This window comes from Balaenoptera acutorostrata, chromosome 11 (assembly GCF_949987535.1).
Source record: "Balaenoptera acutorostrata chromosome 11, mBalAcu1.1, whole genome shotgun sequence".
Lineage (NCBI taxonomy): Eukaryota > Metazoa > Chordata > Mammalia > Artiodactyla > Balaenopteridae > Balaenoptera > Balaenoptera acutorostrata.
The window spans coordinates 6,712,607-6,765,169 of record NC_080074.1 but is presented as its reverse complement, the minus strand read 5'-3'; the positions used below and the strand labels follow the sequence as shown (position 1 = coordinate 6,765,169).

Genomic DNA, 52,563 nt, shown 5'->3' with positions numbered 1-52,563 from the left:
TCCCCGCACCGCAATGAAGAGTGGCCCCCGCTTGCCGCAACTGGAGAAAGCCCTCGCACGAACCGAAGACCCAACACAGCCAAAAATAAAATAAATAAATAAATAAAGTAGCTATAAAAAAAAAAAAATTAAAAAAAAAAATCAATTGTCAAAAAGAACTTAAAAAAAGGAAAAAAAGAAAAAAAATCAATTGTCTATTTATAAATATAGATATATAGTAATTGATTAGAATGTCTCTGAAGAAAAGACCTCATTCATCATGGCATTTAAGAAAAAATCCTTTAGCAAGGATTGTGTAAGTTCTATGTGAAGAAAGGGGTATAAAGACTTAAATAAAAAGACAGGCTTTAGGGACTTCCCTAGTGGTGCAGTGGTAAAGAATCTGCCTGCCAATGCAGGGGACATGGGTTCCAGCCCTGGTCCGGGATCTGGGAAGACCCACATAGCGCAGAGCAACTAAGCCCCTGTGCCACAACTACTGAGCCCACGCGCCTAGAGCCCGTGAGCCACAACTACTGAAGAGCCACAACTACTGAAGCCCGTGCTCTGCAACAAGAGAAGCCACTGCAATGAGAAGTCCGCGCACCACAATGAAAACTTTTAGCCCCCGCTCACCGCAACTAGGGAAAGCCCGCATGCGGCAACAAAGACCCAACGCAGCCTAAATAAATAAATAAATAAATAAATTTATTAAAAAATAAAAAGACAGGCTTTATTCTTGTATGAGAAACCCAACATCATTAAAATGTCTATTTTTTCTAAATTACTTAATCATTTAATAAAATTCGAACAGGATATTTAAAAATTAATCAAATGATTCATCTAGAAGAGTAAATGTGTGAGAATAGCTGTAGGAAAATTCTGAAAAGGAAGAGTAATGAGGAAGGACTGACTCCATTAGCTATTAAAAGAGATAATGCTTGTTATTATAATTATCTAAGGTAATTGAGCATTTATTATATTCCAGGCCCTGTTCCAAGGGCTTTATAAAGACCACACCATTTGATCTTCATTACAACACTTGCAGGAGTAGAGATTAGGGTTTTAGGGGCTTAATACATGGACTCTTTTCCCCGGCCCAAGTTCAAACCCACTGAGAGGAGGACAAGGAAGTCAGGGATCGATATATCCTTCTTACTACTGATGGAAGCTGGGTTAGAGGCTGCAGCGTAGATGGTGGCAACAATGGGCTTTTTAAAGTAGAACTCAAGAGAATGAAAAGGCAAGTAACAGACTGTGAGAAAATACTTGAAAAACACATATCTGATAAAGAACTTGTATCCAAAATATACAAAGAACTCTTCTAATAAGAAACTCTTCAGCAATAAGAAAACCCAGTTTAAAACAGGCAAAAGATCCAAACAGACACCTCACCAAAGAAGATATACAGATGGCACATAAGCACAGGAAAAGATGGCCAATATCATATATATTAAGCAATTGCAAATTAAAACAATAGTGAGATACCACTACAGACCTGTTAAAATCCAAACGGCTAAAACCCAAAAAACTGAAAAACAAACAAACAAACAAACAAACAAAAAATCCCTCCAAATACCGACGTGGAGGTGGAACAACAGGAACTCTCATTCATTGCTGGTGAAAATGCAAAACAGCCACTTTGGAAGACAGTTTGGTGGTTTCTCACAAAGCTAAACACGGCCTTACCATATGATCCAGCAATCACACTCCTAGGTATTTACCCAACTGACTTGAAAACTTATGTCCACACAAAAACCTGCACGTGGATGTTTATAGCAGTTTTATTCATAATTGCTCAAACCTGAAAGCAACAGTGACGTCCTTCCCTAGGTGAATGGATAGTGGAGTATATATCCATACAATGGAATATTATTCAGTGCTAAAAAGAAATGAGCTATCAAATCACAAAAAGACACGGAGTAGCTTTAAATGCTATTGATTAGTTAAAGAGGCCAGTCTGGAAAGGCTATATACTATATGATTCCAACTATATGACATTCTGGAAAAGGCAAAACTATAGAGACAGTAAAAAGATCAACACCTGGGGTTCTGGGGGAGTGGGGAGAAGGATGAATAGGTGGATTTTGAAGGACAAACAGTGGATTTTCAGAGCAGTGAAATTATTCTGTGTGATACTGTAATGGTGGATCCGTGACATTTTACATTTGTCAAAGCTCATAGCACTGCGCAACACCAAGCACGGACTCTAATGTAAATGGTGGACTTTTGTAAATAATAGTGTATCAATATTAGTTCATCAATTTTAACAAATCTAATGCTCTGATGGTGACATAACGGGCCAGAGATCTAAGTGTTGGGAAAAAATCCCTTCCAGGTAAAAGGGTTCAGAACATCCCACCTCAGAATATGCTGCTTTGGAACACTGATTACTTTGAGCTGAAGGTACTTGAGAAACAGAAGATGCAGGAGGGACTCTCTGCCCTCCCCTGTCTACCTAAAAGCAGGTCATACACTTCCCAAGAGAAAGGTGCCCTCCCTGCACCAGGAAGAGAACATTCTTATCACCAGAGACTGGGGGTCGATGCTGAAGGGGATCTGTACAAACTGCTAAAATTACCCCAGTTGGGACTTCCCTGGTGGTCCAGAGGTTAAGACTCCTCGCTCCTAATGCAGGGGGCCCGGGCTTCAATCCCTGGTCAGGGAACTAGATCCCACAGGTGGTAACAAAGACCTGGTGCAGCCAAATAGATAATAAATAAATAAATAAATAAATAAATAAAATAACCCTGATTTTCTATTAGTTTTCCCCATGTATTTCCTTGTCACTGTCCTACAACTTACTGCCCGGTCCCCAGTCCCTTCATCCTGTCACATCCCCACAAAGTGTCTTCTTTATGTAAAAAGGCATATAAGCTTTGGGGCCCAGTGGTTTCCTTGGGTCTTCATTTTTCTTCTGGAGACTCCCATGTTGTACACCTAAAGATACTAAATAAGTTTATATGCTTTTCTCCTGGTAATCTGTCTTATGTCAGTTAATTCTCGGCCACAGAACCTAAGAGGGTAGCCGCAAGTTTTCCTCCCCTACACAGGGAAACTGAAGCGGGAGCAGGCGGTGAGAGGAGGCTCCCAGCCCCACGGAAAGCCCTATTGCTCTCCCTAGATAAGAATAATTGGTTCTGTCCAATGCAGAGTAGACATCAATGGAACCCTTTGAGAGTCCAGAAATAGACCTAAGTATAAAGGTGGCATTTCAAATTGAGGAGGAGGAATGATGAATTAGTCAATAAAGAGGCTGGGGGAGACTGCTGAGAGCCCGCCCCCCGCCTGTCACATGACCTAAAATTCCACCACCAGGGCTCCTCACTCTGGGTTAAGGTGCAGTCACGCTAGTCATTGTCAACACCACTCTCACAACAGGGCTAGCTTATCCCGTATTCTGTTCCGGGGTGGGGGTGGGGGTCTGGCACATGAGTGGGTCATGAGTGAGTGGGGAGTTGAAAGGCCTGGTCTGGAAGGTGGGCACCACCGGGGATTCCGGGAAGCTGGGGAATACCACCCCAGCCCTGCAACTAACCTGAGCAGCAAGAGGGATTGGGGAGGGGGGGCGGCAAGGCCTGGGGAGCACCATCTGGTGATGACCCAGGCGAGGTGAGGTGGGCAGAAGGGTGGACCACGCTTACAGAAAGGGCGGTGTGTCTACGTGTGTGCGCGCGCATGCACAGGTAAGGTGTGCGAGCGAGTGTCGTGTGTGTCAGTGTGTGCACAAGTGAGTGCATGTGTGGGGTGGGCCGTGCGTCAAGCGTGTGCACCCGGCGCGTGCGTGTGTGCGCACAGTGTGCCCGTGTCACCCAGAGGAGGGGGAGTCCGGGACGAAAGGCCGGGTCCGTGCTGATTCGGATCTGCCCTCCCGCCCGCTCCTTCTCGTCGCCCGGGTATTCATCGAGGAGGCGCACCCTCTGACTCACAGACCTATCGATACAGTCGGTCCTCCCAGACCACGAGGACCCTGGGGAGAGGTGGGGGGAGACTCTCAGAGGCGCCCGGGGTCGAGGATCAGACGCGGGGGCGCGCCGAGCCAGGGAACGTACCTGCTGGGAGGCTCCGGCCCCCAGGGGGCGCCCTCGGGCCAGGAAAAGGCTCCCTGCGCCCGCGCCAGGTCCTGCTGTCCCTTCAACCACGTAGCCGGTCCTGGGGGGCGGGTGTGCGAGTCGGCGGGGGCTTACCCTCCACGCCCCGCGTCTCCGCTGCTCCAGATATTCCAGTTCATTCGGCGTCTGTCCATCGCAGCCCTGCGGACCCCTCGGTGGGGAGGAGAGGACGCTGTACCCGAGGGCTGTGGGGCTCCGGGGAAACCGGAGGCAGGAGCAGAAACTCTGGCCAGGGGCGCGGTGCACGGCCAAGGGAGGCTGCCTGGGGAGGCCCGGGAGGACGAGGAGTTTAATGCCTGGAGGAAGTGTTTCAGGCAGAGGGCACAGCTTGAACAAGCGCCCGGAGGTGGGAGAGCTGGGGATGCTGGGAGCGCCGAAAGCCCAGGGTGGGAGAGGCCGGCCGGGGCTCTGGTGAGGGGTCGGGGGTCCGCCTGCCGAGACCTGCGTCCCCACCCCCGTGGCTGTGGTCGAGGGCGCCCGCAGACTCCCCGGGAGGCGGCGGGTGTCCGCTGGAGCCTCCGGGCCCTCCGTCTAGGTCCCCCGCGCAACCTCAAGGAGGCAGCACCGAGCCTCCAGCGCTCACGATAATCCTCCCTGTCCGTCTCCAGCTCCTTCCCTCGCCTTCATTTCTCCGGTTTATTCCCCCGCTGCCCTCAGCATTTCTAGCCCTGTCCCCCAGTTCTCCTGCGCCTGCGACCCAGGGGCTCCAGAGGTTGTTGGATGAAGCGCTCGAATGGAGGCCGAGTTGGCGTCCGCGGGGCGGGCCGTGTGGAGGGCTCAACGCTAGGCGTCCCCACCTGGCGGGTTCAATGAGGTCGCGCAGGTCAGGGCTGAGGACAGAGCCTGGCAAAAGAACGTGCTTAATCCACGTGAGCGCTTCTTAACAGCAGTCTCCCCCAAACCTCTCATAAGTGCCAGTCAACTCCCCCTCCGACTTCCACACTCTGGAACTTTCTTCCATCCCTTTCCACTACCCTCCCTTCAAAACAAACTACTTCCTTTCACTAAAAATCGAGAAACACACCCAGCCCCTCCCTTTCTTTCTTCAACCCATTAAGAACTCTTAATAGTCCTCCCTCAGGGTAATTTCTGCTTCGTGGGGAAGTTCCGGGTGCATACCACCTTAAACCCAAAGGAAGCAATAATGGTGCAATTCAGGCAGAGCGCCAGGGCCCTCTGATCCAGCCAGCTGAGGGTGAGGTCCTGCGGGTCTCCAAGTCCAGCCCCCCTGTCTCCATCCACCTGGGCAGGCACAGGTGCTGAGCCCAGTGGGAGAGGGGGAGGGGCGTTCCTGAGCCAACATTTTCCAGGGGACTTCCTGCAGCACCTGAGCATGTGAGACCTGAACAGGTGAGGCCACAGGCAGATTTGGCTGGAAGGTACAAGCTACTGCAGGACCTACACCATCTCAGGCCACCTGTCCTCTTGGCCATTGGTGACGAAGGCTACCTGTGCCCTCTGTGAAATCCTGCTGCGTTACTGCAGAATTCCAAAGAGGGGGATATTACTGAGGGCAGAGGGGGAGCCTGGGCCAGAGCATTTAGGCCTGCCTTTGACACTGACTTTGACCTTGAGCTTGTTACTTATCTCCCTGAGCCTCAGTTTCCTCATCTGTAAAATAAGAATAATTGTACCCATTCTGTCTCTGCAACCTTTTTAATGCCTCTGAGCTTCAATTTCCTCATCTATAAAATGGGGTTAATTATAGCCTTTCCTGTCTATCTTACAGTTTTGCAATGAATTCCATTCATCTGTTCATCAGATGATGATAACGAAAGGAGAGTGCTTGCTATATGCCTGACACTGTGCAATACACCTTAAATCATCCATTCCTTCTGACCACTCTGGGAGGTAGATGTCTGTATTACCACCATTCCACAGGTGAGGAAACTGAGGCCACCTACTCAGCATCACACAGCTGCATGTGATTCAGGCCTAGGCAGTCTGGCCCTAGGCTGGACACAGTCCACGGTACCAGGGACTGGTGCATGGTAGTCCACGATGTATAGTAGTTGAATGAGTGACACTGCAAAAGTGCCCTGTGAAGAGAGGGTCTGGCCCAAGTCAGAGTGGGGTCTGGGGGTGTCCACACCCCACCCTGCTCATTGACACAGATGAGCTTTGCAGGTTTGTGCATTGTAACATGCAAAGGATGGGATTTGCCATGTAGTCTGTTTTCATTCCTATCTGAGATCGGGAACTCTGGTGGGTCCCCTGGGTAGTCACAGGGCAGGGTCTTTGGGAGACAGCTTGGGACTTCCTGGTGTGGTTGAAAGAGCATGAGTTTTATTCCCAGAGACAGGAGTTCAAATCTTGATGACTTCTCTGAGCCTTGATAACCTCATCTCTAAAATGGGAATGTTTATGACAACTTAGTAAGGTGGGTGTGTGACTTAAACAAGAAAACGTGGGTGAGAAAACCTGCATAGTGAACTGGACCTGTGGCAGCCTGACCTGCCCACTTCCTACATGCCCACCGGCTCCCTGGAGGAACCTCAGAGCGACCAGCCCCTGAGCCCTCTGCCTCCCCTATTTGACATCACTGACCATTTTCTCTGGGAAACAATATTATGGCGGTTGAAGCAGAAAAAATTAACTTTGCCTGGGAAATACTACCTTCTGGTACTTTTTGGTCATCTCAGCTCCCTAGGTGCCCTGCTTGTTGCTCCGGTCACTTGCTCTGCTTAATTAAACTGTTCACAGAAACAGACTATTTGCAGGTAAAGAACTTGCTGAAACTGACACAGGACCTGTGGCAGGACACAGGCATCGGAATGCATTTTTTCAAATAATAATGCAGTTAAGCAGCATGCCAGGCTCTGTCCTCGGCACAAAGACAGCCAAGATTTTTTTGAAAACATTCATCCTGACAACCTCATTCCTAAAGAAATGAAATACATAATAGTTTATATGTTTGAAGCCAACAAATCCTAGCTCCTTTGTATTTCCTCTTAATTCTGCTTAAAACCTGACCAGCTTCTTTTTGGATCCTAATTCCTCTTGTATTTTATCACAGGCAGCTGGCAGAGGATACCTGGCATTTTCAACATTCTGCCTGGTAGTTCCTTTAACCAGACCTACATGGTCACTGGACACTTGGTCTATCTTCCACACCACCACAGCCACTGGTTTTGCTAAGCATTGTGGTATAAAGACTAAAATGTAGGCCCAGTGTTATGTACTGCCTTGACTTCTGGTGAAATTGGGAGAACCTCAAATGGCCTGACAGCAAATGCCCTGCACAAGAACTCCGTTCCTGTGGATAAGGTCCCCTAGCTAAACAACCCACCTTGTCACAAGGACCTGGTACAATTCCTGCTTATCCCTGTGAAGCGGGTTTCAGCCCCCTGGCAGCCCGAGGAATTATACAAACAAACCCCATCACATCAGCCCATGGGAACCAGAGGCACCTCACCCTCTTGATACTACAGAGCCTGGCTTCCCTGCCCCTGGTTCTTCACACCGTTCCTGAGGGCAAGTTAGGTGTGGTCTGCATGGTGTGCCGTGTCCTCTTTCCCTGGGCTGTGAGTATATATGATGCGTAAACAGATTGCTGTCTCATCTGTCCAGTGTTGGGTGTTGTGTTTTCAGCCATTCCCACCACCTTCAGGTGGGGGATCCCTCTCTCACCAGAGGTGAATAGGAGGAGATTAAAACAAGCGTCTGGGGCTTCCCTGGTGGCGCAGTGGTTGAGAATCTGCCTGCCAATGCAGGGGACACGGGTTCGAGCCCTGGTCTGGGAAGATCCCACATGCCGCAGAGCAACTAGGCCCGTGAGCCACAACTACTGAGCCTGTGCAGCTGGAGCCTGTGCTCCGCAACAGGAGAGGCCGCGACGGTGAGAGGCCTGCGCACCGCGATGAAGGGTGGCCCCCACTTGCCGCAACTAGAGAAAGCCCTCGCACAGAAACAAAGACCCAACACAGCCAAAAATAAATAAATAAATAAATTTATAAAAAACAAAACAAAACAAGCGTCTGCTTTTATCCAACTTCGGCTACATAACTGGGGTCCTATTTTCTTCAGCATCCAATAGCACTCTCCTCACTGTTCTTTAAGCTTTCACAGTTTCCTCGAGGCCCTTCCTGTCATCTGGTTCCCAAACTAATGCCACACGTTTGAAGTTTTAATTTAATTTAATTTAATTATTTATTTATTAATTATTTTTGGCTGCGTTGGGTCTTCGTTGCTGCGCACGGGCTTTCTCCAGTTGCGGCGAGCAGGGGCTACTCTTCATTGAGGTGCGCGGGCTTCTCATTGTGGTGGCTTCTCTTGTTGCGGAGCATGGGCTCTAGGTGCACGGGCTTCAGTAGTTGTGGCACTCAGGCTCAGTAGTTGTGGCTCACGGGCTCTAGAGTGCAGGCTCAGTAGTTGTGGTGCATGGGCTTAGTTGCTCCAGGGCATGTGGGATCTTCCTGGACCAGGGATCGAACCCATGTCCCCTGCATTGGCAGGTGGATTCTTAACTACTGCACCACCAGGGAAGTCCCTAAAGTTTTTATTTCAATAGCATCCTACTTCTACATATCAAATTGCCTTCTGGTCGTCTATCACTGCATAAAAAACCACCCCCAAATTTAGTAGCTTAAAATAACAGTCATTTCTTTGCTCACAGTTTGCAATTTCATAGGCTCGGCAGGACCATCTCTCAGCTCTGTCGGGAACCAGCTGCAAGCTGACACAGTCCTTGCAGCTTAAAGCATGGCAAAGTCCTGCTTAATTCTTGACAGGACCCGAAAGAGTTATTAGAGAAGATATGAGTCTTGGCCTGTGAGGTTGCTTCCGGTTTCTCTAACTATAGTTTGTCCTTGGCATATTTTGGTAATCACAGTCTGTTCTCACACATGTTTATATTCTGGTTTGCAGAATGTTTTGTACTATAACTTCAACATTAAGGAAATACTGTCTGATGATTCTGTCTTGTGATTTTAACAAAAACATGTATTGCCTACTGCAATCTATAAAAAGAGTTTTGATGGGAAATAAAGTGTGTGTGTGCTTGTACACCACACTCCTGACCCCGTCTCGTCTTAATCCCCTCACCTGCTCTCAGGACCTGTTCCTCAGTCTAACAGCGACTGACACAGCTCCACATGGCATCAGCTGGGATAGTTGACTACCTGGAAGATCCACTTCCCAGATGGCTCACTGACAAGGCTGGGAGCTCAGTGGAGACTGTGGGTGAGCTGGGAGCCTAGTAGCCTTCCATGTGGGCCTATCCATGCAGCTGCTTGGGCTTCCTCACAGCATGGCATTTGGGTTCCAAGAGGGAGGAAGTGAAAGCTGCCTGTTTTCTTAAAGGTCAGGCCCAGAGTGGCCATCACTTCCACTGGGTCCTAGTCCCAGCCCAGACTCAAGGGGTTACATGTAAGCTCCACATCTTGATGGAGGAGGGGCATATGTGTACAGAGAGGGTAGGGATTGTTTGGAGTCATCTTTGGAGACTAGCTACCACATCCCTGATTTTACATATGAGGAAACTGAGACTCAGAAATGGGACTAGAGGCTCAGGGGGTGGAAGAATAATAGAACTAGCATTTATCAAGCTTTTCCTATGTGCCCAGTATGGTGCTGGGTACTCCCACATGCAATCTCACAACAGTCAAGTAAGGCAGGAACAATGATTATCCCCATTTTACAGACGCGGAAACTGAGTCACAAACAGGTAGGTAACTTGCCCAAAGCCATTTGGCTTGTAGGAAGAGGGCCCAGAGTCAAACCTGAGCAGTCTGCCTCCAGAGCCCACCCTCTGAACTAGCAGCGAAGGCCAGTAGTCATTACATTTTTTCTTGAGATGCAATTTTGACATTAACAACAAAGTGGAACTGTGCCCAAGATGCTAGCGAGTGCCAAACAAAACAAAATGTGACATTCATTATGTTTCAGCACAACTCATTCTGGAAATTTGTGCCATAGAATGACTTGCATTTTCCCCTAGGAGCCCTCTGTGGCAGACATGGCCAGTTCCTCCCCAATAGCCATTTTTCTGTCTTATGTAGCAGTAGACTTTTTAGCTGGGCACCTGGCTTCCCAAATAACAACTGCTTTTTTTTTTTCCCCCAGCTTCCCTTGAGAACAGAAGTGATGGGATTGATCTCTGGGTCAGGTCTGCTGGCTGACTATGGGTGCAATGGCCGGAGCTGGAGCAACTGCTTTGGACCATGAGATGAAAGCTGAGTGTGGAGGGACAGACAGGGCAGCAGAAGCCTGGGGTGTTTGAATGACTTTGGGGAGCAGCTAAATCCTTGAGCCCTGACTCCCCACCTCTGGCCTCTTACCTAAGAGAGAAATAAAATTCTACCTTCTTTAAGTCATTGTTAATTTCAGTGTTTGTTTCCGCATCTCAAATTGTACGGTAATTTATAGACAATCCAAATGGAAGGGAAAGTGCTTATCCAGGGATGTAACAGCTGGGCCAGTAGGTCTACAGTTCCTCCCAGTCCTGAAATTCTGTGGCTTTGTGATGGGAAAGGGTTGGGCTGGGCTGAAGTCTTCCAGCAGTTTCTTGGCTCTGGATTGGATGCTGATCTCTTTTTCTTCGTGTGAATATTTTCCCTCAACCTCAGTTCCGAACTTCGGTAATCGAACTGGGGGTGGGACTGCATTTAAAACCCAAATGGAAAGTAAGAAGGTGATTGCAGATGAATTTTCCTTTCAGTCTCTCTGGGAAGTTGGGACAGTTTATGATCATTTTGCAATGGCCAGAAATCCATTTTGTGAAATGCTGCTTTTTGTTTGTTTTTTTCTCTACCAAAACATCACAAAGTCATCGGGGGTTTTATGAACTCTGATTTAAAAAAAAAAAAAAAAAAAAAAAAAAGCTTTTTTTTCCAGCGTGGTTAGGATGTGGAGTTTCCTGGTGAAGAAATATTCAGGTTTATTTGGCTTCTCTGAGGTTTTTGGGCATGTAGAGACTTTCCTGGGACAGAGAGGGAAGAGAATGGGGAGGCTCAGGGCTTAGGGGAGATGACATCAGAAGTGAGAGGGGAGGTGGGGTTACCAGGGGATGGAGCCTGGAGCCCTAGCCATGGCGAGGCTCAGGCAGTGGCAGAAATGGAGGAGAGGGTGACAGGGCAGCATCGGCTGAGGACAGAGGTCTGAGGGCAGGGAAGCCAGGTAGCTGTTTCCAGGGGCACAGTCCCCATGCTGGCCTCTTTCTGATGGGGTGCTCCTATCCAGGCGGACTCACCTGGCATGAGTTGTCAGGAGTCAGACTGGCCAAACATGGAGGAAGCGGAAATTGGTTAAAGACCAATGTAAAAATGACATTGACTACAAATGAATTATCCTGACTTAGAAGGTGCTTCCAGATCTTGCAAAGTGGGGTCAATATACACCCTTCCTCAAAGGGTGAGTGTGAGGATTAAATGAGTTAACATGTATAAAGTGCTTATGCTAGCGCTTGGCTGAGAATAAGGGCTGAAAAACCAATCGTCACCATCATCATTCCCCCCTCCTCCATTTAAATAGAAAATTATTCACTGGAGTCAGCTGTGTTCTTTCAAACCAAGAAAGGTTTTGTTATAAGAGAGTTCCATGCTGCTATTAAAACAGTGGATTGCTAAAGGCAAATAAGGAGGTGCTTCGACTTTCCTGAAATTTGAGGAAATTTAGGTTCAGGATTTCTATCTTTTAAGCACAAACTTGACACACATCTTTTGCATGGCTTTCAAGTTCAGCCACTGACTTTGCCATAGTGCTTCCTGACCTTGCCTCACACTTCCCATCTCCTTTTTATTCTGATTTACAAAAATTAATTGTGGGGACTTCCCTGGCTGTCCAGTGGTTAAGAATCCGTGCTTCCATTGCAGGGGCCGTGGGTTCCATCCCTGGTCGGGGAACTAAGATCTTGCATGCCGCGTGGCGCGGCCAAAAAAAAAAAAAACAAAACAAAAACAAAAGATTGGTTGTGGTAAAATATACATAACATAAAATGTATCCTTTCAACCATTTTTAAAAATATTTATTTATTTATTTATTTTTGGCTGCATTGGGTCTTTGTTGCTGCACGCGGGCTTTCTCTAGTTGCAGCGAGCGGGGGCTACTCTTTGTTGCGGTGCTCAGGTTTCTCATTGCTGTGGCTTCTCTTGTTGCGGAGCATGGGCTCTAGGCGCGCAGGCTTCAGTAGTTGCGGCACGTGGGCTCAGTAGTTGTGGCTCATGGGCTCTAGAGCGCAGGCTCAGTAGTCGTGGCACACGGGCTTAGTTGCTCTGCAGCATGTGGGATATTCCTGGACCAGGGCTCGAACCCGTGTCCCCTGCATTGGCAGGTGGATTCTTAACCACTGCACAACCAGGGAAGCCCCTCAACCATTCTTAAATGTAAAGTTCAGTAGTGTTCAGTACTACATTCACATTATTTTGGCTCATCAGCATTTTCTTTCTTTTTTTTAAAATTAATTTATTTCGTTTTTTATAGAACTTTAGTTGCGGCATGCGGGATGTTTAGTTGCAGCATGTGGGATCTAGTTCCCTGACCAGGGATCGAAGCCGGGCCCCCTGCATTGGGAGCGCGGAGCCTTAGCCACTGGACCACCAGGGAAGTCCCCATTATTTTCATTTTGAATATTACCTTGCAGGATCTTGGTGGTAAAATGTTCTCTCTCTCAGCCTTCACTATTCAATCCTTGTTGTTTCCTCCCAGACTCCAGTAAAATGAACTCTTGCTGAAAATTTCAGCTGGGGGTGGGGTGGGGGTCACATCTCGTGACTTTAGACCAAGCTGGGGTCAAAGGTGCTGCTCCCCCGGCCCTTCCTCTGCCACGGGCCCTGCTCAGCAGCAGTGGAGAGCACAGCTGGGCACACTTCATCCACAACCCAGCAAGGGCTCTTCCAGGGCAGAGTGAGCCTTTAGTAAGCTATTGTCTCTAAGGTACTTCACCACCCAGAAACAGCTGGTCCAAGAATATGGGGCGTGACCTACTGAAGACTCAAGGTATGTCCCCAGTTGGGAGGCAACACCTGAAAAATGGGGTCCTGACTTAGAGGATAAAGCGTATGTGCTGAATCAGAGGCCAACATATCCCGTAACAGAACACACAGTGAGGAATCATGACTACACCCAGTAATCACTCATGGAATTTTTGTTTTCCTGTTCCTGAAACTTGCAAGGGGAAATGTTTCCAACAGTGGACAGAACAATGATGGTTCCACTGAATTGGAAGCTGGGACTGCCAGGGGGCCATGTTAGGCTCCTTCTCCAAGGGACCAAAATAAATAACTAAAATAAATATATATATATAATATATAAAATATAAATTATATATTTAAAATAATATTATTATTATCACCCTAACATTTGCCCAGTGGTTTTTTTGTAGTATATTCACAGAATTAGGCAACCATCATCACTAATTTTAGAACATTTTCATCATTCCAGAAAGAACTGCCATTCCTATTAGCAGTCACTCCCATTCCCCCCTCCCTCAGCCCCTGGCAGCCACTAATGCATTTTCTGTCTCTATGGATCTGCCTGTTCTGGACATTGCGTATAAACGGAACCACACGGTATGCGGCTTTTTCTGTCTGGCTTCTTTCACTCAGCATGCTTTCAAGGTTCATCCATGTTGTAGCACGTGTCAGTACCTCATTCCCTTTTATTGCTGAATAATATTCCATTGTATTGTATGGATATATCCATTCATCAGCTGATAGATATTTGGGTTGTTAATGCATTTGGCTATAATAATAGTACTGCTATGAACATTCACGTACATGTTTTTATGTGGATATGTGTTTTCAGTTCTCTTGGGTATACAACTGGGAAGGGAATTTCTGGGTCATGTGGTAACTCTATGCTTAGCTTTTTGAGGAATTGACAGACTGTTTTCCAAAGCCGCTGCACCGTTTTTACATTCCCCCAGCAATGTATGACATCTCTCTGACACTTGTCATTGTCTGTCTTTCTGATTATAGCCATCTTAGTGGGTGTGAAGTGGTATCTCACTGTGGCTTTGGTTCCATTACCCTAGTGATTAATGATGTTGAACATCTTTTTTTTTTTTTTTAAAGAGTTTTCCTTTTTTTATTTTTATTTTTTAATTTTTTTTTTATAGCTACTTTTATTTATTTATTTATTTATTTATTTATTTATTTATTTATTATTTTTGGCTGTGTTGGGTCTTCGGTTCGTGCGAGGGCTTTCTCTAGTTGCGGCAAGCGGGGGCCACTCTTCATCGCAGTGCGCGGGCCTTTCACTATCACGGCCCCTCCCGTTGCAGGGCACAGGCTCCAGACGCGCAGGCTCAGTAGTTGTGGCTCACGGGCCCAGCTGCTCCGTGGCATGTGGGATCTTCCCAGACCAGGGCTCGAACCCGTGTCCCCTGCATTAGCAGGCAGACTCTCAACCACTGCGCCACCAGGGAAGCCCTGATGTTGAACATCTTTTAATGTGCTTTTTGGTCATTGTATATCTTCCCTGGAGAAATGCCTTTCAAATCCATTGTCCATTTTTAAATTTTTTTGTTGTAAGAATTCTTTATATATTCCAGGTATAAGTCCCTTATCAGATATATGATTGATAAATAATTGATTCCATTCTGTGGGTTCTCTTTTCACTTTCTTGATGGTGTCCTTTGAAACATTAAAAAAAAAACTTAATTTTTTTGTTTGTTTGTTTGTTTTTGGCTGCGCTGTGCGGCTTGCGGGATTTTAGTTTCCTGACCAGAGGCTGAACCCTGGCCCTTGGCAGTGAAAGTGCGGAGCCCTAACCACTGGACTGCCAGGGAATTCCCCCCAAATTTTAATTTTAATGAAGTCCAATTTAACGATTTTTTTCTTTAGTTATTTGTGCTTTTGGTGTCATGTTTAAGAAACCGTTGCCTAATCCAAAATTGTAACGATTAAATCCTATGTTTTCTTCTAAGAGTTTTACGGTTTTAGCTCTTACCTTAAGATCTTTGATACGTTTTGAATTGGTTTTCATATATGGTGTGAGGAGGGGGGTCCAACTTCATTCTTTTGCATGTGGATATCCAGTTTTCTAGCGCCATATGTTGAAAAAAACTATTTTTTCCCCATTGAATTGTCTTAGAAAAAAATCGATTGACCGTAAGTGTAAGGGTGTATTTCTGGGCTCTTCAGGCAGCAGTGGCACTTAGTTCCAGTTTCAGACTTTTTTGCACACTCTGCATCCCACCCTCTCAGAGACTCTGGCACCAGCTGACTGGCACCCCACCCTCAGAGGCCTGGGGCTGGCTCAGTGGGATCCTTTCTCCAAGCTCCCGAGGCAGCAACACCAGGGGAGCAGCATTTGCCTGGGCTGAAGAAACCGGCTCATCCAAGGTCATTTCTTCTTCCAGAGACAGCCTGTATCCAGAGACTGATCAATGTGAACTATAAGGACCCAGCTCCTTGCCCCAGCTCAGGACAACTCTGCAAGGCCATCTCAGCTCCAGAGCGACCATGGGGTTGCCTGAGCCTTGTAATGGGACTGCATCACAGTTCAACTCCTCCTTTGCAGCTAAGTTGTCCTCTAAGTTCTTATAAATGAAATGACATAGAACTATCGCATGCCCTGGGGGGTTATTCTCAATCGACCTAAGCCAATCCTGGTTATTCCACTGCCTTTGCTAGTAATTGGAGCAGGAATGGACACATGATGCTATTCTGGCCAAGGAGAGTTAGGGGAAGTCAGTTGGAGAAAGGGGCTTCTGAGAAAGTTTTCATAGACACAAGGGAGGAACATTATCTTTTCTGCCTTTTTGCATTAGTGCCTAAGGGTGTGATGCTGTAGTACTGGCAGCCATCTTGAGGCCATGAGGGGACCAGCCTGAGACTAAAAGTCAATATACTGGATCCCTGAAGACATGAATATGTTGGTGAGCTAGTGAATTAATCAACCCTAGAGGTACCCTATCACCAGACTCCTGTTGCTTGTGGCAGGCACTGTTAGCGGTCCTCTAGTGTCCATTCCTCCTGTCATCCTTTTAGTAATAGAACCTACTGAGTTTTAGCTGGACATTTACTGCTCCCCCCCCCGCAGTTGCAGACTACACTTCCCAGCATCCTTGGCAGCTGAGTGTGGCCATGTGACTAAGTCCGGGCCAATGGGATGTGAGCAGAACATCCCATTGCAAATTCTGGATCATCTCCTTAAAGATGTTTGCCTTGGGCACTCTCTTCCCCTGTTCTCACTCGCTGAAAAATAGCAACAGCTGGAGCCCTTTGGAAGCCCTATCTTGGAGATGACAGAGTGGTCCCATTGGCCTTGGGGCTGCGATGTGAGAGAGAAACAGTCTTCTACCTTATTTAAGTGACTTTATTTGGGGGTCTTTTTGTTACCAGCAGCTTCCCAAGTACTTTAGCCAATATATCATGTGGGCTAATAAAGGCCCTCCTGATCTCAGCCACCTGAGTTGTTTCTAGCAGCCAGGACCTCGTCTCTGCTCTTTCTCTCCTTGGAAGTTGATGGGGGCTGGGGCTGTGTTCTGATTTTCACTGACTGTGGACTATGTGGCTACAAGGAACGTCTTCCCGTTTGGGGGCGTCTCCTCCCCCCGCCCCACTGAGTTCAGTCTCACCCACCACCTTGGTTCCCTCCTGCTGCTGCTTCCGGCCCAGGGAGGTGGATGCCCTCCCCACACCCCACCGCAGAGCCTACATCACACTTGAGCCCACGGTCAGTTGTCAGGCCCCGAAGCCGTGTCCAGTCCTGACCCCTCCACCTCACAGCAAACTTCCCGGCATGCCTTGCACTGGCTGGTCCACTTTAGGACAAACAGAGATTTAGGAACAAGTGAACCATGAAACCAGACTTCCAGGAATATGGTCCTAAGTTACTCCTCATCCTCGTTCACAGATAGAGGACATTCCAACTGAACATGTAAACAAGAAGTTGAATATTGATACAGCAGCAAGGGGGAATTATCCCTCTACTCCAGAGCTGCTGGAAAAGCTACTTCCTTGCTTGCCTGTGCCTGGCCAGCCGGGAAGGTTCATTAAATAATTGATAGCAAACCTGCCTTGGGCCCCTGCTGCACCACTTGCTGCCCCCCAATAAAGGAATGGGTCCTCATCTTCTTCCCCAACCTCCAGGCATAAACATCTGTAAACACATCTGCCAGAAACAAATAACATGGTTCCTAGGATCTGATTACTGTCCCCAGGGCAGCCTTCCCCGGGAGCCCGCCCCTCCCTTCCTTCTCCTTTCCGAGAACTTAAGAACAAATGCCCAACAAATGTTCCAGCTCCTACTCCAAAGGTGGGGGTGGGGTGTGGGGGTGGACAGCCTGAGGCTGCCAGGCATCAGGCCGACTGTGGACTTGGGATGGGGCAGAAGGAAGCACGGGGTCTCTGGTCCAGGCAGAGGGGCCCAGGGAGGGCTCTGGGCTCCGGTCCGTGGGCGTTGCACAAAAGAGGTGATGAGGAGTCCAAGCTCCCACCCTAGGCTGGCACTGGAGCCCTCTCTAGCCCCCCAGCCAGCCTCCTTCCTGCCCTGAGCTCTTTCCTCAGGACAGCCAAGGCCTGGGTTCAAATCACAGCACTGGCTGAGCCTGTTTCCCCACGTAGAAACGGAGGTGTGTTGTATATAACGTGCTCCATGCCAGGCGCTGTGCTGGCTCCTGTGATCGTCACAAGCAGGCTAGAAGTGGGTACCATCCGTCTCCTCATTGTAAAAGAGGCCACGGGCACAGCTCTGGCCAGGGCCAGGAAGCAGGGAAGGGTGATCTTTGGGCCCCCCTGCCCTGCCCTGGGCATTAGGACGGTTCCTCCCAGCCCAGAGGAGGTACCAGAACACAGCACCAGGACAGGCGAGGCTGGGGGCCTCCAGGCTAGGGGGTGAGGGCAGCAGGGGGCACCGACTGGCCTCACAGCCTGGAGACGAATCAGCCTTTCTCCTGTTACCTCGGCTCCGCCTACACCCACCCTCGAGGCCTCTATTCCCCAGAATACTGCTGTTATTTCTGGCTGGTGGATCCTGCCTGGTGTAGAGCTTGCTGCATTAAGAGGCTGGGTGTGGGGCAGCCTTAGTGAGGGGAGGGCTCAGCGAGGTACAGCCCACAACCATCCTGGCCAATGCATGGAGGGTCCTTACTAGAATGTGAAAGAGAAAAAAGTCAACCCCAAACCTCTGTGTCCCCTCTCTGTCCCTCCCTGCCCACCTTCTCAGAGACAAGGATGCCAGGAGCATCTGAGAGTTCGCCCATCCTTGGAGGGCCCTGCCTGGCATGGTGTGAGGAGACTCTAGGGATAAGGCTGCCGCCCTGACCACCATGCCAGGATGGGGTCCTCTGAGAAGGCCTGTAAACCTGCACTCCTGCAGAGCTGGCCACAGCTGCTCTGGCCTGGCCTGATTCTTTGGGTTAGAAGGTGTCCAGGGTGGCCGAGGGCCCAAGGAGCCCTAACTGATGGTCCCAGCGAGAGGGGGGTACAGAGCTGGTCCCTCCGGGCCCTCAGCTCTGCATGGACTGATGGGAACTTCTTGAGGCCTCTGCAAAGCCCCATGGATGTCCCCCTGCCATGAGCCTGAGCCCAACCTCAGGAATGACCCTGAGAGAGCCTTGACATGGCTCTGCCCTTCAAGATCTTTGGAGGGACGGGCCAAGACGCCAATGGTCACGGAGGATGCCTGAAAGCTGTGGGGCTGGAGGAGGGGGCAGTCAGGGAAGGCTTCCTAGAGGGGACATCAGCCTTATGGGAAAGAACAAGAGTTTGTTGGTGAAGGTGCTTGGGAAGGCACTGCAGGCAAGCAGCAAAGTCATAGAGAGTACCAACACACGGCCATTAGGGTGGGGAGGGGAGTCAAGAATGTGGTTTAATGCCAGTGGAAGGCAATGCTCAAGGCTGGAGAGGGAGGCTGGGCCAGATTATGGAGGGCCTTGAATGCTGGGCCCAGGAGTTGGGCTTTGTTCCCTAGGCAACAGGGAGCCAAGGAAGAGTTTAGGGTGAGGGAGTGACATGTCTGTTTCATCTCTGTATGTGACCACTTAGTAGGCACTCATGATATGATGGCCAAGTGACTAAACAATGCTTCGGGACTTCCCTGGTGGTGCAGTGGTTAAGAATCCGCCTGCCAATGCAGGGGACACAGGTTCGAGCCCTGGTCCGGGAAGATCCCACATGCTGCGGAGCAACTAAGCCCGTGAACCACAACTACTGAGCCTGTGCTCTAGAGCCCGCGAGCCACAACTACTGAGCCTGTGTGCCGCAACTACTGAAGCCCGCGAGCCTAGAGCCCATGCTCTGCAACAAGAGAAGCTACAGCAATGAGAAGCCCGTGCACCACAATGAAGAGTAGCCCCCGCTCACCACAACTAGAGAAAGCCTGCGCGCAGCAACGAAGACCCAACGCAACCTAAAATAAATAAATTTATTTAAAAAACAAAAAACAAACAAGCAAAAACAATGTTTCACACTAAGAGGTCATCCCACTTGCTCGAGTATATATATATATATATAGAGAGAGAGAGAGAGAGAGAGATTGTTTGTATTATTAAAGTAAAATCTACTCATTCTAAGAAAATTTTAAAAGATAGGTGAGGTGACGTTGTGGTTGGAGAAATAACTGACACAGTATTCATGGTTCTCATCAAAAACATTACCTGCTCTTGAATACCCCTACAGCCATGGATCTCACCTCCTTACCAGGCTGCGCAAGACCTTTTTTTAAAAATTAATTAATTAATTAATTATATTACTTTTTGGCTGTGTTGGGTCTTTGTTGTGGTGCGCGGGCTTCTCATTGTCGTGGCTTCTCTTGTTGCAGAGCATAGGCTCTAGGCACGCAAACTTCAGTAGTCGTGGCACGCGGGCTCAGTAGTTGTGTCTCGCGGTCTCTAGAGCGCAGGCTCAGTAGTTGTGGCGCACGGGCTTAGTTGCTCCGCGGCATGTGAGATCTTCCCAGACCAGGGCTCGAACCCGTGTCCCCTGTGTTGGCAGGCGGATTCTTAACCACTGCGCCACCAGGGCAGTCCTGCCCGAGACCTTCTGCTGGCAGAATCCAGAGGCCTCTAAACACCTCCCCCTCGGCTGCCACAGAGCAGCCTGCTGACGCCCAGAGTTTCTGACAGCATCGCCCATCCTAGCTTCCTACAGGGAGGGCTTCTCCAGCCCGGCGGAACGCCCAGCTCTCACAGGCAGCTTCCATCCTCAACACAAACCAGCTGGGGCCTCACCCTGCAAGGAGCAGATTTTCCTCTGACCCATCCCTGGGGCTGCCGGCACGGTACTTCTGTCTCTCCTAGGTTCTCCGCCAGACAGCCAGGGTGAGGCAGGAGAGATCCCACAGGCCTCACACCACCCTCCCTGGGCCTCCTCTAAGCTTGGAGGTACACGCCCCCAGTCTGGTGGTGGGCTCCGTATTTGGCTCAGTTTAGAACAGATTCAGGCTCATTATGGGGTGGGGGCGGGCATGGGGCCTGACTGAGGCTGTCTGTGAGCCTTGAAAAGGGAGGTGGGAAGCAGGCTTCTCCCATTCTCCACCGCAGTTGCTCTCCAGCACCGGGGCCGTGAGCCTGCCCAGCGGCCAGGCCCCCGGGCCCCCCTGACCTAGGCAGGCTGCGTGACCTCACCGTCCCCACCACCACCACCGCCAGCCCCAGCTGCCTCCTCAGCTGCAGGGTGAGGCCAACAGTGCGAATGAATGTATATCATCAAGCAAAAAGCACTAAATATTGTATTTATTATTCTCACTTTTATTGTGTTTATTGCGGGTAGGGTAAGGGGTGTTTCCTTTAAAATGCTTTTCCTGAGCCACAAGAACTCCAGGGCCCCTGCCCGTGAGTGGGCAGCTGGCACGTGTCACTCCTGCAACATTTCTGGAAAGAAGGATGAGGTGGGCAGGCAGGCCCTCCCCCAAAGAGCTCCCCAGGCCAGCTCTGCCGGCCTCGGCCCCCTTGAAAAAGAAACCCAAACCCCAAAAGCACCCCACCCCTTGGGCTCACGAAGCTGGGTGTGCTTTCTGGCTACCCCACAAGCGGCCTCCTCTCCTTCCTTCCTACCCCCTTTCCTTGGGCTTCTCCGTGCTCCCCTAGTGGGCACTTCAGCCCCAGCCTGCCTGCTTCCCGCGCTGCCCTGGAAGATGCTTTCATACTTGCTGGGCTTGCCTGTTGTCTACAAGACCCAGGATGCTTACCCGGTGCACTCCAGGTGATTCTGGCTGGGCACCCTTCCCCCACCACTGGTCGCCTCTGCCCTGTGACAGTGCACTGGCCTAGGGGTAGAGGCGACCAGGCCCACCAGCCTCCCGCTAGCTTGAAGGGAGCAGGTCCCGGGGCCCGCAGCACGCCTTCCGGTAGCAGCTCTTGGGCCGACAGTTCCCCGCCCTCCCCGCTGCCTCTGCCCCAGATCCCGGGCTGCAGCAGCTCAGGTCTCCCCAGGAAGGGTGGCCGATCCCTTTCCTTCAGGATGCTGGGGGCACGGAGGGAGCCAGCCAGGCCCCTCACAAGTAAAGCTTCATGGCCTTGTGCGTCGTGGGGCAGTAGCGGGCGTGGAGCTGAGCCAGCAGTGCCCTGGACGTGGCCTTGAAGCGCGTGCCCTGGCTCTTCTTGTTCCACACATGGACAGCGTAGGTGGCGTTGAGCAGCCGGGACAGCTCCTCGGGGCTGACGTCTTCAAAGTACTTCTTCCAGTTCTGCCAGGGGATGGGGTAGAAGGCCTCGTAGGGCAGGGTGGTGACGCCGCGGCAGGCGTGGCTCTCGCCCAGGCTGCGGATGGAGCACCACTTCTTGAAGACCCGCGTGAGCAGCTGTGGGCCCTGGTGGCCCCAGATCCAGCCGTTGTAGTGGGCCACGAAGTCGCGCATGCACAGCGCCATGAACTCGTGGTGGCGCTCGAAGGCCAGGAAGGCGCCGTTGAGGACATAGCGGGACTGGGTGCCCAGCGCGTTGGTCAGGTTCCCCAGGCTCTTGAGGACGATGAAGTCCGTGTCCAGGTAGATGCCTCCGAACTTCCACATGAGCGCAATCCTGGAGGCATCGGAGAGCACGGGCAGCACGTAGGGCTCCCACCGCCGCTGCAGGGCCGCGTACCAGGCTGCCAGGGGCGTGTCCCGAAACAGCTCCTGCAGGTCCAGCGGGAGCATCTGGACGTTGGGGAAGCAGCCCAGAAGCGAGAGGCCCAGGTGCCGGGGCAGGGAGGCGTTCCCGCCGGGCAGCCCCTTCATCAGGACCGCCACCCGGGACTCAGGCTGGGCCCTGGCTGCTGACTCCACTGAGCACATGAACAGGAAGTTGGGGTCCGTCCGGTCGGAGGTCTCCAGGAAGAAGATGTTGCCGGGAGGTGGGGTGCCGGAGGGCGGTGTGCGGGGGACCAAGCGCGGGCAGGGTATGTCAGCAGGCAGGTTAGAGAACTGCCCTTGGCCCCCGGGCTCTCCCACAATGTGCCAGTAGACCATGACGGAGACCAAAAACGTGAACTTGAAGCCGATGATGAACAGGGTGCAGAGCCGCTGCCTCGGGGCACCCCGGAGCAGCCGCAGAAGGCAGTCGGGGGGCCTGGACGTCATCTCCCCAGGTGATGTCAGGAGCCTCCAGCAGGAACTGGCTGGTCTGTAAGAGACGAGCACCGCATTCGGGCAGGCTGCTGGCATCCCTGACCCAAGAAAGACACTTCCTACAAACACCAGCCACAGCCGACGCCGGCTTCCAGAGCCCACGGGCCTGCCGGGTGGTCAGAGCCCCGTCTCCGTGCTCGTCTGTAAAATGGGGGCAGCGGGCCATGGGCTGAGACCTGAGCAGGGTCCCTTTCACTCTGTGACATACCTGTGAGCTCCCCAAGGGCTGGGCCAGCACCACCTACGATGTGCGGCCAACATGGGCCCAGGGCAGGGTCTGGCCTCTCTGCCTGGCAAGGCCTGTCCCCTTTGAACCACGAGGCTGGTAACCTATGATCTGAGGCCCAATGCATGCACCTCTCAGTCCCATTCAGTTCCACCAGCCGTGCCTGGAGCTGGTCCAAGAGGAAGAACTGCCAGTAGCCACAGGGACTTTTAGCAGGAGGCCTGGGGCTCTGGGGGGCCCGGGTGCTGGCAGCCAAGCTCGCTCCGGAGCAGGACGGGCGGACTCTATGCACGTGGGCATGCTGGCCAGGTCCCGAAGCCCTTGGTCAAGACATGACGGGGTCTCCTGGGCCGCTGGCTTCCCCAGCCCCTGCCTGGAGGGAAAGCGACAGGGAGGTTGTGCTATATATAGTCTGTGACTTGACTAGTACCGTTGCCCTTGGACTCTCATTCTCTCCTGATGCCCAGGCTGCTGCTGGCCAGCAGCAGGAACATACTTGGGTGCCTGGCAGGAGGTTGAGAGGAACAAGAGAGGCCTGTGGTGGGACTGTGTGAATGCCTGGGACATGAGGGGCCCCAGGTCTGCCTGAACCAGCAGCAAGACGGTAATACTGGAGCAAGGGTTATATTCATTCATTCAGTGAATACTGACTGTCCTCCACGCACATGTCAGGCAACCTTCTCAGCATTTCACACATATTAACTCATTAAACACTCGCAGCCACCCTGTGGTGAGGAAACTGAGGCACGGAAGTCCGGTAACTCATGCAGATTCCTCTGGCCAGCAAGTGGCAGGGCGGGGTTTGAACCCAGGCCACCTGGCTCCAAAGTCTGTGTTCTCTCCACTGCGCCATCCTGCCTGGCACACAGAGCTTGCAACCATGAATGTGCCTGGCACTTGGGGACTTGGTACACACTGACCAGGACAGTGCTCACTATTAAGAGAGTCCTGGCCACCATTTACTGTAACCCCAGGGGACAGCTGCATAGTTTCCCCTTTAAGGCCAGGAAGCCTGGGTGCAAAGCGGTGGGGGACTGGGTGTAGCCTGGGGGCCAAGGGGGGCCGGAGTCAACCCCTCCCAGGACAGAGGGGCCTTGTGGCCTGAGGGTGGTGCCAGGAGCCCGTGACTTGCTCCCCAAGGCTGAGGCGGGGAACCGTGACCACGTCATGGGCTGGAAACTGACCAGCCTGGCCGGCCCATGGTGGCGAGGTGGGGATCCAGGCAGCCTGGCAGGCCTCCTGGAGACACGCCCTGGCTCAGCAGCCAACCTCCTCTGCCAACAAGAACTCGGTCCTTCCACACGCTCTCCATGCCCGCAAATCCATCTGCAAAAGATGGCGAGAGACAGAGTGAGGCCGGGCAGGCTGGGCCTGCGGCTCCTTTGTTCATTGGTTCCTCCAATCTCTGGGCCCCTCGGCCCCTTAGGGAACATGCTTGTGAGAAGAGAAGACTTAGGTGCAGCCCTGCCCTGGAGGAGCGCTCAGCCTAAGGGGAGACCATTTGGAGAGAGACAAGGACGATAAACTAGATGATGGCTGAATGGAGCAAAGGGGCCAGCAGAGCGGGAGAAGGTGGCTTCCTGGGGGAGGTGACACTTGACGAGAAGGGAATTAGCCAGGTGGGCCTCCATGAGCGCCGTGGGGGCCTGCACACCTCTCTCCCCAGGACCCGGCTCAGTGCCTGGGACACAGTAGCCACACAGGAAACGGACTCGCTGTCTGATTCACTCAGCAGCCAGAGGACCGCTTTAAAAACACAAGTCCGGCCAGGTTGCTTCTCTGCTCAGACCCTGAATGATGGGGGAGGCCCAGTCCACGAGGGGCTGCGTGTCCCCATACCCTGACCTCACACACCCCCTTCTCTCCCCATCACCGCCTGGCCTCCTTGCTCTTTCTCAAACCCATCCCCCCACGCTGCTGTCCCAGGGCCTCCGCACCTGCCGTTCCCTCTGCTTGGAACGCTCTTCCTGCAGGTGTTCACACGGCTCATTCCTTCACCTCCCTTTGGTCTTCACTCAAGAATCACCTTCCCACGGGCCCTCCCCAGCCCCTCCAAGACTCCAACTCCCCCACTACTTCCTAGCCTCCCCCTTTAGTTTATTCTCCCTAGTACTTACGCTAACATACTATACGCTATACGTTTTTGTACTTGTTTGTTTGGGTTATTTATTTGGAACATAACCCTATGAGGACAGGTATTTTTTTTGTGTTTGGTGTGTTTGGTTTAGCCTCCAGAATAGTGCCTGGGTCTTGGTATGTAGTAAATAAATATTGAGTGAGTGAGTGTCTCAGCGTGTGAACCAAGTGAGTGAATGAAGGAGCAAACCAATGAGTGAGCGGAGCTACGAGTGATCAGTGAATTAATGAATGAACAGATGAATGAGTTAGCGAATCAGCGAGTCACGAAATGAGCCAGTGAGCATGTGAGTGAGGAAACTGCGGGTCACAGGGAGGGTGAGCTGCCTGGGATCCCCCAGCCAGGGTCGTGAGTGGCAGAGCCATGATGTAAACCGAGAACCTTGTGTTCCCCTGGCCCTGGTTTTCCCCTGCAGGGAGAGAGGCTATTTCGGTCCTGAGTATTTTTAATCCACTATGAACCACACAGACAGGCAGATGGAGCGAGGCCGTGGTTGCCTGGGGGCCCGCAGCGCTGGAGTGACCTGGCGCTGCCACGGTGCGTGGGGAGTAGGAGCCCGTCAGGGAGGCGGGAGCCCTGGCCGGCCGTGGTTGAGGGGGACAGACACCAGTAGCACCGTATTTGGTGCTGGAGCCCAAGACCCGGGAATAGAAACTGTGTACGGGGCTAAGTTGGCCGCAGCCCAATACCCGTGTGACCTCAGGCCCAAAGCATCCTCCCGGTCCCCTAGATGGGCCTCCCAGCTGCAGCCCAAGTCCCGGCCTTTGTCAGTCGAGCCTGGCATGTTCCTGCCACCTCCTGTCTCCCTGCCCACCACTTCTAGCCCTGCACTGGGGAGATATTCCCAGTGAGCACAGAACTGTGGTCACGTCTCTGCTCTAAGTCCTTCTGTGCCTCCCTGTCATCAGGAGCCCCTGTGATGCATCTCAGGTTGGAAGTAAGGGCGTGGCTGGTGGAGACAGAGGGCTAAAGGTCTGACCAGAGAGAGCCCTGTTGACCTGGCCCTCGGCACCAGCTCCGTGGACCCCACTTTGGGAGCACTGGCCTCGGGGGCCAGGCTCAGGCGCCTAGAAAAGGCTCCCGTACTGGGCACTCATCATCCCTTCATGGCCTGCACCCACCTCTGCCCCACAGCAGGGGCGCTCCACCCCTGACCCTCGCTGGGCTCCTGTGTCCAGCCCAGGGCAGGAGAAAAGGGTTATAAGTCACGTGTAGCTGGGGTTCCCAGGGGAGATGGAGTGGCTGTCTGCTGGTTTTGCTTGCCCAGCATCCAGTCCCACTTCTTTTTTTTCTTTTTTTTAAGTTTTTTTTTTTTTGATGTGGACCATTTTTAAAGTCTTTACTGAATTTGTTACAATATTGCTTCTGTTTTATGTTTTGGTGTTTTGGCCGGGAGGCATGTGGGATCTTAGCTCCCCGACCAGGGATCGAACCCGCACTCCCTGCATTGGAAGGCAAAGTCTTAACCACTGGACCGCCTCATTCCCACTTCTGATAACAGCACCCCAATTTCCTTTGGAGAACCACCCCTGCCCCACAGATTCCACTCCCAACTCTGGGGTGGCCCCGTGGTTCAGGTCTGGCTACTGCCTGTGTCGTGTTCCCCCAGCCACAGTGACTGGCCCCGCCCTCTACCTTCAGAGCTTAGAAGGTGCCAAGGATGCTGGTGAGCTGCTCACCGGGAGAGGACATGCACAGGACCAAGCGAACACAAGACAGAAGCCCTCTGGCACTTACCGGGTTTAGGAGCCACGAACTATCCCAAACTAGAGACAACCTGCCCAACCTCTCATGCTAGAGGGGGTGAAATTGAGGCTCAGATATGCTCAGACCCACACAGAATCACAGCCGAGGCAGGACCAGAACTCAGCTCTCACACCAGCACACGTGCGACTAGATATCAGGGTGGTGAATTCTCCATTGTTTCCCTCCCACGGGCCCTGGGGGCTGGGAACCAGCTCTGGATGTGGCCTCAGGGGATGCAGGCAACTGCCAGTCCTCTTCTTCTGGGACAGGTCACTTAATGCCAGGGGCCTCAGTTTCCTCACCCGTGGAAGGGGAGCACAGTGACTGCCCTAGGTACTGCGTGCATTTCTACCTGCACTTGGACCTTGCTGGCTCTGCTGTTGGTTGCGGGGCGGGGTGCGGTTTGGAAACCAAAGCCTGTGGGCAGATATGCATAGGAAGGGCAGAGGAGGCACTGCCAGAGGGTCTTTCTCTTCCTGGAGACCCACAGGACTGAGGAGATAGCAGCTGATGGGACCCTGTCCTCTGAAATGCAGGGCGGACCACAACCTGAGAGGAGAGGAGAGCCTCAAAGCAAATGATCACACCTTCTGAAGATTTCTCCAATCAGTCAATCAATCAGCAATCAATCAATGCCCTAACCCCACTCCATCTCTTCCTCTCTTCCTGCTTTCTGTCCCTGGTCTCTCTCTTCCTCTCCCTGCTGCCCCTCCAGGTCTGTCTGTCTGTCTGTCTGTCCGTCTCTCCCTCCATCTCTCTCCCTCTCAGCCAACCCTGGGAGGCCTTTTTTTTGGTCCCTGATCCCACGACACCACATCGGGGGCAGGGTCGCAATGGAAAGACAGAGAGAGACAGGGGCCAGAGACCAGGCTGACAGGACCGAAAGGACCTAGAGGGACAGCTGCCTCTCCCCTCGCCCCAAATAAGCTGCTGCCCGAGGGAGGGACACGAAGGCCCCAGCTGGCACCTGTGCCCCATGCCAAGCAGAAGAAACCAGGATGAATTATGTACTGGGAGGTTTGGGGCTGGGGACCCAGGGGGGATGCAGTGGGTGACAGAGAAGACAGGGGAGTCTGCTGCATCCTTCTGCTTGATGAGGAAGCATCTCATGGGGTCAGGAGGCCCTGGCCCGGCTTTAGCTGGGGTCAGTGTGTTTCTCAGTTCAGCCTGACCACCAGTGAGGGGTGCAGCTATTATTCCAGCTAATCCCAGCCCCCGCTCCCCTGTTTAACTTTCAGAAAATTTAGGTGACTTGTCCAAGGGGCCATAGCTAGTGGCACTGGGGCTGGAGCCAGCTTCCAGGTCTGCCCAACCCTGCTGAATTTGCTGTGTGACCTTAGGCAAATCACTTCCCCTTTCTGGAGAACAAAGCTAACCAAACATTCTAACTGTGGGGACACAGGGCATGTGCTGATCAACTTCCTTGATAAGTTAACATTTTGATAACCCGAGGCTATACACTGAGGTATCCAGGGGAAGGTCACCAGGCCAGGAAATGGAGCATAGAATTCAAACCCAGGTCCCTCCTGACAGCTTCTGTTCTGCCACTAATTGGCTATGTGACCTTGGGCCTGTGCCTGCCCCATATCCTTTTCATCCACAAAACTGAGTGGGGTGGGCTCTTCGGTCTTAGAACTCAGACCCTCCTGGGTGTGAAAAATCAATACTTAGAGCTTCCAAACCCTACTTGAACGGTCTGCTGTCCTGTCTACCCCCGCTCTTTCAGGGCATAAATAAATGATTTCTGCTCAAGAATTAACAGTGACAGTTACTAGACGTCAGTGATCCTTGTAAAAGTGGCTGTTTTCAGAGCAGAGGTTATAAAATGTTCCCCCTCCAAAGCCTGTAAGGTATTCCAAAGCCAGAAATCAAGCAGGCAATGGCTTGCTCTTTGGGGGATATTACAAACAGAAAAATTAGAGAGGCGGAGACCTCTTTTTCCAATAGGAATAAGGCAGATTCTTAGTTCTGAATCTTTCCTCTTCTACTGATGTCAGACAGAGCAACAGGGCAAAGAAAAAATAAAACACAAGCTACAGCATTAGGGAAATCAGGAGCAGGAAAAACCCCTAAACTCCAAGTTACATGTAAGTGTGGCACAAAGCACCTGAGGCCAGCAGATACAGCAGTGAGCGGGGCGGGGGGGGAGGGGGGGAAGAATGGGGTGCAGGGGGCACCCAGTAGTGCAAGATTGCAGAAATCACCACTTCTAAAAGGAAGATGGGAACTTCCCTGGTGGCCCAGTGGCTAAGAATCCAAGCTCCCAATGCAGGGGGCCCGGGTTCGATCCCTGGTCAGGGAACTAGATCCCACATGCCTCAGCTAAGGATCCCGTGTGCTGCAACTAAGACCCGGCTCAGCCAAATAAGTAGATAAATAAATAAATAAACAAAAGGGAGATCAATAAGACAGGAGCTGGGGGCTTAATGAACCAGGGGGGTTCAAGATTGGAGACAGTGGCCTCATTTTTTAAAATAAAAGCAGTTTTATTTTATTTTTTTATTTTATTTTTTTTTTTGGCCATACCATGCTGCGTGTGGCATCTTAGTTCCCAGATCAGGGATCAAACCTGTGCTCCCTGCAGTGGAAGTACAGAGTCTTAACCACTGGACCGCCAGGGAAGTTCCTGGCAGTAGCGTCTTGAATCGGGTTGGGTTCTGAGAGGCAATGGAAGAGTGGATGCAGACAAAGGCCATATTTTAAAGGAACAATCCATTCATGTAAAAACAGAGGAGGGGGCTTCCCTGGTGGCGCAGTGGTTGAGAATCTGCCTGCCAGTGCAGGGGACACGGGTTCGAGCCCTGGTCTGGGAAGATCCCACATGCCGTGGAGCAACTAAGCCCGTGAGCCACGGCTACTGAGCCTGCGCATCTGGAGCCTGTGCTCTGCAACAAGAGAGGCCGCAATAGTGAGAGGCCCGCGCACCGAGATGAAGAGTGGCCCCCGCTTGCCGCAACTAGAGGAAGCCCTCGCATAGAAACAAAGACCCAACACAGCCAAAAATAAATAAATAAATAAATTTATATATATATAAAAAAAAAACAGAGGAGGGAGTCTTTCAGCAGAGAAATCTAGAGAACAATCCTGGCCTCTCTCCCAATTTCCACCAAAACCTCCGGTTAGTTGCTGGTCCAGGAAAATTCAACTAATTCAAATAGAGAGAAAAAAAAATTGTTAAAGGCATAAACACAACATCCATACAAATATGCTACGTGAGTGAAGAGGGAAAGGAACACTGATGTTCCCTCTTGTATAAAGAAGATTCACTATAAAAATATTGCCACAAAACAAAAATTCTAATCCAAAATTGCAGCATGAATTTAAAACAGTCAAAATAAAAACCTTGAGAAAGAGTAATTCCAGCTTGAAGAAAGACCAGAAAGCAGAAATACAAGAACTGGAGAAGAAATGGACAGAAAGTGTGATGGCAAGATATGAGGATGGGGACTTCCCTGGTGGCACAGTGGTTAAGAATCCGCCTGCCAATGCAGGGGACACGGGTTCAAGCCCTGGTCCTGGAAGATCCCACATGCCACGGAGCAACTAAGCCCATGCACCACAATTACTGAGCCCTCGTGCCCCAACTACTGAAGCTCACGCGCCTACAGCCCGCGCTCCACAACAAGAGAAGCCACCTCAATGAGAAGCCCACGCACTGCAACGAAGAGTAGCCCCCACTCGCCGCAGCTAGAGAAAGCCTGCGCACAGCAACGAAGACCCAACGCAGCCCAAAAAAATAAATAAGCAAATAAAAATTTTAAAAAAGATATGAGGATGATAGGTGAGAACTGATAGACATGCTACATAAATAGTTGCATGTGTGCAGCAAATTCAAGTTTTGCTTTTTTGGAATGTCCTAGAATTTCTTTTCCTTTTAATATTTTCTACCCACAGTTGGTTGAATCTGTGAATGTGGAACCCACAGATACGGAGGGCTGAGGGTACAGCCAAGCTGTTCCTTAATACAAAGGTTAGAGGGACTTCCCTGGTGGCACAGTGGTTAAGACTCCACACTCCCAATGCAGGGGGGCCGGGTTCCATCCCTGGTCAGGGGACTAGATCCCGCATGCGTGCCTCAACTAAGAGTTCGCATGCCACAACTAAGGAGCCAGTGAGCCGCAACTAAGGAACCCACCTGCTGCAACTAAGACCCGGCGCAACCAACAGCCACTATGGAGAACAGTATGGATGTTCCTTAAAAAACTAAAAATAGAACTACCATATGACCTAGCAATCCCACTACTGGGTGTATACCCTGAGAAAACCATAATTCAAAAAGAGTCATATACCACAATGTTCATTGCAGCACTATTTACAATAGCCAGGACACGGAAGCAACCTAAGTGTCCATCGACAGATGAATGGATAAAGATGTGGCACGTATATACAATGGAATATTACTCAGCCATAAAAAGAAACAAAATTGAGTTATTTATAGTGAGGTGGATGGACCTAGAGTCTGTCATACAGAGTGAAGTAAGTCAGAAAGAGAAAAACAAATACCGTATGCTAACACATATATATGGAATCTAAAAAAAAAAATGGTTCTGAAGAACCTAGGGGCAGGACAGGAATAAAGACACAGACGTAGAGAATGGACTTGAGGACACGGGGAGGGAGAAGGGTAAGCTGGGATGAAGTAAGGGAGTAACATTGAAATATATACACTACCAAAGGTAAAAAAAATAGCTAGTGGGAAGCAGCTGCATAGCACAGGGAGATCAGATTGGTGCTTTGTGACCACCTAGAGGGGTGGGATAAAAAGGGTGGAAGGGAGACGCAAGAGGGAGGGGATACGGGGATATATGTATGCATATAGCTGATTCACTTTGTTATACAGCAGAAACTAACAGAACATTGTAAAGCAATTATACTCCAATAAAGATGTTAAACAAATAGTGAAATAAAATAAAGGTTACACACTAATAGTTTCAAAATATAAGGACTTAGGCAATAATGTATTATGAGGAAAACTGAGGAATAAGCACAGCCAACCAAATGGTGATTAGAATAACTTTAGTAACAGGACTGAATATATTTAACTTCAGCTCCCCGCTCCCCCACCCGCCTCCAAAAAAGAGATGGTAGGAATAAGGATGACATAATGGAATGACAATGTTATCTAGTCAGGCCATGTAAAAATGATACACCTAAAAAAATTGGTAGGGCAGGCAGAAAGAAGGTAGAAAGTAGAACAAGCTCAGTGGTTGCCTTATCTTTAACTGCTAGGGGTAAAAGCTAAAGTAGTAAAAGTTTAAGCATATTTAAAGTACAAAGGTGATAGTAAGAAGGATAATACTACCTAATTTTATTGCATCTAATAAGATACATCATTATGTCATATAACACTAAGAAATTAAAATGCTGCCAACTAAGCAATGTTACTTTGCTTTCTTATTATGTAGAATTTTTCTTTTGCAAGAATGTTTTAGTCAGATTTTTTAGCGTTTATTTTTTTCTTTTTTGGCTGCACCACACAGCATGTGGGATCCTAGTTCCCTGACCAGGGATCAAACCCTCACCCCCTGCATCCCTGCATTGGAAGGGCAGAGTCTTAACCACTGGACCACCAGGGAAGTCCCTTAGTCAGATTTATAGCTACTTTTATTTATTTATTTATTTATTTATTTATTTATTTATTTATTTATTTATTTTTGGCTGTGCTGGGTCTTCGGTTCGTGCGAGGACTTTCTCTAGTTGCGGCAAGTGGGGGCCACTCTTCATCACGGTGCGGGGACCGCTCTTCATCGCGGTGCGCGGACCTTTCACTATCGCGGCCCCTCCCTTTGCGGGGCACAGGCTCCAGACGCGCAGGCTCAGTAGTTGTGGCTCACGGGCCCAGCTGCTCCGTGGCATGTGGGATCTTCCCAGACCAGGGCTCGAACCCGTGTCCCCTGCATTAGCAGGCAGATTCTCAACCACTGCGCCACCAGGGAAGCCCCCCTTAGTCAGATTTTTAAATCACCTATCACACCTGTGCACACATAAGAAAGAAAATAAGTGAAATAATTTAGTAGGGTGTTCCTGACACTTCACCACACGTAAAACCTGAATCTTCTGAATGACTTCAACTCAGTGTCACTGATGTCTGTGTTTTCCTACATGGTACCATCAAGTCCAGTTTACACAATGGACTTGAGCATCTGAGGATTTTGGCAGCTGTGGGGATCCTAGAACCAATTCCCTGCTTGGATACCAAGGGACAACCATATATTAATCTTTGGCTCACACTTACCATCAAGTGTGGGTGACACAGCACCTCTTAAAAGAGTGCTTCACTCTTGTCTCCAGAATTTTCTTCTGAGCTGTGGACACCTCTTCAGGTTGTCATGTCACTGCATGTGCAGGAAGTGGCAACTATCATGAACACCACCTGACTGAGAGCTTCCAGAGGCACTGGGATGGAAACAATATATGCCTTACTCACTCAATACAGTATCAGCTGAAACATGGTAGTGACAAGAGAAAGGAGAGGATGAAGAAACAAGTTAAATTTAATGTTGCTCATAGAAGACAAATAATAGATACTATCTAAAGAAAGAAGGAACTAAGAGTTTTTTTTTTTTCATTTATTTATCTTTTGGCTGCATCGGGTCTTAGTTGCGGCATGTGGGATCTTTTGTTCCGGCAGGCAGGCTCTTTGCAACACGTGGGCTTCTCTCTAGTTGTGGCACGTGGGCTCCAGAGCATGTGAGCTCCATAGTTGTGGCACGTGGGCTCTCTAGTTGTGGTGTGCGGGTTCCATAGTTGCGGTGCGTGGGCTTAGTTGCCCCGCGGCATGTGGGATCCCTGACCACGGATTGAACCCACGTCCCCTTCATTGGAAGGCGGATTCTTAACCACTGGACCACCAGGGAAGTCCCTAAGAGTATTGTATAAAGGATAAATATAAATGTATCCACTAGAACAAAAATACAAGCTTTCCGGGCTTCCCTGGTGGTGCAGTGGTTGAGCGTCTGCCTGCCAATGTAGGGGACATGGGTTCGAGCCCTGGTCTGGGAAGATCCCACGTGCCGCGGAGCAACTAGGCCCATGAGCCACAATTACTGAGCCTGCGCATCTGGAGCCTGTGCTCCGCAACAAGAGAGGCCGCGATAGTGAGAGGCCCGCGCACCGCGATGAAGAGTGGCCCCTGCTCGCCACAACTAGAGAAAGCCCTCGCACAGAAACGAAGACCCAACACAGCCAAAAATAAATAAATAAATAAATAAATAAAATAAATTAAAAAAAAATAGTCTGATATTTAAGAAAGCTTGTATTTTTTTAAAAAAATTATTTATTTATTTTTGGCTGTGTTGGGTCTTCGTTGCTGCGCGCGGGCTTTCTCTAGTTGCGGCGAGCGGGGGCTATTCTTCGTTGCGGTGCGCGGGCTTCTCATTGCAGTAGCTTCTCTCATTGTGGAGCACGGGCTCTAGGCGCGTGGGCTTCAGTAGTTGCCGCACACGGGCTCAGTAGTTGTGGCTCACGGGCTCTAGAGCACAGGCTCAGTAGTTGTGGCACACGAGCTTAGTTGCTCCGCGGCATGTGGGATCTTCCCGGACCAGGGATCGAACCCGTGTCCCCTGCGTTGGCAGGCGGATTCTCAACCAGTGCACCACCGGGGAAGCCCAGACTATTTTTTTTTTAAATCAAAGAAAACAGACCACACAGTCAAAGAATAAAGAATATAGCCCTCCCACATGCACAAAGACACATACATACATATGCACACAGCACGAGAGAAAAGATAACAGACATCAGTCATATCAATAAATATAAATAGATTTAACTCACTTATCTTTACAAAGAAAAAGATTTTTAGTTTAGATCTCAAGCAAAACCAAACTCTATCCTGTACTTGAGAGACAAACATCAAAAAATGTGATTTAGAAGGTTAAAAGTGGGGCTTCCCGGGTGGCGCAGTGGTTGAGAATCTGCCTGCTAATGCAGGGGACACGGGTTCGAGCCCTGGTCTGGGAGGATCCCACATGCCGCGGAGCAAATGGGCCCGTGAGCCACAATTACTGAGCCTGCGCGGCGTCTGGAGCCTGTGCTCCGCAACAAGAGGCCGCGATAGTAAGAGGCCCGCGCGCTGCGATGAAGAGTGGCCCCCGCTTGCCACAACTAGAGAAAGCCCTCACAGAAACGAAGACCCAACACAGACAAAAATAAATAAATTTCCTTTAAAAAAAAAAAAAGAAGGTTAAAAGTAAAAGAATGAGCAAAGGTTTAAAGACACATACAAACAAAAACAAAGCTGGGGCCATAATCTTAGTATCTGACAATGGGAGTTAAAGCCAAACATCACCGAATGAGACAAAGAAGGGTCATTTATAATGCTAAGTGGTATAATTCACAATGAACCAAAAACACTGCAGCAATTTTCAGGAAGAAGAAACTACAGGGATATCAGAATAACTAGATTGAAACACACAATTAACAGACTTTAATTCACCTCTCTCAGCCCAAGAAACACAAATAAGAATTCAGAAGACCTACAAAATAATCAGAAGGTACTACTCTGTATCAAACTCTCAATTCACTTTCTTTTCAAGAGCTGATGGAACATTTGTGAAAATTGAAAACCTCAGCAACACCCATAAATATAAAAAATGCAGACATTTTATAATCACAAGGCAGTATGACTAGAAATTAATTTAAAAGTCAGGAAATTTAAAAAAAAAACCCTCTCTTGGACAATTCTTGGGGCAAAAGGGAAAATACAAACTGAACTTATAGGATTTCTAGAAAACAACCATAATCAAAATACCATGAATCTTAATCTATATGATACAGCTGCAGAAATAATCAAAAGAATATTTACAGGGCTTCCCTGGTGGCGCAGTGGTTGAGAATCTGCCTGCCAATGCAGGGGACACGGGTTCGAGCCTTGGTCTGGGAAGATCCCACATGCCGCGGAGCAACTAGGTCCGTGAGCCACAGCTACTGAGCCTGCACGTCTGGAGCCTGTGCTCCGCAACAGGACAGGCCGCGATAGTGAGAGGCCCGCGCACCGCAATGAAGAGTGGCCCCCGCTTGCCCCAACTAGAGAAAGCCCTCACACAGAAACGAAGACCCAACACAGCCAAAAATAAATAAATTAATTAATTAATTAAAAGAAAAAAAAGAATATTTACAGCCTCCAATACATGTGACAAGTAAAACAGGACAGTTTAAAAGAAAGAAAGAAAGCACCAGGCTAAAAATGTTAGAAAAAGAACCACAAAATAAACAGAAAGAATAAGGAAAGAAAGATTACAGTAGAAAAAGTTAGGAAGCAGATAAGCAGTAGGACTAAGAAATAGGGCCAAAAACTGGCTCTTTGGAAAAAATTCAATAAAATATATAAATCACCATTAACCTAATTAAGGAAAACAGAAAGTGAAGGGGATGAGGAGAGAGCACCCAATGCAAACCAAGACATGCCAAATGGGAAAATAACCAAAGAAGCAGAGGAAAACTTTTTTTTAAATCATAAGATAGTACTTTGCAAATAAAATTTAAAACTGGAAAAAAATAATTTCTAGACAAATGTAATAAATCAAGCCTGTTCCTGGAACAGACAGGCCAACTTTCACATAAGAAACAGAATTATACAAGATCATTAAGAAACAAAAGCAACGGGGCAAGACATTTTTAGAGAGGAATTTTACAAACTTAAATAACAGAAAATTCCAATGCTTTTAAAAGTGTTAAATAGCAAAATATATGAAGGAACACTTAAAAAATTTTTTAAGTATAACATAGACACCAAAACCTCACAAAGATTGCACAAGATACCCTACTGACCAATATTGCTTATGAATATTATTGTAAAAATCCTAAGACAAGCAAATAGAATTCAGCAGCACATCAAAAGAATGAAACATCAAAACCAAGTGCGGGGGCTTCCCTGGTGGTGCAGTGGTTAAGAATCCGCCTGCCAGCGCAGGGAACATGGGTTCGAGCCCTGGTCTGGGAAGATCCCACATTCCGTGGAACAGCTAAGCCTGGGCGCCACAACTACTGAGCCTGCACTCTAGAGCCCGCAAGCCACTGCTACTGAGCCCACGTGCTGCAACTACCAAAGCCCATGTGCTTACAGCCCGTGCTCTGAAACAAGAGAAGCCACTGCAATGAGAAGCCCGCACACTACAACGAAGAGTAGCCCACGCTCGCCGCAACTAGAGAAAGCCAGTGCATAGCAACGAAGACCCAACACAGCCAAAAATAAATAAAATAAATAAATTTATAAAAACAAAACCAAACCAAGTGAGGTTTATTCTTGGAATGCAAGGGTGGTTCAATATTAGGATATCATTAATATAATTCATCCTATTCCATAGATCTAGGGAGAAAAATCATACTGTCATCCCCAGAAATGCTTAAAAAATTTGATAAAATTTCCAACACTTTTTCTGGATAAATTAGGAATCAATGGATACTTCCTTAACAAAATTATATATATCACCATCCAAGCCAAGAGCCAGCTTCATAGGGGAGTATGAGTACTCAGTTTCACACATGAGGGAACTCCTGCTGAAGACAGGAGAAAAACAAAGGTGCCGGGCTTCCCTGGTGGCGCAGTGGTTGAGAATCTGCCTGCCAATACAGGGGACACGGGTTCGAGCCCTGGTCTGGGAGGATCCCACATGCCGCGGAGCAACTGGGCCCGTGAGCCACAACTACTGAGCCTGCGCGTCTGGAGCCTGTGCTCCACAACAAGAGAGGCCGCGACAGTGAGAGGCCCGCGCACCGTGATGAAGAGTGGCCCCCGCTCGCCGCAACTGGAGAAAGCCCTCGCACAGCAACGAAGACCCAGCACAGCCAAAAATAAATAAATAAATAAATAAAATTTAAAAAAAAACAAAAAACAAAAAAAAGCAAAGGTGCCCAGCACCTCACGGGCACTGGAGGCTTTCATCAAAGCAATTTGACAAGAGAAAGAAATTAGAGCTATAGAAACTGAATAGGAAAAAAACCAAAAAACAAACTGAAAAGAAAAAGTTGAAACAATTATTATTTTCATATGATACTGCGGTATACCTGGAAAAGTCAAGAGAAACTATTGAAAAACTACTACTAATAAAAGAACACTGTAAGGTGGTAGGAGACACACACACACACACACACAAGCAGACAGAAGCAGAAGATACTATGAAAGAAAAGACTCCCACCTACAGCCACCACAATACTTAGGGTTAAACTTAACAAAAGATGTTCAAAATTTACGTGAGCAAAATTTTAAAGCTGCTGACAACACAAAATAAAGTTGAACAAGTGGAAAGTTGCACTATGTTTTTGGATAGAAGATTCAGCTTCATAAAAATGTCGATTTTCTCTAAGCCAATTTATAAATTGCACGCGATTCTGCAATTCAACAAATTGATTCTAAAGTTCATCTAGAAAAATAAACAAGCAAGACCTACAGGAGAACTCTGAGGAGGAGGAACACATGAGGAAGGACTGGCCTTTTAGGAGAGATATTAAAACACAAAGTACCAATAATTAAAACAACCTAGTCTTAGCATATGAACAGACAGGGCAATGAAACAAAAGAAATCACAGAACTATTGGATTGGCCAAAAAGTTTGTTCAGATTTTCCATAAGATGTTACAGAAAACCCCGAGTGAAATTTTGGCCATCCCAATAATATGGTACTTGCATATCCAGTAAAGGCAGTGTTTCCAAACAGTAAAGCAAAAATGGATCTCTTAATACAGGTGTTGGGCAAGCAGAGAAGCCACTAGGGAAAAAGAACCAGATGAATTCATACCTCAGAATGTGCCCTAGGATAAACCCCAAATATAAAATAATAAATGTTTCGAGGGGCTTCCCTGGTGGCGCAGTGGTTGAGAATCTGCCTGCCAATGCAGGGGACACGGGTTCGAGCCTTGGTCTGGGAAGATCCCACATGCCGCGGAGCAACTAGGCCCGTGAGCCACAACTACTGAGCCTGCGCGTCTGGAGCCTGTGCTCCGCAACAAGAGAGGTTGAGATAGTGAGAGGCCCGCACACCGCGATGAAGAGTGGCCCCCGCTTGCCGCAGCTAGAGGAAGCCCTCGCAAAGAAACGAAGACCCAACACAGCCAAAAAAATATATAAAAAATAAATAATAAATAAATTTACAAAAAATAAAATAAAATAAATGTTTCGAACAAAACATGGGTGAATTCCTTTATAACCTTAGAGTTGGAAAGGTTTTCTTAATTATGTGTGAAATCCAGAAGCCATAAAAAAAAAAAAAAGAATAAACTTGACTCAAAAAAAAAAAAACAAACTTCCCACAATCTTTCGCCAAATACCAAGAAAGTCAAAAATACAAGTGACAACTTGGGAATGACTTTTGTGTCCCGCAGATCCCAGAAGTCTAATTTTTCTAAGTTATAAAGAGATCCTACAAATCAAGGAGAAAAAAACCCAACAATCCAAAAGAAAATGGGCCAAGGACAGTTCACACACACACACAAACACACACACACACACAAAATGATGCTTAAACAGGTAAGCAAGACGGGGGAGCTTTTTTTTTTTTTTTTTTTTTTTTATTTTTTCTACTTTTATTTATTTGTTTATTATTTTTTTATTTTTGGCTGTGTTGGGTCTTCAGTTCATGCGAGGGCTTTCTCTAGTTGCGGCAAGCGGGGGCCACTCTTCATCGCGGTGCGCGGGCCTCTCACTATCGCGGCCCCTCCCATTGCGGGGCACAGGCTCCAGACGCGCAGGCTCAGTAGTTGTGGCTCACGGGCCCAGCTGCTCCGTGGCATGTGGGATCTTCCCAGACCAGGGCTCGAACCCGTGTCCCCTGCATTAGCAGGCAGACTCTCAACCACTGCGCCACCAGGGAAGCCCCAAGGGAGCTTTTTGTAAGTAAGAGAAATGCAAGTCAGAACACCCAGCATCTCTCACCTGTCAGATGTGCATGAATCCAAACCTTTGACAACACATTTTTCTGGCAAGGCTGTGAGGAAACAGGCCCCCCCGCACAGTGCTGGTAGGCAAGCCAAATGGCCCTGCCTCAGGGGCGGAGGGCAAGTGAACAACATCTATCAAAATTACACATACACGTGGGACTTCCCTGGTGGCGCAGCGGTTAAGAATCTGCCTGCCAATGCAGGGGACATGGGTTTGAGCCCTGGTCCGGGAAGATCCCACGTGCTGCGGAGCAACTAAGCCCGTGCGCCACAACAACTGAGCCTGTGCTCTAGAGCCCGCGTGCTGCAACTACTGAAGCCCACGCGCCTAGAGCCCATGCTCCGCAACAAGAGAAGCCACTGCAATGAGAAGCCCACGCACCACAACAAAGAGTAGCCTCTGCTCGCTGCAACTAGAGAAAGCCCGCGTGCAGCAACGAAGACCCAACACAGCCAAAAATAAATAAAATTTAAAAAACAAAATTACACATACACATACCCTTTCTCCACGCCATCCCAGTCTGTGAATTTATCCTACAGATAAGTGATATTTGTATTGGTCACAGGTTTGTTTGCAACTGCAAACGCTTAGAAACAACCCAAGGTCTTTCTTGAAGGGACTGATTAAATACTCAGTGACACCAATACCATGAAAAACAATGTCTGCTCCCAGAGGGCAGGGACCAAGGCCACTTCTACTCATTAGTCTGGTCCCACATGGCCAGCACAGATCCTAGCACATAATAGGTGCTTAATACATATTTTTTGAAAGAATGAGTAAATGATCCCTAAACTGCCCAGAAAGCCAGGATCAAATGAGGTAACCAACCTAGGGGAGTGGCATCTGCAAACTGTAAACCATGAGCGGGTGCAGATTACAACTGTTGGAAAGTGTAATTGGTACGTTCTGCCTCTCCATCTGAGGGTACAAAATAAGGTCAGAGGCTGTGTCCCTTAATATTGAAGTACCTGAGTACTCACCTGTCCCAGGAGAGAAAAGGTGACCTTCCCAGCTCAGCATGGCTAGTATACGGGGGAGGGGGAGGGGAGTAGGGTTTGCCTCAGGTACGCCTGCCTCCAAGTCTCAGACCTCCTCTCTTCCCCGAGGCCATCCCTCCCTCCCAGGGTCACTGCAGCTCTGCAGTGAAGCCTGGGCTGAAGGCCAGGCTGCCTGGGGCCAGCTTCTCATGAGCAGGATGGAGTCACTTTCGGCTCAGTTCCGGGAGCTATAAGTCACCATGAATCTGGACACCCACACATTTGCTCTCAGGGAAACTGGGCTGGGAGGACTGGGGGCTGGGGTGCCACTTTATGCAGAATGGTTAGGGATGGCCTCTCTGAAAAGCTGACATTTGTGCAGAGACCAGAAGGAAGTGAGGCACATGCTGTATGGATATCTGGGGAAAGCGTGTCCAGGGAGGAAAATCAGTGAGTGCAAAGGCCCCGAGGCATGTGTGCCGGAGGTGCTGCCAGAGTAGCAAGGTGGGAGGATGAGGGCACCAGGAGAGGAGGCCAGAAGGACCAGGGGACACTGGGCCATGGGGGGGCCTTGAGGGTCACTGGGAGGACTTGACAGCTGATTGGGAGGGGCTGCCATTGGGAGATTTTGAGGAGGAAAGGGTTATAGTGTGACTCATGTCTTTTTTTTTTTTTTTTTTTGGCGGCACCCTGAGGCTTGTGGGATCCTAGCTCCCTGACCAGGGATTGAACCCAGGCCCTCAGCAGTGAGAGCGTGGAGTCCTAACCACTGCACCGCCAGGGAATTCCCTAGTGTGACTTATGTCTTAAAGAAATCTTTAAGATCTGGCTGCTTTTTAAGACTAAACCCCAGGGGACATACAGCAACAAGAAAGCAGTTATGGGGCTATTGAGATAATCCAGGGAAGAGGGAGCTGTAGGCAGGAAAGGAGGGGGAGAGCTTCTCTGAACAGATTTCCCCCAGGCCTCTCCCTGCCCCGTCAGCGCCGCGGCCAGAGCCCAGCTCAGCTCTCCCCGTCTCTCTGTCTCTGTCGGGGGACCCACTACCCCAGCCTCCTCCCTGGCTTCCTGCCTCAGCCCCGAGAAGGTCTACAGACCCCACAATGCTGAGGCCTTGCGGGCACTTCCCCTCAGCGCTGCCCCTCTCCAGGCCTACGACCTCCAGACCAGCCAAGCTGACATCTGCCATTTTGCTCAAACCATCAGGCTCTGGGAATTCCAGGCTTCTGCAACATGCTCTTTCCTCTTCCCAGAATGTCCCTCCACGCTCCCCTGCCCAGGAACTTCCAGAGCAGAAGAGGTAGGAAGTTTGCCACCTGCCAAGAACACGCCGCTTGTCAGGCACCCTGCCAAGCACCACTCGTCCTGTGTTTTCATGTCCACCACAAACGACAAAACTAAGGTGCAGAGGAAAGGGGCTACCCGGCTAGTAAAGGTGGGAGGCAGGATTTGCACCCACCCAGGAGTGTCTGCTCCCCAGTCTCAGGCCTTCCTTCCTCGGTCTCTCCTGACCTAGGTGAGTAGAGCCGCCACCTCCAGGAAGCTACCTGGATTTTGGCACAGCTCTCACTGTGGCCCGTGGGCTGGGTCCCCAGTGCTGCACACACCAGCACACAGTAGGAGCTCGTGGCTACCTTCCAAAGGAGCATGTGTGTAAGCAGCACTCACCGCAAACCCTGTGCTTCACCCACAGCCTAGACCACCAGCAGACCTTCAGCGCCCACGGGTACGTCCTCTGGGGAGGGGCCAGGGTGAATTTGGCCTTGGAGTTTACTGGGATCAGAGGAAAGTCGGCAATGAGCCAGACGCGGCCCACCCTGCCGAAGACTATAAATGACATTAAATTAGGGAGGGCCTGGCGCATAGCAGACGCACCATAAACGCATGATGACTGATTGAGTGGTGAGGGATACAGGAGAGCCATCCTGATACCCTCAATGCCTTTGAAAATGATGGTAAAACCTTGAAAGGAAAACCAACTCCTCTCTATTGCTCAACCTGGGAATTCCAAGTTTCTGAAACACGCTCTTCCCTCTTCCCAAAATGTCCCTCCACCTCCCCCTACCCGGCAACCTCCTAACCCCATCATAGGTAAGATGAGGGCCAATTGCCAAGAATCCACCACAATTGCTGTCCCGGTTCTCTTCATACCTTTGGGTACTGCCTCTGTATTTCCACAGCACGCATGCACAGACACTTCGCCAATGGTGGGATCACAGCCGGTGGGGCTCCCAGTCTTTCTAGAGTGTGTATGTGTGTGTGTGTGCGCGCACGCGCGCACACATGGTGGAGGTGTGGGGGAGGTCCAGTCACCACCCTGTAGTGTCACCTCCTGCTTTGCTCTTTATCTTGAAGACTTGAGGTGAGGGCACATGACATGTCAGCATTTTGGTAATACCCTTTCTAGTCCTTTTCTGACGCCTCCACTCACACAGAGCAGTGTTTACACAGAGCTGTGGACAGGAGACGCACAAAAAGTGATCCTATTACACCCACCGTTTTACACCTTGTTTTATTTTTCACTTAAAAATATGCGGGGCCCCTGTCTTCTAAAACTAGATGGTGGTGGTAGTTACATAACCAGACCCACTTCTTAAAACTCATCGAACTGTACGCATGCAATGGTATGTAAATTCTACCTGAATAAAACTGTTTGGAAATATATGCTATGCCTTCCCATTATGTCAGTAAACACAGCTCCATGCCCTAACTTTCCAGGGCTACATTGTATCTCATCATCTGTATCCCATCTTGACTACTTTGACTACTGGAAATGTGGCTTCTATCTTTTTGCTTTTATAGACAACACTGTGGTGAGTTTCTTAGCACTTACATATTTGAACACATCCTTAATTACTTCTATAGGACTGGTTCCTAGAAATGAGCTGCTTGGGTCAAAGGAAATGTCATTTAAGGTTTTAGATACAGATCATTCACTTGTCTCCGGAAGGGTTTTAAAAAGTACAAGTTCTCTCCGGTGTCAGGGCGTGCTCGCCTTCCTATCCTCTCACTGCAGGAAGGGATGGGCGTGGCTGAGCTAACATTTATTAAAAGCTCCCTGTCAGGCATGGAGCTATGTGGTTTAATAATAACAAGAGTGTATATTTCCTGAGGGCTTACCATGCACAGCCAATGGTCAAAGCGGTTTTCCTTGAGTAACTCGTTTAATCCTCCCAATGGCTGCGTGAGGCAGGTCCTCTTATTATCAACTACAGTTTGAGTTGGAAATGAGGCACAGCTGGGATTCAAACACCCTCTGCCAGGTGAAAGGAGCCAAGTTCACCTGGGACTGCACCACGGCCAGGGGCTCAGATCTCACTGTGGTAAAGAAGAGGCGCTTGAGTCTGAGTCTCAGTTCCCTCATCTGTAAAATGGGGCTGACAGCACAGGATGGCTGAGAGGGTTTTAAAAAGATCAGGTAACAAAGTGTCTGGCACCTAGAGGGGGCTCAGTTCATGGAAGCCTGCCCTCAACTCAGGCGATTGCCTTGGAGGCCCGTGGGGAGAAGCAATTGAAGACTTCAGACAACTGGGAGGGGAGGGGTGCCTCTCTGGGCTCTGTATCTGTATCTGGGACAATGGCTTCTGTGCTTTCAAATCAAGCATGCTCACAGAATGTAAAGATCACTTTTCCCATTTTCTCACGTTCACCCAGCAACTCAGACTTTGCACAGGTGTGACATCCAGAAGGCTGTGTGCTCCTGCTGGACTTGGCTCCTGCTGGGTGAGAGCATGGGCACAGGGGAGACTGTGCAGGCACCCACAAGGAAGGGAAGGGGAAGGGGCCCTCCTAGTCCTGTGGCCAGCCCTGTGGAGCTGGAAGCTCCTGGACTCACTGGGGTCTTTCCAGAGAGAAGAGACAAACAGAGGTAGACAGGGGAGGAAGGGACGCTCACTCACCAAGCACCAGACAGAGTAAGATGGGTACCGCTTCCCGATATCTACTAGAGATGGAGGCTCGGAGAGGAAAGCGATTCTCAAGGGCATGTGGTTAGTGCAGGGAGAGCCTTCTTTGAACCCAGCCCTGCCATTCATCAGCTGACTGACCCTATGCAAGGCACTTCCCCTCCCTCTGGAGTTTGTCAGTGGGGGTGATAACACCTGCTACCTCCCAGGGAAGCAGGGAGGACTCAAGGGAATGAGGCGGGCAAACAGCAACAGGGAGCTGGGGACCTCGGGTGCAGAACCCTCTCTCCACTGATGCTTTTTTTACCTCCTTCTCTAGGAAGATCAAAGACGATTCATAAGATGTCCTCCCAGCCCCCTCCCTCACACCTCCTGTCCTCATCAGCTCAGAAGATCCCTCTGGACCAGTTCCAGACCCCTCCCACCTCCTGCATCCTCTGGGACCTCATTCTACCGACCTGCCCCTCCTTCTCCAGGGGCTGCAGCCACTCCCTCTTCTGGCTCTTTCCCATCAGTTTATAAGTGCAGCCAAGTCTACCTTACTGAAAAGCACACACACAGATAAAGTAAAATAAAAAGTAAAAACGTGCTGCTCAAATACACACACCATCAGCAGCAAAAATAGAAGCCGAATGATAACCTGGGAGAAGATCTTTGCCGCAGAGACCAGACAAGGCGCAAATATCTCATTGATGAACTCAAACAAACGATTAAGAAACACACAAAGATCCTAGACGTTCATGCTCCTTGACCCAGTAATTTCATTTCCAGGAAATAACAAGAAATGCACACTCATAGCCCAAGCAAGTAGGCAATGGTACACTCCCATTGGAGAGCCTGCTGGTTCTAGGTATAACCATTCTAGAGGTTCATATACAGTGACTACCAAGTACTTCCCTTTCCAGAAAAAAATCTGGCAATGTATAAATTTATGTATGAACTCAGTGTAACATCTAAAAGAGCCAAATATTAAAAAAACCCCAACAAAACCTAAATGTCAAATGAGATCCATTAACTAAATAAGATGTAACAATATCTAAGCACTGAAAAATATAAAAAATAATTTGAGAAAGGTGAGGAATTTAAAATGTTTGTATAAACAAGACACTCAAATATGTACCAATGTGTTTTTTAAAAAGTCTGGCAAAAAGGGCAACTTTTAACAATAGTTATCTCCAAGTGATGTGAATGTGGAATTTTTTCCCTACTTCTTTCAGTTAATTCATTCAAGCAAAATGTAGTGAATGCCTACTATGTGTCAGGCTGGGCACTGGGCTTTGGGCAAGCTTCCTCCCTCCAGGAGCTTCCAATCTGGAGAGAAGGGGTTAGGCAACGAAATGCAGATCAATCAACGGGAGTTGAGGGCACACCTAAGAGGTACCTGGCTGGAAGGAAGTGCGTTCCAGAGAGCACTGCCTGAGCACAGCTTGGGTAGCCAGGTCAAAGGTGGAGCCATCCCCTCTACCCACCTGGAGGTGCAGCAGCTGCGGGGTGGGGGAGTTGTGGTGGGGAAGAGCCGTTTTCACACGTCAAGCTTCCCTTTTCTCATCCACCCCTTCTTCTGGTCTTGTTAAAAATGTCCCCGGCAGCCACCTTGTCTCACTCTGCCCTGGTACCAACTCAGACCCGAGGGGACCTGCATCCCCTGCTGCCCCGGGTCCTTGAAGATCTGGACCACCACGGCCGCGTGGGTTTGGGAGCTGCTGGCTGGGGCTGATTAGGTAATGTGGTGAGTCACAACTTTATGATGTTCCAAGTAAGTCACCTTGAAAGATTCTGCCAACCCTGCACACACTGGGGACCTGGGACCCTTGCACACACCAGGAGCAAGTCCACTAGCCTAGGCAGCTATAGGGCTTCGATGGGTACAGGGAAGCAAAACACATTTTACAGAGTTTCCACCTCCGTGTTTGTCCTCTGATATCTATCGCATGACCCTAGCAGACAAGGAGGGACAGGCCCCAGAGGCACTAGAAACATGTTTGGGAGGAAAATGAACAACTGAGAGGGTTCCATCTCGACCCTCTTCTTTTTTTCCCGTTTTTATTGGGGCCTGATCTGGGGACTCCCCTAGGGGATCTGGCTGTGGGCACTGAGGGGACAGTCCCCCCAGCCTGGGCCCTGCTTTGTCACCCGGAGCAGGATGGCTCCTCCTTCATTGGGAGGAGGTAACAAAGGGGAAGTCCTTGGACAGCTGGAGTGGAGGTGGCGGGTGGGGGGGGTGGGGAGCGCCAGAGCGGGAGCATAGCAGGTGCTCCCGGGTGTTTGTTGAAGGAGGGCACAGATCGATTTCAGAGACCCCGAGGGGCCTCCACAGAGCAGTCAATCACTCAGCATTTGGGGGAGACCAAAAGGGTGTCCTTCTGAGACAGGGGTGGCTTTTAACCCTCTCAGAGCTAGAGGCTCAGCTGAGTCTGACGAGGAGGAGGGAACTTCTACCCGCAGGTGTCAGATGTGGAAACTGAGGCCAGGGGACTCCCCTAGCGCGAAGGGGCGTGGCCTCTGCGACTGCACCTCCGAGCCAGAGCCTCTCCCAAGCACACCGCCGCTCCCGCCGGGACTCAGGGTTTCCCATCTGGAGGAGAGGGAGGGAGAGAAGCACTCCCGAAAGAGGGAGTGGTCTAAGGATCCGGATCCTTGAGAGCGAGCGCTTAGGCCCGACTTTCGCCGCTTCCCGGATCCGACCCAGGCCGTCCCTCCATCTGGAGAGCCCTCTCCCCTTGCCGGCCGTCCAAAGCCTCAGCATCCCTAAAGGCCCGGGGGGACGCCTCGCATCCCCCGCGGTCTCCCTCCAGCCGGCCGCTCCCCACCCCTCTCCCCAGCGGCGCCCCCTCCCGGGCCAGGGGCGAGCACAGCGGGCGGTGAGGCCTCCGGGGCGATTCCGTGCCCCCAGACAGAGCGGCGCGACTCGCCCAAGGACGCAGCGCGGGCCGGCGGAGCCCGCACTCGGACCCGGGCTTCTCGCCCCCGCGGGACCCCGGCCCGGGCGGCGCTGCCCGGAGGGCTCCCGGGGGGAGTGCGCCCTCCCTCCGCGGGCCGGGCTCCTGGCCCAGCCGCCGCGCTCAACTTGGGGCGCAGCTGGGGTGGAGGCGGCGGCCGGGGGACCAGGGCGCCCAGTCGGTGCGCACACAAGGGTCCCTCCGGGACAGGTGGCCCGGGCGGGCGGCGGCCGAGCCCTCCCCACCCCTCCGCAGCCCCTGTCCCTTCCCCTTCCTTCTCGGAGCGCTCCTCCCCACCGGTGCGCGGGGAGCCCCCAGGTCAGCGTCCCGGAGCCCGCCCAGCTGCACCCTCCGCAGAGCCCCTCATACCTCCGGCTCCCGCGGCTCCGGGAGGCGGCCAACTGGGCCCAGCGGGCCGGGCGGGCCGGCAGGAGGTCAGCGAGGCGGTGGGAGGATAGTGCCCCGAGCCCGGCAGGCGGGAGCACCGCCCCTCAGGCCCGGGGCGTGGTCAGCCCCGCCCCGCCCCGCCCCTGAGGGGTCCCGCGCATCTTCCCCGCTCCCGGCGCCCGGGGCTGGACCATCACCAAGCCGCGGGCCGGCCGTGCCTCCCTGCCGCCTGTTCTATGGGTTTATAATCCCATTTCCCCTATTTAACAGATGAGAAAAACGAGGCTCAGAGCGGTTAAGTGACTCAACGTCAAGCAACTGGGAAGGGGCAGTGTCGGTGTTTGAACTCGGGCCTGCCTCACTGTACCCCCTCACAGTGTGACCCTTGCTAAACGTTTTGCCTGCATCACCCGGTGTTTTACCTTCGCCGCTCTGTCCTTTCCCCTCTCACTCTCCTCCTGGCCCACTGCACACTTGCTGTGTCTTCACTTCCTCCTCGCCCGTCCTCTCACTCAGCTGATGACCAGTGCCCAGGCCACTGAGAAAATACCAACACTCCATCCCAGCCCCGGGAACAGTCTGCCTCTTAGTATGTGCCGCTGAATGAACGACTCAGAAGAAAATTCCCACCAGCTTCCACCACCCATCCGTCCACCTCCTGAGATGGTGCCCAACCTCCCCTTCCCTCTAGGGACCAGGCTGAACTGGCCCAGCTGGCCCGGAAGCCCCCTCCACTTGTCCACAAGATCCCACCCTTCAAGCCAACACTGATCCAGTGATTCTGCCCTCTCTCCCCTCTCCTCAATCATTCCTGTCAATTCACACGCTGTTACTTCTGCTATCCTAAAAGTAAAACCAAAACCAGAGAGAAAAACAACAACAACAAAACCCTCTTATGACCTGTCTGCCCCCTCCAGCTACGGCTGCCTCATTTTCCCCTTCCCTTTACAGCAAAAGTCCTCCAAGGGTTGTTTCTCCAGGCTGTCTGCAGTCTCTCTCCCCCATTCTCCTTTAAAACCCATCTAATCAGGCTCTTGCCCCTCTCCCCACTAATCCCCCAGATCTGTCATTTGGGGGCCCCAGTGATGTTCATGTTGCTGGATGCAGTGCTGAGTCTCTGTCCTTGTCTTACTGGTCCCTCCAGCAGTATTTGTCAGCGCTGCCCACTTCCTCCCCTCTGATGCGCCTTCCTCTTTTGGCTTCCCCCACACCACATTGCCTGGTTCTCCTCCTCCTCCTTGGTGACCCCCCATTCTCTTTTGTAGCAGCCCCCCAACTTCTAAATGTCACCCCAACCTGTGGCTTTGGAGGCTTCTAGCTGCGGATGACACCAAATGTGGCCTGCAGCCTGGATCTCTCCCTAAACTCACGTATCTAACTGTGTGCTGGAGACGTCCCTTATCTCACGCCATCCAACGTCCTGATCTCCCCCAAAGTTGTCCTCCTGCATCTTCCCCATCTCAGCTAGCGAAAACTCCACGTTCTAGGTACTCAGGCCCTAAACCTGGATCCCTCTCTCTGCCCACAATCCGCATACCCCACATCCACTCCAAGAGCAAATCCCATCTGCTCCACCTTGAAAATATACCCAGAATCTGACATTTCTCACCCCACCCTCTTGTCCAAGCCAGCAGCCCCTCCCCAGGCTGAGTGCAGAGGCCTCTTCTCACTCGTATTCCTGCCTCCCCCAAACCCCTGCCCAAACAGCAGCCAGAGAGATGATGGTACAACTAGGTCCAGATCACATCCCTCCTCCGCCCCACCCCCTCCAGTGGCTCCTCATTGAACTCAGAAGCCCCACCTCTGCCCTCTGACCACATCCCCTTTTCCGTCAGCCAGACCCTGCCCAGCCACACTGGCCTCCCTGCTGGCTCTCACCCCCTCCAGGGCCTTTGTTCTTGCCACTCCTCTGCCTGGAACAGCCTTGACTACATATCTGCTCAGCTACTTCTGTCACCTCCTTCAGGTTCAAGCTTCAATGTCAGCTTCTTTGTGAGGCTTCCCTGACCTCCATTCACACCCCGACGCCTTCCCTCCTCAATTTCCCCCCACCCCGTACACCTATCAGCATCACCATGTGACCTGCTTCACATTTCTCTTAGGCATTTATTTTATTGCCAATCCCCTGCCTAGAATGTGAGCTCCACAGGGCAGGGGGTTCCTGCTCACTTGTTCGCTGCTGTGACTCCCTCCTGGAACGGTGTGGGGGAACGGTAACTGGGCACCCAGCAAGCACGTGTGGGATGGACAAACCTGTACCCTTTCACCGCTGGTAATACTCACAATACTTCTTCTGTATATTGGCTTTTTCATTCCAACAAATATATTTTAAAAGGAAACTTTATATCACTGCCCTGGGTGGAGCGCCACCATCACTAGCCTAGAATAGAAGGAAACAGTGAAAATGAGAATAAAGCAGCGCTCTAAGGCTCTGGGGGTCCCGTGGCCTATCCAAGGGCTGAACCCTCTCCCGCTTTCTCCCTGTGAGGAAGTGAGATTCACAAGATATACAGAGGCAGTCAAGACAGGCCAGCACCTAGCAGAGACCTGCCCCTGGACCTAAGCAGAGAACTTAAAAAAAAAAAAAAAATCCAGAATTGAGAAGGCAATGGCTTTCTTCTGGGAGCCATCTCTTGGGCTGTGCTCAGATATCCCCGGGGAATCTGCCTCCTTGCAGCTTAATTAATCTCAGAACAATCCTCTGAGGTCATGCTGTCCTCACCCTCATTTTACAGATGAGGAGGCTGAGGCTGAGATGGGAACTGGCCCGAACTCACAGAGCTTGTTAAGATGGGCAGAGACTAGAATTTGAGCCCCTGTCAGACTCTGAGGCCAAATCCCTTCTAGTCTGACCTGGCCTGGCTGTTGGGGCAGTTTCGGGGGAGGCGATAATGGGGATGGAAGCTCTGGCCTCAGTTTACCCATCTATAAAGTGCTGCTCTGGCCTCAGTTTACCTATCTATAAAGTACTGCCTGGGAAGCACAGCCTGGCCACCAGGAACTTTTGTTGAACTCTGGGAGAGAAGGGTATCCTCTCTCTTCTGTGTGGGCACTGGGTGTACTCTCTTTGCTCTGGACGAGGAGTGGGGAGTGTGTAGACCAGAGCTTTACAGTGCCTCGCCACCACCAGATGAAGGGACGACCCGTCTCAGAACAGAGCCCATCCCTCAGGGAGGCCAAGACTCATGCAGTGGAACTTGACCTCACTGGAGCCTCTGTGTCCCTCTGGGCTTGATCTGACTGGCCCTCGGCTTCCCCATTATAAAGTTTGGTTTAACCAGATGAGCTGGATTCTTTTTCCCTGTACACAGAAGAATCCTAATTGATACAGTTTTCACTACAGCACTTTCTGCTCTGCCTATAAGCAAGCTGGAGCCTCTCCCATTTTAATAAAAAGGATAAGAAAACAAAAAGCAAAGTCCCCCCTTTCAGCCCATTACCTCCAGTTCTCTCCTGCCTTCAACCAGGTTTCTCCGAAGAGTCACCTCCACTTGTTGTTTCTGTTCTTTCCCTTCCTAGTCTGCCTTGCCTGTTGTCATCTGCCTCCTGCCCCCTACTGGGAATGGAGGCTTTTGCCAGTATCATAGTGACCTGTTTGTGGCCAAATCCCATCAATATAGGATAAACAACAGTATTGTTAACCTTTGTTAACAAAACAACAGACTGAAAGAATTGACTGTAAACTTAAGACCTTAAAGATATCAGTATTTCCAGCTTTGTTTCTGACAAGAGAGGCCCAAAAGCCACAGTAACTTTTGGTCTGCCACCTCCAAGTCTCAGGGACACCCCAGTGCCCAGACTTTGGTTTCTAAGACCTTCTTCACCAAAGGAAAACAGGGTTCCTCGGAACATTAAAAAAAAAAAATTTGGAGTGGGGGAACAGTCCAGAATGTCCTGTTGTGGCCAGGAAGTAAGGCCACCCTCAGAAATACTAGGAAAGCAGGGGAAAGATGATGGACCAATCAAAAGTCTCCCCCAATGCTAGCCAGCCCATAACAATACAGGCATCAAAAGTTGTTAATGGAAATATAGTTAATTTGAATAAATTCACTCTGTGAAAAGCCATGGCTATAATGATACTCAAAAGTGAAACGTTACCATAATGTGCCTTCAGAGAGCGTTGTAGTATAAGAAAGATGACTGCCGTATGACTTGTTTGAATTTTTATGGAACTTATTAAGTTGGGATGTGTTAGTTTGTGTATCTATCTTGTTTCTTTTATTGGTGTTAACTAATTAGAGAGACATGTTTGCTTTATCTGTTTAATCAGAAAAGAGTAAACTCAGAGCCCTGGGCTGGAGGCCGGGGGCAGGCAGAAACTGCACCATGAAAGGAAAGGCTGACTTGTGGTGGTCTCACAGGACCACCGGGTTGAAGAGGCTCCTTCAGGTACGCAGTGTGGGGTCACCCTCAGCTGTCCAGGAGAAGGAGGTTCACAGAAAATGTCCACAATGATTAATTAGCCAAGTGTCACCCCAGTAGAGACAGTCAAGCCCTGTGTCCTAGCCAAGGACCAAGGTCAAACATCCAGATGCAGTGACCTCAGCTTATCTTGGGAGATGATCACAAACATGAGAGGGTATCCAAATTCCATCAGCAAAGCCCTGGGGAGAAACCACAACAAATACAGCAAAATCCCTAAGAAGAAATAAGAGCCAAGTTGGAAATGACGCTCACGGTCTTGACATTTTACAAGAGTTTTAAGTATAAATGTTATGACAGTGTTGTTCTCGGATGTAGCCGTAAGAAATCTGTAACTGCAGTTTAAATGACAGGGATTTACTTATTC

General features: G+C 50.2%; 1 protein-coding gene across 5 annotated transcripts; it reads right to left on the bottom strand.

Annotated features, from left to right (window-relative positions):
* Positions 1 to 19,459: 19,459 nt before the first annotated feature.
* A4GALT (alpha 1,4-galactosyltransferase (P blood group)) lies at positions 19,460 to 47,869 on the bottom strand. Of its 5 annotated transcripts, XM_057557371.1 has the most exons (4): positions 47,757 to 47,863; positions 32,928 to 33,088; positions 23,994 to 24,135; positions 19,461 to 22,578 (listed from the first exon to the last, which is right to left on the bottom strand). In XM_057557371.1, the coding sequence occupies exon 4, from the start codon at positions 22,533 to 22,535 to the stop codon at positions 21,471 to 21,473; it is 1,065 nt and encodes a 354-aa protein (XP_057413354.1). In that variant the 5' UTR covers positions 22,536 to 22,578; positions 23,994 to 24,135; positions 32,928 to 33,088; positions 47,757 to 47,863; the 3' UTR covers positions 19,461 to 21,470. The 5 variants fall into 5 exon arrangements, with proteins under 5 accessions (XP_057413356.1, XP_057413354.1, XP_057413355.1 ...); XM_057557372.1 differs by lacking the exon at positions 32,928 to 33,088 and having other exon boundaries at positions 47,757 to 47,869; XM_057557374.1 differs by lacking the exon at positions 23,994 to 24,135.
* Between the last annotated feature and the right edge of the window lie 4,694 nt (positions 47,870 to 52,563).

Coding starts and splice junctions, on each gene's coding strand:
- A4GALT (XM_057557372.1), bottom strand. CDS start 22,535: ATGACGTCCAGGCCCCCCGACTGCCTTCTGCGGCTGCTCCGGGGTGCC.